General features: G+C 38.9%; 2 protein-coding genes, 2 long non-coding RNA genes and 2 other non-coding genes across 6 annotated transcripts; 5 read left to right on the plus strand and 1 right to left on the minus strand.

Moving 5' to 3' along the window:
• The first annotated feature begins 12,750 nt into the window (after positions 1–12,750).
• LOC131350173 (eukaryotic translation initiation factor 4 gamma 1-like) lies at positions 12,751–13,553 on the plus strand. Its single transcript, XM_058385399.1, has 2 exons — positions 12,751–13,077; positions 13,354–13,553. Exons 1-2 carry the CDS (start codon positions 12,751–12,753, stop codon positions 13,477–13,479), a joined length of 453 nt encoding a protein of 150 aa, XP_058241382.1. The 3' UTR covers positions 13,480–13,553.
• An 8,495-nt stretch (positions 13,554–22,048) lies between these two features.
• LOC131350176 (uncharacterized) lies at positions 22,049–22,577 on the plus strand. The gene is made up of 3 exons (XR_009204143.1): positions 22,049–22,138; positions 22,262–22,341; positions 22,478–22,577. It is a non-coding gene; the product is annotated as an uncharacterized LOC131350176 (long non-coding RNA).
• A 12,172-nt stretch (positions 22,578–34,749) lies between these two features.
• LOC131350177 (uncharacterized) lies at positions 34,750–37,007 on the plus strand. Its single transcript, XR_009204144.1, has 3 exons — positions 34,750–34,873; positions 36,740–36,789; positions 36,942–37,007. It is a non-coding gene; the product is annotated as an uncharacterized LOC131350177 (long non-coding RNA).
• Positions 37,008–39,523: 2,516 nt separating this feature from the next.
• Positions 39,524–40,148, minus strand: LOC131350174 (eukaryotic translation initiation factor 4 gamma 1-like). Its single transcript, XM_058385401.1, has one exon. The coding sequence runs from the start codon at positions 40,131–40,133 to the stop codon at positions 39,747–39,749; it is 387 nt and encodes a 128-aa protein (XP_058241384.1). The 5' UTR covers positions 40,134–40,148; the 3' UTR covers positions 39,524–39,746.
• Positions 40,149–47,541: 7,393 nt separating this feature from the next.
• Positions 47,542–47,613, plus strand: trnah-gug (transfer RNA histidin (anticodon GUG)). Its single transcript has one exon. It is a non-coding gene; the product is annotated as a tRNA-His (tRNA).
• Positions 47,614–47,722: 109 nt separating this feature from the next.
• trnar-acg (transfer RNA arginine (anticodon ACG)) lies at positions 47,723–47,795 on the plus strand. The gene has a single exon. It is a non-coding gene; the product is annotated as a tRNA-Arg (tRNA).
• The last annotated feature ends 24,294 nt before the right edge of the window (positions 47,796–72,089 follow it).

The raw sequence follows: 72,089 nt of genomic DNA on the forward strand, positions 1-72,089 counted from the left end.
GCTTGTAGATTGAACTAAATGTAAAAGACGACATGATAGAAGACTGGTGATAAACCAAGCTAAACATTAGTTGATGAATGGATGAATAGTTTGTAGCTGCCTTTAGCACTATAGGTGTTCAGAGAACTGTGACATTTGCATGAAAGTAATATGATTAAAAAAAAAAGTATAAAGTCATATCCATTTTTTCATCAAATAGTTGTTTTAGTGCAATGAACAAAGCAGACATGTACACTAATACATTTACAGATATACAAGTCACTGAATTATGTCTAAAGTCAGGATATTAGTCATATTCAAAAAATGATCAGTTAATTACTTTGAAGACAAATATGATCCTAATGATCCTAATTGCTAATTTCTCATTTTTACATCAGATGTCAGAACTTTTAGCTGAAAAGTATTAAAATATATCAATGGTTGTCAATATGTCAGTGTCAATTGGACTATCAGTGTCATGGTGCAAAATGCAAACAAATTCTTGTGTGATTCCTTTAATTAAAGAGTGTAGCCAGTATTTCATGAATGAATGAATGAACTCATTTCTTTAGCTTCCTGTTAAACTCATATCTGTATCATACATGGCAAATGGAATGAACAGTGACTTTTCTGCCTGGTGCATTGTTCAGACTCGGTGGAATTTGATGCCCATCACTGTGTTGTGGCCTCGAGTGTCAAGTTTTAAATGGTGACTGGATGTTGGAGGATTATTGAGCATTCTGCAGCTGTCAATGACTGGCTTACCATCATAATATAAAGGTACAGTGCATTCAGAAAGTAAACAGACCCCTTGATTTTTCACTCATTTTATAACATTACAGTCATACTCTAAAATGGATTGAACTCATAAACAGGTTTTCATGAGGTTTTGGAATAACACATTTCAGTAGATAATTTAATTAAAGAAAGTTAATTATCTGTGGTGCTAAAATTATAGCTTAGGTACCTGTGATTTCCACTGATCACACTTGAGATTTTTCTAAAACTTCATTAACAGTCATAACAAAAACACATCATAGTTTGTAGACCTAAGAGGCAAGATTCTGCTGAGGCACAGATCTGGGTATTTTCATCATCTTTGAAGGTCCCTGTGACTTAAATACACAAACCTAAACAAAGCACAGGAGACACCTATTGGACATAATGACAGAGACCGGACACCAACAAAAAGGCAGTGGGGGCCTCTAGTGACCAGAAAACAGTCCACAACCCTGACAGGAAACCAGTAGATATCAGTTTATATTCCTTTTTCATCATAAAATGGATATAATAAAGTGTCCAAAAGTCATAATGGACAAATCAATGTGTATAAATTACATATAATGTAATGTAATGTAAAGTAATGTAATGTTTAAATGCAGTGATGTAAAGAAATACTGAATCTATAGAACTACTGTAATGCTGAAGCTTTCTGTAAGGAGAATGTTTACCATATAGGGAGGGAGACTCCAATAACACTATGAAACTTTCATTTATTTCAGTCATTTTTATTCTTTCTTTCTTTTTTGCTTAATCTGTTTATTGAACCTTTATAATAATAAAAGGATAAAGATACAGGAGAATAGAAACAACATATTTTCCCCACACTCAGAGTTATACAAACCAAAAAAACCTCAATACATAATTATAAAGTGTATGTCAATTATGTACAGAAGAAAGTTTGAATCACAATCGTTTATATCAGCAAACAAAACATTAATATAAATTATGTATACACAGTGCACATACTTGTAGTCAATACACTTTTGATCAAGATAAAGCCATAATCATAAGGACATCCTAATGATTAGACTGACCAACTATAGAAGAAGAATTCACATAATCAGAAAAAATAATAATTAATGGATCCAGGGGGATATAGGACTACAATTAATAGGTGAAACCAGTGGCAAACTTTGGAGGCTAAAATGGTTTCGAAACTGGGAGCAAATTTGTAATAATTGGACAATCAGACAATGGAATTACTTTTAGGAAAACGTGAGGCGGCAGTAAGAGGACCACACAGTAGTGCAGAGTTAGAGAGTGGAAAGGAAACAGTACTGCAAGTGGAACTGTGCACAGATTTAAAGAGAGAAAAGGTGGAAATAGGAAACTGTAAGTGATGACATCATGAATTATGATCTGTCTACCAAGAAAGTTTTAATGATGATTTAATATTTTATATAATTATTATAAGTGCCCACTTCTTTCAGATTAGGTTGTAGGGAGTTGGAGGTTCATATTCATACGGTAACTACATGGAGCATCAAATGGGCTGAGAATAAACAAGTCTTCATTCCAAACAAGTACTACATTACCAGAGATTATTGTTTACTTTATCCTCTCTGGTGCGCTCATCAATAAATCCAGACTATGAATTTTTTTGGTTTGAAAGTAAATCTACTTCCTGTTGGCCATCCATACCATCCCTAAGCACAACACATAAAGAACATTATTGCCAGAAGTGAACTATGAATTTATCCTTTGAAGACTGCATGTCCTTTTTTTATCAGTTTAATTTTAAGCTATTTGTAGCGTATTAAAGATCCTTTAAAAAGTATATAAAAAACTAATATAAAGACAAATATGTTGACATAATCTTTGATGTGTATGTATTAAAAACTGTAGAGCTATGGTGGTATGTGACGTGAGGTGTGTGTGCTTGTGTACACGCTATGAGGTGCATCATGTTCATGGAGTCTGTTAATAATCTTCAGTTTGTTATAACGTGGTTTCTTCCTCAGTTCAGAAATTCCAGGTGTCCGCCCAGTGACAACAATTTGGCAACGAAGCACCAGGCTGAAAAGCGATCGTTAAAGAGAGAGAGAGATGATGGCGGTGTTCAGCACAGAATCGGGCCTGTGTTTTGTAGAGGCTATGAAGAGCACTTCGCACAATAAGCCAGCGGAATCGAAGAAAGCAAACAACACACAACACTTTTTCTGTCTATGGTAGGTGCAAAGACTATTTCATTCCTCACAGATTTATTGGCACCAAAAAGACCGTCTGAAACACTACTAGCTGACATTTTGAAAACGCTCAGAGTTTCATCTATGAACTGATCACTTGACCAACATGCTGCAATCACCTTTGTGAATTAACTTGAACATGTACAATTAAAATCACATCTTGAGCTTCACTTGTTATCAGTTTATTTGGCATTACAACAACACCAGATCATTAGTTCTACAGATTTAACAGGTTTAGACTGTTGGCTAGAAAGTATTTGCTTGTGAGAGGAAAACAGTGGAATTACTTCTGAACACCAAAGTTCCAGCAGATGGAGAATTTCTACAGTGCAATTATATGAGAAATAAATGAGAAATGCTTATGATGTGTTATAAAAAAAGACACTGGAGACACAGGAGTATTGAACAAAAAAAATAATTTATTAACTATTTATAACTATTTACAAGCAATGATGAACTTTAAATTTATTACAGATATTAACATATTTTATACCACAACAAAATGCTTGAATCTAATTGAAATGTGTGCATTATTTTAAAACATTTTAGTACGATCACTTTAGCATTATTTTAGTAGCATTTATTATACGTTAATATTAATAATAATTATTTCTAAAATAAATGTGTATGCCAGACATAATCTGAGACTATGAATGAATTTAAAAACTGATTGTTGTTTAATAAAGTGATTCTTAAAAAGGTTGATGTGACATTTTTATGAAATGCTTACTGTATGTAACATTAATGTTTAATAAATGAAACATTGCTATCATTGGGAAATCGCTGTGGTATAAATATCTTAATAAACTCTAAACTTGGGGGTGGGGGTGTTTAGGGGGTTTAGAAGGGAATGGGGGGGATTCGGGGGGTGGGGGTACACTACATTTTTATAACTTATTGAAAAAAATATTAATCTTAAAAATGTAATATTTACATATTTACAGAAATGCATAAATCAACAACAATGCAAATTATATTAATATAATTATATTATTAATGTAAATTAGACTAATACACAGGAAATAAAAAAACAACATTAATAATCTAAAGATTCTATACATTTAACAAAAACTAAATGTAAAAACCAGCAGACATTTTCTACAATTCTACAATCATTAAAATGGTTTACATTTATAGATTATGATAGAGATGAGACTAATGCTGAAATCTAGGGGTGAAATACTTACCACACATACTTACCACAGATACATACCTTACATCATGAATACGAGGTGATGAACATGAGGTGAAGACTGAGCTTTTTAAAGTTACATCTCGTTCACAAAAATACTAACTACCCAAGTGGGGACTAGGACAGGCGTCCTGATGAACTCCACCTCCCCATCAGGATCCACACGCTGCCGTCTACTCAGAGGGGCTTCTTGATTGCCATCCTCTTCGTCCCGCCTCCTCCTTATGCCCTGGCGTGGGACAGGAGTTATCATTGTGGCAGGAGCATAGTACATACCAGCCACAATGCTGTGGATGTCGATATTGAAATAAGGCTGGGGCAAAGGAGCTGTTGAAGGCTGTGGACTCCCTGAAGGTGGTGGCCTCCTCAAAGGGGGTAGGGTCCTGAGAGGGGATGGACTCCTCACAGGGGGTGGGGTCCTGAGGGAGGATGGACTCCTCACAGGGGGTGGGGTACTGAGAAGGGATGGACTCCTCACAGGGGGTGGGGTCCTGAGGGAGGATGGACTCCTCACAGGGGGTGGGGTACTGAGAAGGGATGGACTCCTCACAGGGAGTGGGACTAGATGATTCCCCTCACTCTCACTCATACTGACTTATATAATAGATATATAAATAAAAAAGGTCTGTCTCTAAATATCTGAGCTTTTTTTCTTATTAATTCTTATTTTTACACATACACACTGTTTGCACAGTAAAGTGTGTGTATATACACACACACATACACAACCGGTCAAACGTTTTAGAACACCCCAATTTTTCCAGTTATTTATTGCAATTCAAGTCGTTCAAGTCCAATGAATAGCTTGAAATGGTACAAAGGTAAGTGGTGAACTGCCAGAGGTTTAAAAAAAAAGGTAAGGTTACCCAAAACTGAAAAATAATGTACATTTCAGAATTACAGTTGAAACCAGATATTTACATACACTTCAGAAAAAAACACAAAAACTTTTTTTTTCTTTACTGTCAAACATTAAATCAGAGTAAACTTTTTCTGTTTTAGATCAATAAATATTAACATATTTTTTGCATTTGTTAAATGTCAAAATCGAGCGAGGGAGAATTTTTATGTATTTTTTATCACTTCATCGAAGTCAGAAGTATACATACACTAAGTTTATTGTGTCTTTAAACAAAAAGAAAACTCCAGATGATTCCATTCTAAGCTTAAGAAGCTTCTGATAGGTTAATTGATTCCATTTGAGTTAATTGGTGGCACACCTGTGGATGCATATAAAGGCACACCTCAAACACAGAGCCTCTTTCTTTGACATCATGGGAAAATCAAGAGAAATCAACCAAGACTTCAGGAAAAGAATTGTGGACCTCCACAAGTGTGGCTCATCCTTAGGTGCAATTTCCAGATTCCTGAAGGTCCCACGTTCATCTGTTCAGACAATAATACGCAAGTATAAAAAACATGGGAATGTACAACCATCATACCGCTCAGGGAGGAGACGGATTCTGAGTCCCAGAGAGGAACGTTTTTTGGTGCGAAATGTGCGAATCAACCCCAGGACAACAGCAAAAGACCTTATGAAGATGCTGGCTGAAACTGGTAAGACATTGTCATTATCCACAGTAAAACAAGTCCTGTACCACCATGAGCTGAAAGGTTTCTCTGGGAGGAGAAAGCCATTACTTCAAAACCACCATAAGAAAGCCAGACTACAGTTTTGTCCCCTGCACATGGGGACAAAAATCTTAATTTCTGGAGACATGTCCTGTGGTCTGACGAAACAAAAATTGAACTGTTCGGCCATAATGATAAACGGTATATTTGGAGGAAAAAGGGCGAAGCTTTGAAGCCTCAGAACACCATCCCAACTGTGAAGTATGGGGGTGGTAGTATAATGTTGTGGGGCTGCTTTGCTGCAGAAGGGACTGTTGCACTTCACAAAATAGATGGCATCATGAGAAAAGAAAATTATGTGGATATATTGAATCAACATCTGAAGACATCAGCCAGGAAGTTAAAGCTTGGGTGCAAATGGGTCTTCCAAATGGACAATGACCCCAAGCATACCTCCAAATTAGTTACAAAGTGGCTTAAGGACAACAAAGTCAAGGTATTGGAGTGGCCATCACAAAGCCTTGATCTCAATCCTATGGAAAATTTGTGGGCGGCACTGAAAAGGCGAGTGCGAGCAAGAAGGCCTACAAACCTGACCCAGTTACACCAGTTCTGTCAAGAGGAGTGGGCCAAAATTCCAGCAAACTATTGTAGAAAGCTTGTGGAAGGATACCCGAAACGTTTGGCCCAAGTGAAACAGTTTCAGAGCAATTCTACCAAATACTAAGGAAGTGTATGTAAATTTTTGACTTATATTTTTGACTTTTTTTGACATAAAATTCTTCCTCACTCAATTCTGACATTTAACAAATGCAAAAAAATGTTAATATTTACTGGTATAAAACAGAAAAAGTTTACTCTGATTTAATGTTTGACAGTAAAGAAAAAAAGGTGTTTTTTTCTGAAGTGTATGTAAATATCTGGTTTCAACTCTATACAAAAAGGCCTTTTTCAGGGAACACAAAATGGGTTAACAATTTAAAGCTGTTCTGCAGCAATGGAGGTTGATCAAGCCTTGAAAGCTGGTGCTACTAATTCCTCCAGGTCTTCCAGCTTTTCTGGATTACTTACAACCCCCTCTGTCTGCATAAAAGCAGTGTTGGAACACACTGTGGTACCATACCCTCGTGAGCATCAGTTGAACAGTATTGTACTGCAGAAAGTAGCGTGTTGCTACAAAAATGGCGAGAAAAAAGCAATTAACAACGGAAGAGAGACAGACCATCATAACACTTAAAAATGTAGGTCTTTCCTACAGAGAAATTGCAAAGAAAGTCAAGGGGTCAGTGAGTACAGTTTCCTTCACCATCAAAAGGCACTCAGAAACTGGGGCAAACTCTGACAGGAAGAGGTCTGGCAGACCCAAAGCCACAACTGAATCAGAGAATAAATTTCTGAGAGTGAACAGCTTGCGTGATAGGCAGCTCACAGGACAACAGCTTCAAGCACAGCTTGATAGTGGTCGTAGTAAGCAAGTCTCAGTTTCAACTGTGAAGAGAAGACTTTGAGCTGCAGGTTTGACAGGACGAGTTGCAGCAAGAAAGCCATTACTAAGACGTCAGAATAAGACAAAGAGGCTTGCCTGGGCCATGAAACACCGCCATTGGACTACTGAAGACTGGAAGAAGGTATTATGGACTGATGAATCAAAATTTGAAATCTTCAGTTCATCACGCAGGATCTTTGTACGCCGTCGAGTAGGCGAAAGGATGGTTCCACAGTGTGTGGCATCAACTGTCAAACATGGAGGAGGAAGTGTGATGGTCTGGGGCTGTTTTGCTGGATCCAGGGTCGGTGACTTGTACAGAGTGAGAGGCACCCTGAACCAAAACGGCTACCACAGCATTCTGCAGCGCCATGCAATACCCTCTGGTATGCACCTAGTTGGTCAGGGGTTCATCCTACAGCAAGATAATGACCCAAAACATAAGTCCAAGCTATGCCAGAACTACCTCAGGAAAAAAGAACAAGATGGTAAGCTTGAAAACATGGAGTGGCCAGCACAGTCTCCAGACTTAAACCCCATGGAGCTGGTTTGGGATGAACTGGACAGAAGAGTGAAAGCAAAGCTACAAGTGCCACACATTTATGGAAACTTCTGCAACAGATTTGGGAAGAACTTTCTGAAGAATATTTGATTTCTATTGTAGAAAGAATGCCACGAGTGTGTTCAGTTGTTATATCTGCCAAAGGTGGCTACTTCGATGAGTCAAAAGTTTAGAATACATTTTGGTCTAGAAATTGATTCCATGATTTATTTTTTAACTCCAGTTGCTTATTTGTACTATGCTTTCATTTCAGAGTGCAATGAGACATTAAACTGAATAATTTTCAATAAAAAACTGGAAAAATTGGGGTGTTCTAAAACTTTTGAACAGTGGTGTATACACATGCATAAACTTTTAAGCCATTACATTATGACCACCTGTCTAATATTGTTAGTCCTCCTTTTGCTGCCAAAAGAGCCCTGCAGCCCTGACCCATAGAGGTGTGGTCTTCACTAGATCTCTGAATGAATATATACATACACTATATTGCCAAAAGTATTCGCTCACCTGCCTTGACTCGCATAAGAAATTAAGTGACATCCCATTCCTAATCCATAGGGTTCAATATGACGTCGGTCCACCCTTTGCAGCTATAACAGCTTCAACTCTTCTGGGAAGGCTGTCCACAAGGTTTAGGAGTGTGTTTATGGGAATTTTTGACCATTCTCCCAGAAGCGCATTTGTGAGGTCACACACTGATGTTGGACGAGAAGGCCTGGCTCTCAGTCTCCGCTCTAATTCATCCCAAAGGTGTTCTATCGGGTTGAGGTCAGGACTCTGTGCAGGCCAGTCAAGTTCATCCACACCAGACTCTGTCATCCATGTCTTTATGGACCTTGCTTTGGTCACTGGTGCACAGTCATGTTGGAAGAGGAAGGGGCCAGCTCCAAACTGTTCCCATAAAGTTGGGAGCATGGAATTGTCCAAAATGTCTTGGTATGCTGAAGCATTCAGAGTTCCTTTCACTGGAACTAAGGGTCCAAGCCCAGCTCCTGAAAAACAACCCCACACCATAATCCCCCCTCCACCAAACTTTACACTTGGCACAATGCAGTCAGACAAGTACCGTTCTCCTGGCAACCGCCAAACCCAGACTCGTCCATCAGATTGCCAGATGGAGAAGCGCGATTCGTCACTCCAGAGAACGCGTCTCCACTGCTCTAGAGTCCAGTGGCAGCGTGCTTTACACCACTGCATCCGACACTTTGCATTGCACTTGGTGATGTATGGCTTGGATGCAGCTGCTCGGCCATGGAAACCCATTCCATGAAGCTCTCTGCGCACTGTTCTTGAGCTAATCTGAAGGCCACATGAAGTTTGGAGGTCTGTAGTGATTGACTCTGCAGAAAGTTGGCGACCTCTTCACACTATGCGCCTCAGCATCCGCTGACCCCGCTCCGTCAGTACTTTTGGCAATATAGTGTATATAAAAATAAATAAATAAATTTCATTCAGAGATCTAGTGAAGACCACACCTCTATGGGTCAGGGCTGCAGGGCTATTTTGGCAGCAAAAGGAGGAATAACAATATTAGGCAGGTGGTCATAATGTTATGGCTTAAAAGTTTATGCATATATATACACTACTGGTCAAAAGTTTTAGAACACTCCAATTTTTCCAGTTTTTTATTGAAAATTATTCAGTTTAATGTCTCATTGCTCTCTGAAATGAAAGCATAGTACAAATAAGCAATTGGAGTTAAAAAAGAAATCATGGAATCAATTTCTAGACCAAAATGTGTTCTAAACTTTTGACTCATCGAAGTAGCCACCTTTGGCAGATCTAACAGCTGAACACACTCGTGGCATTCTTTCTACAATAGAAATCAAATATTCTTCAGAAAGTTCTTCCCAAATCTGTTGCAGAAGTTTCCATAAATGTGTGGCACTTGTAGCTTTGCTTTCACTCTTCTGTCCAGTTCATCCCAAACCAGCTCCATGGGGTTTAAGTCTGGAGACTGTGCTGGCCACTCCATGTTTTCAAGCTTACCATCTTGTTCTTTTTTCCTGAGGTAGTTCTGGCATAGCTTGGACTTATGTTTTGGGTCATTATCTTACTGTAGGATGAACCCCTGACCAACTAGGTGCATACCAGAGGGTATTGCATGGCGCTGCAGAATGCTGTGGTAGCCGTTTTGGTTCAGGGTCCCTCTCACTCTGTACAAGTCACCAACCTGAGAGTGAGGGGAATCACCTAGTCCCACCCCCTGTGAGGAGTCCATCCCCTCTCAGGACCCCATCCCCTGTGAGGAGTCCATCCCCTCTCAGGACCCCATCACCTGTGAGGAGGCCACCACCTTCAGGGAGTCCACAGCCTTCAACAGTTCCTTTGCCCCAGCCTTATTTCAATATCGACATCCACAGCATTGTGGCTGGTATGTACTATGCTCCTGCCACAATGATAACTCCTGTCCCACGCCAGGGCATAAGGAGGAGGCAGGACGAAGAGGATGGCAATCAAGAAGCCCCTCTGAGTAGACGGCAGCGTGTGGATCCTGATGGGGAGGTGGAGTTCATCAGGACGCCTGTCCTAGTCCCCACTTGGGTAGTTAGTATTTTTGTGAACGAGATGTAACTTTAAAAAGCTCAGTCTTCACCTCATGTTCATCACCTCGTATTCATGATGTAAGGTATGTATCTGTGGTAAGTATGTGTGGTAAGTATTTCACCCCTAGATTTCAGCATTAGTCTCATCTCTATCATAATCTATAAATGTAAACATTTTAATGATTGTAGAATTGTAGAAAATGTCTGCTGGTTTTTACATTTAGTTTTTGTTAAATGTATATGATCTTTAGATTATTAATGTTGTTTTTTTATTTCCTGTGTATTAGTCTAATTTACATTAATAATATAATTATATTAATATAATTTGCATTGTTGTTGATTCATGCATTTCTGTAAATATTTATATATTACATTTTTAAGATTAAAATTTTTTTCAATAAGTTATAAAAATGTAGTGTACCCCCACCCCCCGAATTATGACTATATAGATATTATAGACTGTTTTTAGTAGACGATAATCAGAAAGAGGACATTCTTAAAAAAGAGAGATTTGATTTGAAACCTGAACTGCTATCAGGTCCATGCTGAACACCTTCTGACCAATCCAAATCAAGTATAAATTTTAATCTCAATACTGCACATAATTATCAAATAAAAGTCTATCAAGCTGTTATCCAAAAGTCTGAAATAATGTTTCTCTTAAGTGTTTTAATTCAAATCCATATTTTGGTGTGATTTATACACATTGATTTGTACATCATGACTTTTGGACGCTTTATTATGTCCATTTTATGATGAAACAGGAAAAGACTTTGAAAATCATCTGTCATTTTCTGATCATGATAAATATCAACACAACTAGACTGAAATATACAGGTAAGATATGCAACTAATTGTAACATGAACAGAGCAAGATATAAACTGATATCTACTGGTTTCCTGTCAGGGTTGTGGACTGTTTTCTGGCCACTAAAAGCCCCCACTGCCTTTTTGTTGGTGTCCAGTCTGTCATTATGTCTAATAGGTGTCTCCTGTGCTTTGTTTAGGTTTGTGTATTTAATTGAACTCTGCACTCTTTTTCGGCAGATGCAGCCGTGTCAAATGGCCAGTCCCGTGGAAGTTCAGGACAGAAATGCTGGTGTCATGAGTGGTAACGGATTTTTTATTATCATTATTAAAAATATTTCATTGGTAAAATATAAATTTATTATGTATAGGGCTGAACTTTTTCTGATTTGGGACAGGGCCTGAGGCGTTATTACTTACATGTTGGGACTGGGTTTTTTTTTTTCCAGCTGAGTATGAAGGTCATCTTCTGCAGAAAAGGGAGTGCAAACTGGTAATGAATCAAATAAAGTTTTGCTAGAATAGCAGACATCTGGCTGGTTTTATCATGGTCATGTTCTGTGCTCATGAATCAAGCATTTATCCTAATTCCTTACAGATTATAAACACGGACCCTAATGACTGCAATCGAGACATGATGGCCGAGCTCTATGGAGTTAAAATGTCATCTTTACTGACGACACCTCCTAAAAGGCCTGAATGCAGCATCACTGTGAGGGATCCTGTACCTCCAAAAAACACACCCACAAAGGAGGCGGAGCTGAACACTGCCCCTGCTTCAGAGCTGAATACTGAGCTGGACAATTTCAGTGTACTACAAAAATACTACTACACAGAAGAAAAGAAACAAATGCAGCTGCTTTAGTGGTGTTGTCTGTAATATTACTTTATTTCTGTTTTCATACATTATGATGAACATTACATTGATCCTGTGTGTGTTTTCCTTCAGACTCGATCCCAGAAAAAGCCCAGGGAACTGGTCAGATTCTTCATTCCCCTGACGGAAGAGGAGAAAGAGGAGGCAAAGAAAGCCAACATCGCTTTTGGTGATTTCTTGTCTGACCACCAGACGCTTACAGGGGGCGACATTGTGGAGACTCCTGCCCCTCTACAAACCACACCCCCAAAGGATCTCCACAAGAGACCAGGCCTGCTCCTCTTCTCCATCCCTCCAGAGGAGGAAGTGCAGCAGAAGACAGAGAAAGTCAACACACAGGAGAAAGAAACAAAACAAGGCTAAGGTGCAGAAGGTAGAAAAGAGTTTTAATCCTGTTGTTAGTTACTGAAATACAGTGAACTTTTCTTGTCTTGGACTTGCGTTGTTCAAAGCACATCATTAATGAAAGTGTACAGTGCTGGTTTGACTTTATTTGTAGTGACTTTTATCAAGAATATATACACATTACTTTAGGAACAAGTCTCATGTGTTAGACTGTCTCACCTGTTTAGCTTAATAACTGTTTAAATACTGAATGACTTAACACTGGGAGATATTAAAGCCTAGTTTAGTCCAGTAGTTTTAGTGCTGTAGCTTGTACTATTACTTTAGAACCATTACATTGATCCTGTGTGTGTTCTTCCATCAGACTCGATCCCAGAAAAAGCCCAGGGAACCGGTCAGATTCTTCATTCCCCTGATGGAAGAGGAGAAAGAGGAGGCAAAGAAAGCCAACATCAGTTTTGGTGATTTCTTGTCCGACCACCTGGCGCTTACAGGGGGTGACATTGTGGAGACTCCTGCCCCTCTACAAACCACACCCCCAATGGAGACTGAGCCAAACAACACTCCTGAGCCTGCTCCTGTTGAGGTCCAGCCTTCAGAGCCTCATCCCTCTGCCTCTCCTAGTAACCCAAAAGAGAGGAAGAAGTACAATCGGGAATTCCTGCTGCGTTTACGCTTCGTCAGTGCCAGCATGCACAGACCCGAGGGTTTTCCGGACATCCCCGGCGTCGTTCTGGACAAGGTAAACATGACAGTTAGTGACATGACGCTCTATAGGAGCACAGTGCTTTACTCAGTATGAAGCGTCAGGCTAATGTATCACTTTTTATTGCCCTGGAGCAGGTCGAGGACCTGTAAGTCTCACAAAGGGAACTTTAAAACACCAGATAGCTTTATTAATTGCAACATTAAAGTCTGGAGTATCTGAGAGTTGATCAGTCTTTTATTTGGTGCATTAATTCAAGTCACAGCCTTTCAGTTTTAAATAAACATTTCAATTGTTTTTGTCATCTCTAAGCAGTGTGAGCTTAAAAAGCCAAACAAGATCACCACCAGCGTGTCTCTGAATGATGACATGCAACTGGACAAGGCTGAGAAAGCCTGGAAGCCGGCGATGGAAAAAGTCCCGCAGCGACGAAGATGACCAGGAAATGGACACCAACAAAAAGGCAGTGGGGGCTTTTAGTGGCCAGAAAACAGTCCACAACCCTGACAGGAAACCAGTAGATATCAGTTTATATCTTGCTCTGTTCATGTTACAATTAGTTGCATATCTTACCTGTATATTTCAGTCTAGTTGTGTTGATATTTAACATGATCAGAAAATGACAGATGATTTTCAAAGTCTTTTCCTGTAACTTCATAAAATGGACATAATAAAGCGTCCAAGAGTCATGATGGACAAATCAATGTGTATAAATCACACCAAAATACACAACTACATCATTTTCAAGCCCAGTAACTGAAAGTATTTTGCACAAGGAAACAGTCTATCATCATTCTGAAGTCACCTGGTTGTTAACTGCTGCCAGACGCATCACAATCTTCTTCCCCATAACGAACAAGAAGTTCTGATTGTGGATGCAGGTAAGATGAATCTGAATATAAGACAGCACATAATATAAGTTAAAGCAGAGTGAACTTCCCCTGAGCAAAAACTGTAGCACTGTACAATACCCCAGACAGGAAGGTAAAGGTGCGTGCAGAGAGGAACTGGATATTTCGGCAGGCGCTGATCAGCTCACCAGCATCGAGCGTCTGTGAAATGAAGAGCATGATGAACATAACTGCTTCCTATCACAGCCATTTTATAATAACACAAGTAACATTCTCTCACTTTCTTTACAGTCAAAACAACCCTGTGAAATACAGTGATCAGCTTTAGTAAATAAAGGAAAGGTTTGGTTACCAGAAGGACGGGTGAAGATTCCTGGACATGTTCGTTTGGCAACAGCTGTAGGTTTGGCTCAACGACCTTAAAACACACAAACACAATTAGTAACTGCAATTAACACAATTTAGTGATGACACAATGAACAAGCCCTTACCTGAATGCCAGGGAAACTGTCCTCACAGTTGTTATGAAAAGGGAATCCCTGCAAACGACAATTAGATGAAACTCAAGATCTACAACCGCATTTCATTTAAGTTCTCTTTTAATAATCGTTAAAGTGGAATCTCTTCATGAGAGTAATAAATAGCGTGATTACCTCGAGAGTCCAGCAGTGTGCGGTTTCAAGCCAGCAGAGCTGACTCTCTGGACCCCTTAACAACCTGAGGATGTCTCTCCTAAGGTCCACTTGCTAGAAATAAAGAAACCAAACTAAACATTAGAACTTGTAAAGAAGGATGTGTGTGTGTTTGTATCTCAGCTGCAGCACTGTACAATACCCCAGACTGGGAGTTGGAGGAGTCTGCAGTGTTGTACTCAACATTACAGCAGGTGCTGTTCAGCTCACCAGCACTGAGGGGCTGTGAAAAGTAGAAGATGAGGATCATCAGTGTTTTTTATCATAGCAGTTTCACACTAACACTTTCAAACATTCTGTCACTTGGAAAATCCAGAGATCAGATTTAGTAAATAAATGACAGGTTTGGTTACCAGAACAACAGCTGAAGATGTGGAGTGAGTTTCTGTGGGTAGCTGCGGCAGGATTGGCTCAACAACCTTAAGACACACAGACACACACACACACACACACACACACTGACAAAAGCAGCCTACACGTTTCAAATGTAGTTAAAATATTTTACTGACACATACCTGGAGGACTGAGTGAGTATCTGACGATTCTCTCAGCAAATCCACAGCTTCTGCAATAAATTAGTTTCATGTAAGTTTAATTACAACTAATATTTTCTGTTAAATGTAAAACATTAAAATGGCCAAATTTATAAGGTAGTAGAGAGAGAGACGTTGTAAATTTTTCTCTCCTTTCTTTCTAATGCTTAAAAGTTAATAAACCTGTGAGTTAGTTAGCTAGTTAATTTGTGAAGAAACAGACTAATTGTAGCATTAGTAGCTTGTGTAAATTCACTGTACATGTGACTGATTAAACTCTCTAAATCCTCAAGTCCAGGCATCCTGATGAACTCCACCTCCCCATCAGGATCCACACGCTGCCGTCTACTCAGAGGGGCTTCTTGATTGCCATCCTCTTCGTCCCACCTCCTCCTTATGCCCTGGCGTGGGACAGGAGTTATCATTGTGGCAGGAGCATAGTACATACCAGCCACAATGTTGTGGATGTCGATATTGAAATAAGGCTGGGGCAAAGGAACTGTTGAAGGCTGTGGACTCCCTGAAGGTGGTGGCCTCCTCAAAGGGGATGGGGTTTTATTTTAATAGCACTGTGTATGTTTTATACAGCAGGAAAGCCTCACTATCAAAACAAGAAGTATTTACACAAGTTATATTACTGTAATCTTCCTATAACACTGCATTAAAAACTATTTTATTTACATTTACAGTATTTACATTTTAGCTGCATTTATAGGTGTTATACAGGGCTCTTCCAGTATCACGGCTTCACTGTTAGTCACACTGTGCACTTATTTCAATGCTTAAAAATATCTTCCCCCAAAAAATGCAGATTAAAATACATTTCTATTACAGTCTATTACTTTAGCACTTTCTTACTCCAGTGGTTCACATCCCCTTTGAGTCCAATTGTGTCTCCTCTCAAAAATTCGCCCTTTATCGTAAATTACACTACTCCTAACTATTTTATTCACGACAGCTAGAAACAAAACCTTGCTGAACAGAATTGAAACAAACAGCTTGATATTTTTGCCTAAGCTGCACTCTACATTGCCACACTAGCTCCATTTATTTGTACCGATTGGTTTTGTTCAGCTAGCTGCCTTTCCTCACAGCCCCTTTCTCTCTCCGCTTTAACAACTCCACAAACACGGACAATGAAAAATCCTTAAAATAATAAGTTACTTCATGTTATTGTAAGTATTTTAACTTATTCTATTCACTCCATCAAAAAAAAACTATAAACACTGAAAAACAATTACTTAGCTACATGCTAACTAGCCGTCTAGCTAATCTTTGCTAATACTCCTCGGCTTGACTTAGTAAACTTTAACAAACGTTAAGTAAACATTGGGACTTTTATGAAAAGCTGATGTTAACATATCTGAAAACATCAACACTGTTTTCTTCTTCCCTGCTCGTTTCACTGGAGTCTGCCATTTTGTCCGCTAGCTTTAGCATACTGATCGGGTACGTAAAGCGATTAGCCGAATAAAGATTAGCCGAACAGAATTTCTCAAAACCATCTAATCATATAAAACGATATTCCTGATTGTGGTTTTTTGTAATAACGCGGTGTTTAAAAGACTTTATACTTAAGTGAAAAAGAGGAAACTCAGTAACTCACCGTTCCAGGGGTCGTACAGTCCGCTCCATCCGGGCTCGGGATCCACATCCGGGTGCTGAGGCTCGGCTCCTCCCCCGAAGTTCATCATCGCTGCGCTGTAGAGTCGGTGTAGGAGTCAAATCCAGTAGTGGAGTACAGAGAAATCCGAAACAGGGGTGTAGCAAAAATGCCAAAAGATAATCCAAATCTTGCGACCTTCAGAACCAGTATAAACCAACACTAACTAGTATAAAACAGCACTAACTAGTATAAACCAATATAAACCAGCACTAACTAGTATAAACCAGTATAAACCAGCACTAACTAGTATAAACCAGTATAAACCAGCACTAACTAGTATAAACCAGCACTAACTAGTAACAAGAGTCAATAATGAATAAATAATAATAATAATCATAATAATAAGCTGAAATGTCCGGGAAGCCCAGGGAGTGAAGCATAGCTGAAGTTTAAGGCAGCATGTAGCTGTACAGTTAGAATTCAAGCTGTAGGACCAGTTTAAAGACGATACGACCTTAAAAAAAAAAAAAAATCCTGTTTACGGCATCTACCGAAAACCTCCGAAAAAAACCGAACTGTACGGAAACCAGGAAGTGAAGTCCGTAAAAAATGCATTTACAAATTATATATTTTACATTTTATAATTTGCTCCTCCTGAAAACACTCAGTGTCCTCAAGGTAGGATGATCTTTATCCTTTAATGCCACACTGTTTCTACAATAAATCATGTTAAAGTGACAGTGTTACAGTCTAATGTTATGTAGCACACAAGACACCTCATCTTGCCGTGAATTAGCCTAATGCTAGTTACCGTGCTAGCGAACCTGGCTACTGGTTTAAACTACATAATAAAATCATTAAGCTCGGTTTAAGAATTTATTTTATTTCCACAATGAAATATTTACCCTGTTAGTAGGTCACTTTTAACAACCATGACTACTGGTTTTACACTAAATCATGATTAGCCTTGTGATCCGCTAGCTAGCGCGCTAGCGGACTTTAGCCGATTTTTACCGATTTAAATTACACTGTAATAGTTGGACTAATTATATCTACATGTCTATTTGTTGTAATTTGTACATATTTTATCGGTAAATATAATATAAATATAATGTTTAGCCTAATGTTAGTTAAGCTGCTAGTGAACTTGGCTGTTGTTTTACATTACACACAAATCCTGAACGAGTTGATGAGCTTGACCAACGAGAATTTCATTTATTTCCACAATATAATACTCATCACCATTAAAAAGTCACTTTTAACAACCCTGACTACTGGTTTTATACTAAATCATACTTAGACTACTGATTAATCAGCTCTCGCGCTAAAGGGCATGGTTACAGATGTACACCGATCAGCCATAACATTATGACCACCGACAGGTGAAGTGAATAAGACTGATGATCTCCTCATCATGGCACCTGTTAGTGTGTGGGATATATTAGGCAGCAGGTGAACATTTTGTCCTCATAGTTGATGTGTTAAAAGCAGGAAAAATGGGAAAGTGTAAGGATTTGAGCGAGTTTGACAAATGGTGATGGCTGCACGACTGGATCAGAGCATCTCCAAAACTGCAGCTCTTGTGGGATGTTCCCGGTCTGCAGTGGTCAGTATCTATCAAACGTGGTCCAAAGCAGGAACGGTGGTGAACCGGTGACAGGGTCATGGGCGGCCAAGGCTCACTGATGGACGTGGAGAGTGAAGGCTGACCCATGTGGTCCGATCCACAAGACGAGCTACTGTTGCCCAAATTGCTGAAGAATTTAATGCTGGTTCTGATAGAAAGGGGTCCGAATACACAGTAAATCACGGTTTGTTACTTATGGGACTGCATAGTCAGGGCGCCCATGTTGACCCCTGTGCACCACTGAAAGCACCAACAATGGGCACGTGAGCATCAGAACTGGACCACGAAGCAAAGGAAGAAGGTGACCTGGTCTGATTAATCAAGTTTTCTTTAACATGGCGTGGATGGACGGGTGTGTGTGCACATGGCACCAGGATGCACTATGGGAAGAGGGCAAGCTGGCGGAGGCAGTGTCATGCTTTGGGCAATGTTTTGCTGGGAAACCTTTTGGTCCTGCCATCCATATGGATGTTGCTTTGACATGAACCACCTACCTAAGCATTGTTGCAGGCCATCTACACCCTTTGATGGTAACGGTATTTCCTGATGTCTGTGGCCTCTTTCAGCAGGATGATGCACCGTGCCCCAAAGCAAAAATGGATCAGGAATGGTTTGATGACCACAACAATGAGAATGAGGTGTTGACTTGGCTTCCAAATTCCCCAGATCTCAATCCAATCGAGCATCTGTGGGATGTGCTGGACAAACAAGTCCAATCCATGGAGGCCCCACCTCGCAACTTACAGGACTTAAAGGATCTGCTGCTAACATCTTGGTGCCAGATACCACAGCACACCTTCAGGGATCTAGTGGAGTCCATGCCTCGACAGGTCAGGGCTGTTTTGGCAGCAAAAAGGGGACCAACAGCATATTGGGCAGGTGGTCATAATGTTATGGCTGAGCGGTGTATGGTATCTACCTAGAGAACTTCACTAATGGTTTCATTTCCACAATATCATAGTGAGTATAAAGGTTTTAATAATTATACAGTATAATATTTTTTATAGATTTGGGTGGTGGACAGGGGCAGGAGGTTTTAGAGAGTTTAATCAGGTCACATGTACAGTGAATTTACACAATCTGACTGCTACAATTTTTCTGTTTCTTCACAAGTTAACTAATTATCAAACTCACTGCTTTATTAACTTTTATGCATTAATAGGAAAGTTTGATATTGTGTAATTGAAGAGTCATAATTCTGAGTCACAGAAAAATAATCTATTGCAGAACCTGTGGATGTGCTGGAGGAATCAGCAGATACTCCCTCTGTCCTCCAGGTATGTGTCAGTTAAATAGTAATATTTTAACTTCATTTAAAACCTACAGGCCACTTTTTTCTAAGTGTGTGTGTGTGTGTGTGTGTTTGTGTGTGTGTGTGTGTTTGTGTGTGTGTGTGTGTGTTTGTGTGTGTGTGTGTGTGTGTGTTTGTGTGTGTGTGTGTGTGTGTGTTAAGGTCATTGAGCCAATCCTGCAGCTGCTGCCCACCGATCCACACGAAGAACCTTGAGCTGTCATTCTGGTAAGAAAATCCTTCATTTATTTCCTAAAGCCAATCAATGGATTTTACAAGGTTGTTTTTACTGTAAAGAATGTTAGTATAAATCTGATATGATAAGAAGCACTTATGATCTTCATGCTCTACATTTCACAGCCGCTCGATGCTGATGAGCCGGACAGTGCCTGCCGTGATGTTCAGTGTGTGTCTGTAGTCTCCTCCCTCTCCCAGGTATTCTACACTGCTGTAACTGAGATACAAACACACAAACATCCTTCTTTACAAGATCTAATGTTAAGTTTTGTTTCTCTATTTCTGGCCAGTGGACATAAGCAGAGACATGATTGGAATGATGAGGGGTCCAGAGAGTCGGCTCTGCTGGTTTGAAAGCGCAGAGACACACTGCTTGACTCGTGAGGTAATCACAGTCTTTATTACTCTGATGAAGAGAATGGACATTTTTGAACTGACATGATTTTTAGAAGAGCACTTTTGTGAAATGTGGTTGTAGATCTTGAGTTTCATCTAATTGTCTTTTACAGGGATTCCCTTATTATACCAGTGATAAGGAGAGTTTCACTGGCATTCGGGTAAGGGATTATTCATTGTGGCATCACAAAATGTTATGAACTGCAGTGACTAATTGTGTTTGTGTGTTTTAAGTTTGTTGAGCCGAACATCCAGCTGCTGCCCACAGAACAACCTCAAGACCCTTCACCTGTTTTTCTGTTTTTTTCTAAGTGACAGAATATTAGTATGAAACTGCTGTGATCAGAAGCACTCATGATCTTCCTGCTCTACTTTTCACAGTCGCTCGATGCTGGTGAGCTGATCAGCGCTTGGTGTAATATTCAGTTCCTCTCTGCACAGGCCTCCATCTCCCAGTTCAAGGTATTCTACAGTGCAGCAGCTGAGATACAAACACACAAACACCCGTCTTTACAAGTTGTAATGTTTAGTTTTGTTTCTCTATTTTCAGTCAGTGGAAATGAAAACATACTTCCTGGGGATGATAAGGGGCCCACAGAGCCGTCTTTGTTGGTTTAAATCCACCAAGACGAGCAGCTTGAATCACATGGTAATCACAGACTTAATTACTCTGAGGAAGAGAATTGACCTTGATGATTATTAGACGCTCACGTTTGTGAAATACATCTTGAGTTTCAGCTTTTTGTCATTTGCAGGGATTCCCTTATGAGTCCTCCATAGAGGACTGTTTCACTGGCATACAGGTAAGGGATTATTCGTTGTGGCATCACAAAACTTTTGTTAATTGCAGTGACTAATTGTGTTCACTTTAATTTGTTCTCTTAAGGCTGAATCTGGGAGGGTTACAGAGTTCATCTCCTGTAACCGAATGGAGACATCATTCGTCGTGCCACATTATTTTGTGGTAAATTTATTGCACTGTCATGAAGTGTATCTTGTAGTTAGTAACTTTTAGAATTTTGTCAGTTGTGCTTTTATTTGTCTTCAGTGTGGATATTTTTTTTATTCAACAGCAAACCATTACAACGGTAACCTGCACTTTGCTGTATGTGGCTGAAGATGGACAGATGTTCACCTCCACTTGGGACTATGATCACAACGACTGTGAGGTAATTCAGACTTTCAGACCTGATGTGTATCTACATATGCTGCTATTCCCCTGATTCGGATACTGTAAAATTTACTGTGAGAGTTTTAATGATTTAATGATTTGGCTTGCAGGAGAGTGAGGAGCGCCTTAACCCAGAGGAGTTGGAGGTGCCCTTTATTTGGTACGATCCTCTTCACTCTTTAATGATGTAACAGTGTATTGTATGTTTAATATACACTAAACATTTACATCTCTTGTTTCTTAGCTGCCATCTTTCAGACAGAGGGGTGACTGAAATCGGCCTGAAGGTGCCCGCGCTTCGTGAGGCGTTTGCTGTGAGTAAAACCTTTATTCAGCTGCTGTTACTGCGCAGGTAAAGTCCACTCTGCTTTAACTTTTATATTGTGTGCTGTCTTATATTCAGACTCTGCTTGCCAGCATCCACAAGCAGAACTTCTTGTTCATGGCTGGAAAGAAGATCGTCATGCGACTGGCAGCAGCTAACAACCAGGTGACTTCAGAATGATGAAAGACTGTATCATTTTTGTGATGGAAATAATTTCAGTTTCTCAGCCATAGCCAAAGTGAGTTACAGAGATTTTTTCGTTGCTTTAACAGGATGCAGTTGGTGTGCAGTTGGCCTACGAGGCCCTGATTCGATTCCTGAGGACGCCTTCCAATCAGGAATCGATTAAAGCAGAGCTCGGCTCCTGTGTAAGCTAATAAATGCCTGTGTGAAATGACAGATGTTTAAAGATAAAAGATTTTGCTAATATAGAAAACAGGACTCCAATATGTAAAGCTAATTTATTTTTGTATCTTTTCTACTCTGTGCAGGACCACCACTACAACTTCCTGGATGTTTTTTTGAGCTGATTTTCTTCAGCTACTTTATAAATGGCTCAAAACCTCAGCCAGTAAGTGTCTTATCAGGAGATTTCTAAGTAATGTTTGAGTTTCAGAACATGGTCTATTTGATCTGGTTTTCTTTTTCCATATTTTTTAAACCTGATAAGACATGGCATTAATGAAGCTTGTCTTTCTTTCCAAAAGTTTAAGGGAGGTTTCTTGGAGCGCCTGCTTGCGCTCTTCAGCATGTGGGACGTGGACGTGTGGGAGCCTGCAGCAGAGCTGTACTTCACAGTGCTTATTGTAAGTGTTGAATATCTTCTGATGCCACGATCCACAAATTCTCAGGATTGTATCTTAAACTCAGTGACACTATGTTGGATGTGTGTGGAATTTGTCAATAGGATTACCTTACAGAGCTTGCTGAAGTACTCTTCACTCAGCCTCTGGAGCTCTACAGTGACCCAGCAGCCTTAGCCACCACAGTTCAGCGACTCCTCAAGCTGCACGTCCAGCTGATGATGGACATTTTGGAGGAGCTCTGAGCAATGTCTTTCCCCTTACCCACTTCATCTTTTCTTCCTCTGTTTCATTTCATCTTCTTTTCTCTCACTTCTTTTTCCTACATTGCTCAGGCTCCACACGTAAGTATGAAATCATTTTATTTCTATTTTTGATCAACTTAATATTTAAAAAATCTCTTTTCTTTCCTACAGGTTTGTACAGTGAACCCCAGGACCTGAAGAAGGTCTTAACCTTAGCATTTAAGATCCCTCATCCCTTAATAATCATCCCTTATTAATCTATCCCTCTGTTCCTATCACACTCCCCCTATTCCCATCAATAGCCTATAGATTGTAAATACATATATAGAATTGTTTAGAAATAAACTTATTTGTATACTTCTTATAGACTTTGCTTAAATAAATGTTTATATTTGTTCCTATTGCGGTCTCATTCTGATTATTTTTAGCCATCAGTATATGTATAAAAGTTTCCTTTAAATGCAACACAAACTGAATTTTTCACTCATATACAGATCATTTTTACAGAATTTCACAACCTTTAAATGGTTTACTAAAATGTGAAAAATAACAAATATATTATATATTTGTTATTATATTATATTCAGTGTTGGGGAAAGTTACTTTTAAAAGTAATGCGTTACAATATTGTGTTACTCCCTAAAAAAGTAAGAAATTGCATTACTTAGTTATTTTTTATAAAAAGTAATGCGTTACGTTACTTTTGCGATACTTTTTCTTAAATTTGACCAGTAGACTCGTTCTCTTTTCATTTTATACACATAGAAACCTATATGTGTTACATTACAAAGTAAACTCACAGTCCAAGTTAATAAAGACATTAAAGAGTGCAATATAGTCTTCCTAAAGTCATTCTAAAATTAGATCAATCTGCAAATGTTTTCTTCAGGTCTGCCTCCATTTCTATATATGCCTTGTCCAAAAAGCTTGTAAAGGTTTTGCGATCGGAGAGCACGGCCCCTGTCCATTTCCCTGATTTTGCTGATGATATTACAAAATGTCGGCGCCTTCACAGTGAAGAGTGGCTGCATCTCCTCAACAATAAATGCAGCAACCAATTTATTGAGTTCAGTCAAACTAATTGTTTTACCTGGTGGTGAACTGAAATCTAGCTTTTGTTGTTCAGCAGCAGGCGGGGTATATTAATACTGACATACATGGTTTGTTTATGTAAACTAATGTTAAATAATATCATTTAAGGGGACCATAATGTAAAGCATTATTGACTGAGACATTTCCCATATGAGTAACATAGTTATTCTACCATAATTTAAATCATATCTAAGGCTGGGTTTGATTAGGAGTGGGATTATTAGATAGATGAATTCAGACCCTCGGTGTGAAACATCACCCCCTGGACACAGATGGACACAGCGTCCCTCATTTATTCCAAGTGTAGGGTGGCTTGAGTTCAGACACCATTAGTCAGGTGTGACAGCATTAATCATACTGCAGAATTCCTCTTCACTAAACAGCTTACGAGACAGATACCCCCTGCTGAAGAAATCTGTTTGCTTCACTTTTGTTCAGTCACACAGGACAGCTGTTCTAACTGTTAGATAAGCTTTATTAACTCCACTGATCAAAATGTTTGCTTCCAGTTCCCTTTTAGTCCTACTGCCAACACCATTTTTCCATTTTCAGACAGATCACATTTATCTATGACAAGAAGCAAGATATGCCACAAATGATCTAAAACCACACCATCAGACTGAGCTTTGTCCAGCAACTTCCATGTACATTAGTGTCTTAAAAATCAATTTCAGCCACAGCAGTATGTCAGAGCTTGAGATGCATTTCCTCAAAACACCTGGAATCAGTTATAAATGTTGCCTGCACAGACAAAACAAGGACATTTTAAGACACATTGAGGCCATTTCTGTCATAAATGAACACACTTAAATTAATACACTAGCCTTCAAAATAAGGAATGTACAAAACAGAAAAGAAATATATAAAAGCTGGACACTTTATAGCCTTGCTAAGGCCATAATAAAATATATAGTGGGGTCCAAATGTCTGAGACCACTAGTAAAAATGCTTCTTTTTGGCATTTTTTTCTAATTTAATACATTAATTTGTTATACAGATTATATTATTTGACAACAACTTGAAGTAAAATCTTTGAAATTTATGCAAGATGCCTTTCTGAGCTTCTAGCATTTAGCATGTTGCCTTTTTTGCTTTAAATGAGTGTGTGCATTTGAGCTGCATGGACACCACAAGTTTATGTAAAACCTTACAAGCCATTTTAGATCAAATGCATCAGTGTGTCACTTGAACACATGCTTCAGTAAAAAAGATCAGACATGAGGAAAATCTGACCTTTAAATAGACACCTAGAAAGAGTACAGAATCTTAAATGAACTATTGTTTACTTTCTATATTTTAAATAGGAAAAAATGCAGTTGAAGAAAAATCCCGGATTATTAATGTGGTCACAGAATTTTGGACTTTTTTTTCAGTGGACCTAATCAATACATTTATCACATTACAATTATTTATGTGAGTAATAAACCATATAAACATACTGTGATAACACTTTACATTAAGGCTCTGTTAACTTACTTTATTTACTGCATTAGTTAACATTAAAGAAATGCTTATATGAAAGCTGATACCTTCTTTATAACAGATCACCTTAGACCCTGAATCTCTTCTTGGAGCTGGATTTGATTTGTATTGTGAAATGTGAACTGACAGAAACTTCTTAACAATTACTGGTATACTTATGAAGAACAATTTACTTTAAAATAAATAACAGAACTGTAGGATGGGAATAATGAGGATTTAAGTGTTTTAAACCTAAGTGCCAGAATCTCTTCACAGAGCTTTAACTATGCGGTATTTCAAGATAATCACAGCCACATACAGTGTGATGAGATGAAATAACAATTCTCTTGGACTCAAGGTCTAAGACACATGTATGACATTCACAGTGCTGACGAGACGAAGCATGCAGGGAGGGGCTATGGGTAACAGTGGGGGTAAGTACACACATGGGTAGAGTGTAAGTATAAGAGTATAGGGTATAAATACTGAAATCACAAAAAAGTACATTCAAAATGAAAATTATACATTATAGAAAACACAGGGTCCAAAACTTTAAAGTGCAGTAATGCTTCTAAAAGTAACCTGAGATGAATGAAATTTAAAGTGACACAGTGTGTAGTAAGGTGTTAAGTCAGTAGCCTGTGTTATTCCTGCTGCCACCTCTGTATGATGGCCTTCTGCCTCTTTAAACAGCTGAGCACACAGACCGTCAGCCAAATATGGCAATTCTGTAAACTTTTACATTCATCCTGAAGGAAATTTCAGAGTGCTTTAAGTGAAGGAAAGTGCAGGGACAGGCCTTGTTTTCTTTCCACATCCTCCAGCTGAAATTAATCACCAGACCTAACTTATAAACACTGATTCAGATGTCTGAAACTGAAGTGTTTAAAAAAGAAAAGAAAAGAAAAGCTATTTATTATATCAAGAAGTACAAGTATAAAAACAAATTTCATTCAAGTCATTTAATTCATTTATTATTTTTATTTCATTAAGTGGTTACAGGCTGGTCTTCTTGTGAAAGTATATAAAGAGACTTAATGCATTACTTCTATACTCTGTGGTACCTGATAGTAAGTCTCCTGTATTAGGTCAATTCTCAATCTCACCACAGGATGGCAGTATCGGATACAGCTTATATAAAACAAGGCGAAACCTAGAACTACCTCATCATCATTAGATTACATATCCAACAGTGAGATTGATTTGTTGTGAGAAAGCCTAGTGCGTAAATTGATTGAAATAATAAGTTGCTGAATTTTCTCAGGAACAGTCATCTAGTTCAATTCAGTGAATGTCAGATGATGTTTGTGTGTTGCCAGGTGTGTGGTTTTTAGACCAAACAATTATTTCAGGTCTTGTGTGTGGCACATGTTCCATAATACTTCGTGCCAAGTAAGAATGTCACTTTTGAGAAGTTTTTCTCTGCTGACCAAACACAAGGAGTGAGTTTTGACCAGTACCTTGTGGAACTGCACACACTAAGTAAGACTTGTGAATTTGGAGATTTTAGAGACTCAATGGTGAGGGACAAAATAGTCTGTGGGATTCCTGATAATGGTCTCAGGGAAAGACTGTTATGTGAAGCAGCTCTGACACTGGAGAAAGCAGTCAATATGTGTAGACCTAAAGTTAACTACAGCTAGTAGTTAGTGTCAGTGACCTTTCATCTGAGGGTTTCATCAGTTTTCAAGATTCTAACACAGAAGCAGTCACCCACACGTTACACAGCATACAGATCAGAAGAGTGAATGTCAGAATGAATTTACTGAATGTCATGACTTTCTGCTGGAAAGCTTTAAAAAGGTCTGTTTGCAGGTCCGAAACCGGAGACAGTGGCTGATTTCTGGAGAACGGTTTGGGAGCACAAATCTGCCACCATAGTCATGCTGACTAACATAAGAGAGAGAAAAGAGGTAAAACACATGAATATAGCCCCAGTCCTTGAAATATTTAACAAATTTCAATAAGCCTTTCAGGAGGTCTAACAGGTCATCTTGGTCTGCAAGACATCGCAGGAGAGACATTATTGTTGCAGATTTTGCCTCCACATCTTCAACATTTACTTTTTGGGATTTTCATTCTTTGCTGCTTTTGCTTTGCAAAATGTGTTTTGCTCCTCTTTTTTAATGGCCTGCACTGCAGCATCTTCTCTATGTAGTTCCTTGGCTTGTGCACAAGTTATTTCAGCAGGTCTACACATATTGACTGATTTCTCCAGTGTCAGAGCTGGTTCACATAACAGTCTTTCCCTGAGACCATTATCAGGAATCCCACAGATTATTTTGTCCCTCACCATTGAGTCTCTAAAATCTCCAAATTTCAATATTTCATTGTGGAAATAAATACTGTGACCTCTACTACTCTACTACTCTGATCTCATGGAAAACCAGAAAACAGCCAACAGTAGCATTATCTACTTGCGAAGCAGAATACATGTCCTTATCATCAGCCATTCAGGAATGTATCTACTTAGAGCAGCTACTCAAAGGTATGGATACATACCAATACGCACAAACAAAAGTGTATGAAGACAACCAAGGTACAATAGCAATAGCCAGAAACCCAGTTTACAGGCAAAGGTGCAAGCACATTGACATCAAGTAGCACTTTATAAAGGAAACTGTGAATGATGGCAAGGTAATCTTGGAATACCTACAGAGCAAATGGTTGCTGACATTATGACAAAGCCAGCCACTAAGCTAAAGTTAAAGAGGTTTGCTCGAGACGTGTTTGGTACTTAAAAGAGTAAAAGGTTTATGTTTACATCGTTTATGTGAAAGAGAAGCCTTATTTGTTATTTTGTTTTCAGGTAACTTAATAAGCTAAGAGCAAGTGTGGGTGTTAAGTATTGCACTCTTACTCGTTAGATTATGGCATCAGCCGAACTACTCTTGTTTTATTGAATGTATTACGGTTCATTTGGGTGTGATGTCATTACGTTATACAATGCACTCTATGTAAAACGTTTATAGTGTTAATGTCGGATGTACAGAGCCGATGCTTGTTCAAGTTTATTAATAAATGCTCCAAAGAAGTTGATAATGAGACGTGTAACGTTTTGTTTGTTTTCATACGCGTGTTCAAGCCCATTCAAATCCATTTTAAAACAAATGAGACAAGTCTTTAAAGAGCAAATGGTGGCATATAAAATAAGAGCTGTGTCTGTGCTTATGGTATCTGTCTGCATCTCAGTCTGTCCATAAGCTGAGGTGTTACAAACAGCAGAACTGATTACTGGAAGAGTTTAAGAGTGAACAGATATTTAGAGACTTTTCCAAGACAAAATATGAATCAATCCAACTTGAATAAATGCTATTATTTATTGAATAACATTTAATAAAACCAAGGCATTGAGTCTCAATAACTCTCCAGTAAACAGAAACAAATGACCACAACCAAAAATCCAGACATTATTCATGGCACTAAATATACATTTTACAAAAAGCTCTCTTTTCAATATTAATATCATTTATCTTAAATAAAATATCAATTATAATGCAATAAATCAATACAAACATGAAAGAAAGTTTGCAAATAGGACAATATAAAATTTTGCACCAATTATAAAAGAGTAAGCCTGAATTAAACAATGGTACATAAACAATCTGAGTCCAAGGAGTGAAAAAAGCAGTATTAGAGATTTTGAGACCAAAACAAATAAAAAGAACAAATAATCACTGAATACAAAACACAACTAGATGAAATATTGAGAAATATACAACGACGACTTTTTCTGGATTCACTGCTATGGCCATGAAACTACAGTCTGAACCTTTTGAGTCAGCAAGTATTCTGTATATTTCTAAGTAATCAGATTTGGGTAAAACAATGGAAAAAGACCAAAAATGACTTTGCTATGGCTTCACAGCTGCAGCTTGAACAGTTCAACAAACAAGTCCAACAAACTCAGCTCCAATAACAAAACTATGAAAGTGCATAGATAACTGTTAACTTTTTTATAAACAGCAGCCAAGATTAAACATCCAGCTTCAGAAGCTTATTCTTCAATGACTGCACTCTTGCAGTACACTGAGAGCCAAGGTGCAGAAATAATGTCTGGGTCACCTCGAAGGTATACTTCTTCAGGTGCTCAATGTTAAGTGCATAAATGATACCAAAAAGTAAAGCAAATGCATTTGGCAGGTCATCAACATCATCAAGCACAATTTTCTCTTCCAGCACCACAGCTATACTTCTTGTGTTTGGGTTGGTTATTGCCACATCTTCAACAAAACTGAGGATATCTACTTTGAGTCCCTTAGTGCAGGTTTCCTTCTGGACTGTGTCCTACAGAGACAACAAACTATGGGTCAAAATCAATACAGGACAAAAATAAGAAAAAGAAGAAGTGTCTTGCTCAAGGGTACAATCAAGGAAGTTATGTTTTGTGCTGGGGCTTGAACACACAACCTTCTTATCAGAGACTCAAAGCCATCACTACAGCTAGCTTGCACTGCTTCACTGGAATCTTTAAGTGCCATTAATTCAGTGGGAGAAATAGCTGAATCAATGCAAACTAGTTATGGTGTTGCTCTGGCATGGTTGTAATGGCTCAGTGACAGAAGGCTTGATCAGAAGGTTGTGTTCAAATTCCAGCACACTTCCAAGCAGCACTGGTTGAGTAAGACCCTTATCTTTCAGCTTAGTTGTATCCTACATCAGTCAAATGAGCAAGTGTGCTGGGTTATGTGTCATTTTATGCAACATGAAGATATTACAGCACTTTACTGATCACCCAAATTGCCAGTCAAAACTAAACATTAGAACTTGTAAAGACGGGTGTTTGTGTGTTTGTATCTCAGCTGCTGCACTGTAGAATACCTTGAACTGGGAGATGGAGGCCTGTGCAGAGAGGAACTGAATATTACACCAAGCGCTGATCAGCTCACCAGCATCGAGCGGCTGTGAAAAGTAGAGCAGGAAGATCATGAGTGCTTCTGATCACAGCAGTTTCATACTAATATTCTGTCACTTACAGTAAAAACAACCTTGTAAAATCCAGTGATCAGCTTTAGGAAATAAATGAAAGCTTTGGTTACCAGAAAAACAAGTGAAGGGTCTTGAGGTTGTTCTGTGGGCAGCAGCTGGATGTTCGGCTCAACAAACTTAAAACACACAAACACAATTAGTCACTGCAGTTCATAACATTTTGTGATGCCACAATGAATAATCCCTTACCTGAATGCCAGTGAAACTCTCCTTATCACTGGTATAATAAGGGAATCCCTGTAAAAGACAATTAGATGAAACTCAAGATATACAACCACATTTCACAAAAGTGCTCTTCTAAAAATCATGTCAGTTCAAAAATGTCCATTCTCTTCATCAGAGTAATAAAGACTGTGATTACCTCGCGAGTCAAGCAGTGTGTCTCTGCGCTTTCAAACCAGCAGAGCCGACTCTCTGGACCCCTCATCATTCCAATGATGTCTCTGCTTATGTCCACTGGCCAGAAATAGAGAAACAAAACTTAACATTAGATCTTGTAAAGAAGGATGTTTGTGTGTTTGTATCTCAGTTACAGCAGTGTAGAATACCTGGGAGAGGGAGGAGACTACAGACACACACTGAACATCACGGCAGGCACTGTCCGGCTCATCAGCATCGAGCGGCTGTGAAATGTAGAGCATGAAGATCATAAGTGCTTCTTATCATATCAGATTTATACTAACATTCTTTACAGTAAAAACAACCTTGTAAAATCCATTGATTGGCTTTAGGAAATAAATGAAGGATTTTCTTACCAGAATGACAGCTGAAGGTTCTTCGTGTGGTTCGGTGGGCAGCAGCTGCAGGATTGGCTCAATGACCTTAACACACACACACACACACACACACAAACACACACAAACACACACACACACACACAAACACACACACACACACAAACACACACACACACACACACAAACACACACATACACACACACACACACACACACAAAACACACACACACACTTAGAAAAAAGTGGCCTGTAGGTTTTAAATGAAGTTAAAATATTACTATTTAACTGACACATACCTGGAGGACAGAGGGAGTATCTGCTGATTCCTCCAGCACATCCACAGGCTCTGCAATAGATTATTTTTCTGTGACTCAGAATTATGACTCTTCAATTACACAATATCAAACTTTCCTATTAATGCATAAAAGTTAATAAAGCAGTGAGTTTGATAATTAGTTAACTTGTGAAGAAACAGAAAAATTGTAGCAGTCAGATTGTGTAAATTCACTGTACATGTGACCTGATTAAACTCTCTAAAACCTCCTGCCCCTGTCCACCACCCAAATCTATAAAAAATATTATACTGTATAATTATTAAAACCTTTATACTCACTATGATATTGTGTAAATGAAACCATTAGTGAACTTCTCTAGGTAGATACCATACACTGCTCAGCCATAACATTATGACCACCAGCCTAATATGCTGTTGGTCCCCTTTTTGCTGCCAAAACAGCCCTGACCTGTCGAGGCATGGACTCCACTAGATCCCTCAAGGTGTGCTGTGGTATCTGGCACCAAGATGTTAGCAGCAGATCCTTTAAGTCCTGGAAGTTGCGAGGTGGGGCCTCCATGGATTGGACTTGTTTGTCCAGCACATCCCACAGATGCTCGATTGGATTGAGATCTGGGGAATTTGGAAGCCAAGTCAACACCTCATTCTCATTGTTGTGGTCATCAAACCATTCCTGATCCATTTTTGTTTTGGGGCACGGTGCATCATCCTGCTGAAAGAGGCCACAGACATCAGGAAATACCGTTACCATGAAAGGGTGTAGATGGCCTGCAACAATGCTTAGGTAGGTCGTTCATGTCAAAGCAACATCCATATGGATGGCAGGACCAAAAGGTTTCCCAGCAGAACATTGCCCAAAGCATGACACTGCCTCCGCCAGCTTGCCCTCTTCCCATAGTGCATCCTGGTGCCATGTGCACACACACCCGTCCATCCACGCCATGTTAAAGAAAACTTGATTTATCAGACCAGGTCACCTTCTTCCTTTGCTTCGTGGTCCAGTTCTGATGCTCACGTGCCCATTGTTGGTGCTTTCAGTGGTGCACAGGGGTCAACATGGGCGCCCTGACTATGCAGTCCCATAAGTAACAAACCGTGATTTACTGTGTATTCGGACACCTTTCTATCAGAACCAGCATTAAATTCTTCAGCAATTTGGGCAACAGTAGCTCGTCTTGTGGATCGGACCACATGGGTCAGCCTTCACTCTCCACGTCCATCAGTGAGCCTTGGCCGCCCATGACCCTGTCACCGGTTCACCACCGTTCCTGCTTTGGACCACGTTTGATAGATACTGACCACTGCAGACCGGGAACATCCCACAAGAGCTGCAGTTTTGGAGATGCTCTGATCCAGTCGTGCAGCCATCACCATTTGTCAAACTCGCTCAAATCCTTACACTTTCCCATTTTTCCTGCTTTTAACACATCAACTATGAGGACAAAATGTTCACCTGCTGTCTAATATATCCCACACACTAACAGGTGCCATCATGAGGAGATCATCAGTCTTATTCACTTCACCTGTCGGTGGTCATAATGTTATGGCTGATCGGTGTACATCTGTAACCATGCCCTTTAGCGCGAGAGCTGATTAATCAGTAGTCTAAGTATGATTTAGTATAAAACCAGTAGTCAGGGTTGTTAAAAGTCACTTTTTAATGGGGATGAGTATTATATTGTGGAAATAAATGAAATTCTCGTTGGTCAAGCTCATCAACTCGTTCAGGATTTTAGTGTGTAATGTAAAACAACAGCCAAGTTCACTAGCAGCTTAACTAACATTAGGCTAAACATTATATTTATATTATATTTACCGATAAAATGTGTACAAATTACAACAAATAGACATGTAGATATAATTAGTCCAACTATTACAGTGTAATTTAAATCGGTAAAAATCGGCTAAAGTCCGCTAGCGCGCTAGCTAGCGGATCACAAGGCTAATCATGATTTAGTGTAAAACCAGTAGTCAGGGTTGTTAAAAGTGACCTACTAACAGGGTAAATATTTCATTGTGGAAATAAAATAAATTCTTGACCAAGCTTAAGGATTTTATTGTGTCATTTAAACCAGTAGCCGAGTTCGCTAGCACGATAACTAGCATGATGCTAACTGTGTAAATGAAATGATTAGCGAAGTTCTCTAGGTAGATAACATACATCTGTAACTAAGTCCTTTAGACCTGACTAAATCACTAGTCTAGTCATGATTTCGTGTAAAACCAGTACTCAGGGGTGTGAAAAGTCACCTTTTAAATGGGTAAATATTATATTATGGAAATAAACTAAATTCTCGTTACCCGAGCTCATCAACTCGGTTCAGGATTTTAGTGTGTAATTTAAAGCAGCAGCATGTTCACTAACAGGTGAACTATTATTAGGAGAAATATCATATTCACATTAATATAACCAATAAAGTGTTAAATAATTACAACAAATATACAAGTTCTCTCGGTAGATATGATTAGTCCAAATATTACACTGTCATTGAAATCGCTAAAAATCGGCTAAAGTCCGTTAGCGCGCTAGCTGCTGAATCACAAAGCTAAGAACGATTTATTTTATTAAAACCAGGAGAAGGGGTTGTTAAGAATGGACTTCTAATGGGGTAAATATTTCATTGTATAAAATAAATTCTTAAACCGAGCTTAATGATTTTATTGTGTAGTTTAAACCAGTAGCCAGGTTCGCTAGCACGGTAACTAGCATTAGGCTAATTCACGGCAAGGTGAGGTGTCTTGTGTGCTACATAACATTAGACTGTAACACTGTCACTTTAACATGATTTATTGTAGAAACAGTGTGGCATTAAAGGATAAAGATCATCCTACCTTGAGGACACTGAGTGTGTTCAGCAGGAGCAAATTATAAAATGTAAAATATATAATTTGTAAATGCATTTTTTACGGACTTCACTTCCTGGTTTCCGTACAGTTCGGTTTTTCTCGGAGGTTTTCGGTAGATGCCGTAAACAGGAGTTTTTTTTTTTTTTAAGGTCGTATCGTCTTTAAACTGGTCCTACAGCTTGAATTCTAACTGTACAGCTACATGCTGCCTTAAACTTCAGCTATGCTTCACTCCCTGGGCTTCCCGGACATTTCAGCTTATTATTATGATTATTATTATTATTTATTCATTATTGACTCTTGTTACTAGTTAGTGTTGGTTTATACTAGTTAGTGCTGGTTTATACTGGTTTATACTAGTTAGTGCTGGTTTATATTGGTTTATACTAGTTAGTGCTGTTTTATACTAGTTAGTGTTGGTTTATACTGGTTCTGAAGGTCGCAAGATTTGGATTATCTTTTGGCATTTTTGCTACACCCCTGTTTCGGATTTCTCTGTACTCCACTACTGGATTTGACTCCTACACCGACTCTACAGCGCAGCGATGATGAACTTCGGGGGAGGAGCCGAGCCTCAGCACCCGGATGTGGATCCCGAGCCCGGATGGAGCGGACTGTACGACCCCTGGAACGGTGAGTTACTGAGTTTCCTCTTTTTCACTTAAGTATAAAGTCTTTTAAACACCGCGTTATTACAAAAAACCACAATCAGGAATATCGTTTTATATGATTAGATGGTTTTGAGAAATTCTGTTCGGCTAATCTTTATTCGGCTAATCGCTTTACGTACACGATCAGTATGCTAAAGCTAGCGGACAAAATGGCAGACTCCAGTGAAACGAGCAGGGAAGAAGAAAACAGTGTTGATGTTTTCAGATATGTTAACATCAGCTTTTCATAAAAGTCCCAATGTTTACTTAACGTTTGTTAAAGTTTACTAAGTCAAGCCGAGGAGTATTAGCAAAGATTAGCTAGACGGCTAGTTAGCATGTAGCTAAGTAATTGTTTTTCAGTGTTCGTAGTTTTTTTTGATGGAGTGAATAGAACAAGTTAAAATACTTACAATAACATGAAGTAACTTATTATTTTAAGGATTTTTCATTGTCCGTGTTTGTCGAGTTGTTAAAGCGGAGAGAGAAAGGGGCTGTGAGGAAAGGCAGCTAGCTGAACAAAACCAATCGGTACAAATAAATGGAGCTAGTGTGGCAATGTAGAGTGCAGCTTAGGCAAAAATATCAAGCTGTTTGTTTCAATTCTGTTCAGCAAGGTTTTGTTTCTAGCTGTCGTGAATAAAATAGTTAGGAGTAGTGTAATTTACGATAAAGGGCGAATTTTTGAGAGGAGACACAATTGGACTCAAAGGGGATGTGAACCACTGGAGTAAGAAAGTGCTAAAGTAATAGACTGTAATAGAAATGTATTTTAATCCGCATTTTTTGGGGGAAGATATTTTTAAGCATTGAAATAAGTGCACAGTGTGACTAACAGTGAAGCCGTGATACTGGAAGAGCCCTGTATAACACCTATAAATGCAGCTAAAATGTAAATACTGAGTTTTTAATGCACTGTTATAGGAAGATTACAGTAATATAACTTGTGTAAATACTTCTTATTTTGATAGTGAGGTTTTCCTGCTTTACAAAACATACACAGTGCTATTAAAATAAGGTTTTCTGCTTCCTTTTATGAGATGTTATTAGATGTGTTTCATTGTCTGTTCATCTTCTTTGACACAGGGAGACGGAGGGAGACGTTTGTGTTTCCACAAGATGAGCTCAACTACAACAGAGAGCTCAGCGCTAACGAGGACGACAACAGCCGACCTGCTCAGCAAAATGAAGCTGGAGATGGTGGTGAACATGAGGTGTCAACGAGGAACCTGTCCCCTGATAGAAGCCCATCCCCACCTGTGAGAGGCCTCTTTCCTCTCAGGACCCCATCCCCTGTGAGCAGTCCATCCCCTCTCCGGACCCCATCCCCTTTGAGGAGGCCACCACCTTCAGGGAGTCCACAGCCTTCAACAGTTCCTTTGCCCCAGCCTTATTTCAATATCGACATCCACAACATTGTGGCTGGTATGTACTATGCTCCTGCCACAATGATAACTCCTGTCCCACGCCAGGGCATAAGGAGGAGGTGGGACGAAGAGGATGGCAATCAAGAAGCCCCTCTGAGTAGACGGCAGCGTGTGGATCCTGATGGGGAGGTGGAGTTCATCAGGACGCCTGGACTTGAGGATTTAGAGAGTTTAATCAGTCACATGTACAGTGAATTTACACAAGCTACTAATGCTACAATTAGTCTGTTTCTTCACAAATTAACTAGCTAACTAACTCACAGGTTTATTAACTTTTAAGCATTAGAAAGAAAGGAGAGAAAAATTTACAAGGTCTCTCTCTCTCTCTCTCTACTACCTTATAAATTTGACCATTTTAATGTTTTACATTTAACAGAAAATATTAGTTGTAATTAAACTTACATGAAACTAATTTATTGCAGAAGCTGTGGATTTGCTGAGAGAATCGTCAGATACTCCCTCAGTCCTCCAGGTATGTGTCAGTAAACTATTTTAACTACATTTGAAACGTGTAGGCTGCTTTTGTCTAAGTGTGTGTGTGTGTTTGTGTGTGTGTGTGTTTGTGTGTGTGTGTGTGTGTGTGTCTGTGTGTGTGTGTCTGTGTGTGTGTGTGTGTGTCTTAAGGTTGTTGAGCCAATCCTGCCGCAGCTACCCACAGAAACTCACTCCACATCTTCAGCTGTTGTTCTGGTAACCAAACCTGTCATTTATTTACTAAATCTGATCTCTGGATTTTCCAAGTGACAGAATGTTTGAAAGTGTTAGTGTGAAACTGCTATGATAAAAAACACTGATGATCCTCATCTTCTACTTTTCACAGCCCCTCAGTGCTGGTGAGCTGAACAGCACCTGCTGTAATGTTGAGTACAACACTGCAGACTCCTCCAACTCCCAGTCTGGGGTATTGTACAGTGCTGCAGCTGAGATACAAACACACACACATCCTTCTTTACAAGTTCTAATGTTTAGTTTCTCTATTTCTAGGCAGTGGACGTTAAGGGATACTTCCTCGGGATGATAAGGGGTCCTGAGAGTGGTTTTTGCTGGTTTAAAACCACCAAGACGCGCTACTTCGACCAGCTGGTAATCACCATCTTTGTTACTCTGATGAAGAGAATTGATATTAATGATTATTAGATGAACACTTTTGAGAAGTAGATCTTGAGTTTCAGCTAATTGTCATTTGCAGGGATTCCCTTATCAGACCACCATCGAGGACCATTTCACTGTCATACAGGTGAGGGATTATCTGTTGTGGCGTCACAAAACTTTTGTTAGTTGCAGTGACTAATTGTGTTCACTTCAAATTGTTCTCTTAAGGCTGAATATGGGAAGGTTACAGAGCTCCTTTCCTGTAACCGGGTGGAAACCATCATGGAGCCACTTGAGGATTATGTGGTAAATTTATTGCAATGTCATGAAGTCTTTATTCTAAATAGTAACTCTTGGAATTTTGTACACATATGGGTCTGCAGTGTTTTTATATATTTTTTAATTTAACAGCAAACCTTTAAAAAGGTGTCCTGCACGTTCCTGCATGTGGCTAAAGATGGTCAGGTGAACACCTCCACCTGGGAGCAGGAGCAGGTTGACTCTCCCCACAGTGATTCAGAGGAACAGTACGACTCTGAGGTAATTCTGTGTTTCAGACCTGATGTGTATCTACAGATGCTGCTATTCCCCTGAATGGGAGGCTGTAACATTTACTGTGTGAGTTTTAATGATTTATTGCTAATGTGTCTTGCAGGAGAGTGAGGAGAGCCTTAGCCAAGAGGAGATGGAGGTGCCCTTTACTTGGTCCGCTTCTCTTCACAGTTTAATGGTATAAAGGAGTAATGTATGTTTAATACACTGAGCATGTAAATCTTTTGTTTCTTAGGGACCATCTTACAGAGAGAGGGGTAACTGATATCGGCCTGAAGCTGCATGCTCTCCGTGAGGCGTTCGCTGTGAGTAAAACCTTTGTTTAGCTGCTGTTTTTGCTCAGGGGAAGTTCACTCTGCTTTAACTTATAGTATGTGCTGTCTTATATTCAGATTCATCTTACCTGCATCCACAATCAGAACTTCTTGTTCGTTATGGGGAAGAAGATTGTGATGCGTCTGGCAGCAGTTAACAACCAGGTGACTTCAGAATGATGATAGACTGTTTCCTTGTGCTAAATACTTTCAGTTACTGGGCTTGAAAATGATGTAGTTGTGTATTTTGGTGTGATTTATACACATTGATTTGTCCATTCTGACTTTTGGACGCTTTATTATGTCTATTTTATAATGAATCAGGAAAAGACTTTGAAAATCATCTGTCATTTTCTGATCATGTTAAATATCAACACAACTAGACTGAAATATACAGGTAAGATATGCAACTAATTGTAACATGAACAGAGCAAGATATAAACTGATATCTACTGGTTTCCTGTCAGGGTTGTGGACTGTTTTCTGGTCACTAGAGGCCCCCACTGCCTTTTTGTTGGTGTCCAGTCTCTGTCATTATGTCTAATAGGTGTCTCCTGTGCTTTGTTTAGGTTTGTGTATTTAAGTCACATGCTTGATTCACAAGTAACGGATGAATAATTATTTCAAATAATGTCTATATAATTAATCACTTGTTATAATAGTACTTCAAATCAGATCACATAAATAAATAATACAATGCAGATATTATATTTCTCTGATCCACCAGTGTGTCTCCACATCCTTATTTGACAAGAAAAAAGACCATGATATATTTACACCACACTGTCTGGGAGCCAAATGCTGTTGTGTATGTATAGATAGATGAACAGCTCTTGTGTATATATAGAATAAAGTGTAGGTTTTGACATGACCGATAAATGTGGACCGAGAGGCTGGGTGTGGCGACTCACCCCCACAAGGCAGTGGCACATGTTGGCATAAGTGATGGAAGTTGGGTTCAGAAATGGCTTTTTCGAAGATGAGGTCCACGACTCCTTTAAGTCTCTCCTCTGTGTTGATGGTCAGCACCATGACCCGTTTCATGAGCTGCTGGAACATCTGTAACATCAGTTTATTCAAGATACTGCGCACTTTCTGGACGAGCTCCTGGGTCTTGACCATTTCCTGGTCATCTTCGTCGCTGTGGGACTTTTTCCATCGCTGGCTTCCAGGCTTTCTCAGCCTTGTCCAGTTGCATGTCATTATTCAGAGACACGCTGGTGGTGATCTTGTTTGGCTTTTTAAGCTCACACTGCTTAGAGATGACAAAAACAATTGAAATGTTTATTTAAAACTGAAAGGCTGTGACTTTAATTAATGCACCAAATAAAAGACTGATCAACCCTCAGATACTCCAGACTTTAATGTTGCAATTAATAAAGCTATCTGGTGTTTTAAAGTTCCCTTTGTGAGACTTACAGGTCCTCGACCTGCTCCAGGGCAATAAAAAGTGATACATTAGCCTGACGCTTCATACTGAGTAAAGCACTGTGCTCCTATAGAGCGTCATGTCACTAACTGTCATGTTTACCTTGTCCAGAACGACGCCGGGGATGTCCGGAAAACCCTCGGGTCTGTGCATGCTGGCACTGACGAAGCGTAAACGCAGCAGGAATTCCCGATTGTACTTCTTCCTCTCTTTTGGGTTACTAGGAGAGGCAGAGGGATGAGGCTCTGAAGGCTGGACCTCAACAGGAGCAGGCTCAGGAGTGTTGTTTGGCTCAGTCTCCATTGGGGGTGTGGTTTGTAGAGGGGCAGGAGTCTCCACAATGTCACCCCCTGTAAGCGCCAGGTGGTCGAACAAGAAATCACCAAAACTGATGTTGGCTTTCTTTGCCTCCTCTTTCTCTTCTTCCATCAGGGGAATGAAGAATCTGACCGGTTCCCTGGGCTTTTTCTGGGATCGAGTCTGATGGAAGAACACACACAGGATCAATGTAATGTTCATCATAATGTATCAAAACAGAAATAAAGTAATATTACAGACAACACCACTAAAGCAGCTGCATTTGTTTCTTTTCTTCTGTGTAGTAGTATTTTTGTAGTACACTGAAATTGTCCAGCTCAGTATTCAGCTCTGAAGCAGGGGCAGTGTTCAGCTCCGCCTCCTTTGTGGGTGTGTTTTTTGGAGGTACAGGATCCCTCACAGTGATGCTGCATTCAGGCCTTTTAGGAGGTGTCGTCAGTAAAGATGACATTTTAACTCCATAGAGCTCGGCCATCATGTCTCGATTGCAGTCATTAGGGTCCGTGTTTATAATCTGTAAGGAATTAGGATAAATGCTTGATTCATGAGCACAGAACATGACCGTGATAAAACCAGCCAGATGTCTGCTATTCTAGCAAAACTTTATTTGATTCATTACCAGTTTGCACTCCCTTTTCTGCAGAAGATGACCTTCATACTCAGCTGGAAAAAAAAAACCCAGTCCCAACATGTAAGTAATAACACCTCAGGCCCTGTCCCGAATCAGAAAAAGTTCAGCCCTATACATAATAAATTTATATTTTACCAATGAAATATTTTTAATAATGATAATAAAAAATCCGTTACCACTCATGACACCAGCATTTCTGTCCTGAACTTCCACGGGACTGGCCATTTGACACGGCTGCATCTGCCGAAAAAAAGTGCACAGTTCAATTAAATACACAAACCTAAACAAAGCACAGGAGACACCTATTAGACATAATGACAGACTGGACACCAACAAAAAGGCAGTGGGGGCCTCTAGTGGCCAGAAAACAGTCCACAACCCTGACAGGAAACCAGTAGATATCAGTTTATATCTTGCTCTGTTCATGTTACAATTAGTTGCATATCTTACCTGTATATTTCAGTCTAGTTGTGTTGATATTTAACATGATCAGAAAATGACAGATGATTTTCAAAGTCTTTTCCTGTTTCATCATAAAATGGACATAATAAAGCGTCCAAAAGTCATGATGTACAAATCAATGTGTATAAATCACAACAAAATATGGATTTGAATTAAAACACTTAAGAGAAACATTATTTCAGACTTTTGGATAACAGCCTGATAGACTTTTATTTGATAATTATGTGCAGTATTGAGATTAAAATTTATACTTGATTTGGATTGGTCAGAAGGTGTTCAGCATGGACCTGATAGCAGTTCAGGTTTCAAATCAAATCTCTCTTTTTTAAAGAATGTCCTCTTTCTGATTATCGTCTACTAAAAACAGTCTATAATATCTATATAGTCATAATTCGGGGGGTGGGAGTACACTACATTTTTATAACTTATTGAAAAAAATCTTAATCTTAAAAATGTAATATATAAATATTTACAGAAATGCATAAATCAACAACAATGCAAATTATATTAATATAATTATATTATTAATGTAAATTAGACTAATACACAGGAAATAAAAAAACAACATTAATAATCTAAAGATCCTATACATTTAACAAAAACTAAATGTAAAAACCAGCAGATATTTTCTACAATTCTACAATCATTAAAATGTTTACATTTATAGATTATGATAGAGATGAGACTAATGCTGAAATCTAGGGGTGAAATACTTACCACACATACTTACCACAGATACATACCTTACATCATGAATACGAGGTGATGAACATGAGGTGAAGACTGAGCTTTTTAAAGTTACATCTCGTTCACAAAAATACTAACTACCCAAGTGGGGACTAGGACAGGCGTCCTGATGAACTCCACCTCCCCATCAGGCTCCACAGGATGCCGTCTACTCAGAGGGGCTTCTTGATTGCCATCCTCTTCGTCCTGCCTCCTCCTTATGCCCTGGCGTGGGACAGGAGTTATCATTGTGGCAGGAGCATAGTACATACCAGCCACAATGTTGTGGATGTCGATATTGAAATAAGGCTGAGGCAAAGGAACTGTTGAAGGCTGTGGACTCCCTGAAAGTGGTGGCCTCCTCACAGGGGATGGGGTCCTGATAGGGGATGGACTCCTCACAGGGGGTGGGACTAATTGATTCCCCTCACTCTCAGGTTGGTGACTTGTACAGAGTGAGAGGGACCCTGAACCAAAACGGCTACCACAGCATTCTGCAGCGCCATGCAATACCCTCTGGTATGCATCTAGTTGGTCAGGGGTTCATCCTACAGTAAGATAATGACCCAAAACATAAGTCCAAGCTATGCCAGAACTACCTCAGGAAAAAAGAACAAGATGGTAAGCTTGAAAACATGGAGTGGCCAGCACAGTCTCCAGACTTAAACCCCATGGAGCTGGTTTGGGATGAACTGGACAGAAGAGTGAAAGCAAAGCTACAAGTGCCACACATTTATGGAAACTTCTGCAACAGATTTGGGAAGAACTTTCTGAAGAATATTTGATTTCTATTGTAGAAAGAATGCCACGAGTGTGTTCAGCTGTTATATCTGCCAAAGGTGGCTACTTCGATGAGTCAAAAGTTTAGAATACATTTTGGTCTAGAAATTGATTCCATGATTTCTTTTTTAACTCCAATTGCTTATTTGTACTATGCTTTCATTTCAGAGTGCAATGAGACATTAAACTGAATAATTTTCAATAAAAAAATGGAAAAATTGGAGTGTTCTAAAACTTTTGACCAGTAGTGTATATATATGCATAAACTTTTAAGCCATAACATTATGACCAGCTGCCTAATATTGTTAGTCCTACTTTTGCTGCCAAAATAGCCCTGCAGCCCTGACCCATAGAGGTGTGGTCTTCACTAGATCTCTGAATGAAATTTATTTATTTATTTTTATATACACTATATTGCCAAAAGTATTCGCTCACCCATCCAAATAATCAGAATCAGGTGTTCCAATCACTTCCATGGCCACAGGTGTATAAAATCAAGCACCTAGGCATGCAGACTGTTTTTACAAACATTTGTGAAAGAATGGGTCGCTCTCAGGAGCTCAGTGAATTCCAGCGTGGAACTGTGATAGGATGCCACCTGTGCAACAAATCCAGTCTTGAAATTTCCTCGCTCCTAAATATTCCACAGTCAACTGTCAGCTGTATTATAAGAACATGGAAGTGTTTGGGAACGACAGCAACTCAGCCACGAAGTGGTAGGCCACGTAAACTGACGGAGCGGGGTCAGCGGATGCTGAGGCGCATAGTGTGAAGAGGTTGCCAACTTTTTGCAGTGTCAATCACTACAGACCTCCAAACTTCATGTGGCCTTCAGATTAGCTCAAGAACAGAGCGCAGAGAGCTTCATGGAATGGGTTTCCATGGCCGAGCAGCTGCATCCAAGCCATACATCACCAAGTACAATGCAAAGCGTCGGATGCAGTGGTGTAAAGCACGCTGCCACTGGACTCTAGAGCAGTGGAGACGCGTTCTCTGGAGTGACGAATCGCGCTTCTCCATCTGGCAATCTGATGGACGAGTCTGGGTTTGGCGGTTGCCAGGAGAACAGTACTTGTCTGACTGCATTGTGCCAAGTGTAAAGTTTGGTGGAGGGGGGATTATGGTGTGGGGTTGTTTTTCAGGAGCTGGGCTTGGCCCCTTAGTTCCAGTGAAAGGAACTCTGAATGCTTCAGCATACCAAGACATTTTGGACAATTCCATGCTCCCAACTTTATGGGAACAGTTTGGAGCTGGCCCCTTCCTCTTCCAACATGACTGTGCACCAGTGCACAAAGCAAGGTCCATAAAGACATGGATGACAGAGTCTGGTGTGGATGAACTTGACTGGCCTGCACAGAGTCCTGACCTCAACCCGATAGAACACCTTTGGGATGAATTAGAGTGGAGACTGAGAGCCAGGCCTTCTCGTCCAACATCAGTGTGTGACCTCACAAATGCGCTTCTGGAAGAATGGTCAAAAATTCCCATAAACACACTCCTAAACCTTGTGGACAGCCTTCCCAGAAGAGTTGAAGCTGTTATAGCTGCAAAGGGTGGACCGACGTCATATTGAACCCTATGGATTAGGAATGGGATGTCACTTAATTTCTTATGCGAGTCAAGGCAGGTGAGCGAATACTTTTGGCAATATAGTGTATGTATATATTCATTCAGAGATCTAGTGAAGACCACACCTCTATGGGTCAGGGCTGCAGGGCTCTTTTGGCAGCAAAAGGAGGACTAACAATATTAGACAGGTGGTCATAATGTAATGGCTTAAAAGTTTATGCATGTGTATACACCACTGTTCAAAAGTTTTAGAACACCCCAATTTTTCCAGTTTTTTATTGAAAATTATTCAGTTTAATGTCTCATTGCACTCTGAAATGAAAGCATAGTACAAATAAGCAACTGGAGTTAAAAAAGAAATCATGGAATCAATTTCTAGACCAAAATGTATTCTAAACTTTTGACTCATCGAAGTAGCCACCTTTGGCAGATATAACAGCTGAACACACTCGTGGCATTCTTTCTACAATAGAAATCAAATATTCTTCAGAAAGTTCTTCCCAAATCTGTTGCAGAAGTTTCCATAAATGTGTGGCACTTGGTTGCTTTGCTTTCACTCTTCTGTCCAGTTCATCCCAAACCAGCTCCATGGGGTTTAAGTCTGGAGACTGTGCTGGCCACTCCATGTTTTCAAGCTTACCATCTTGTTCTTTTTTCCTGAGGTAGTTCTGGCATAGCTTGGACTTATGTTTTGGGTCATTATCTTGCTGTAGGATGAACCCCTGACCAACTAGGTGCATACCAGAGGGTATTGCATGGCGCTGCAGAATGCTGTGGTAGCCGTTTTGGTTCAGGGTGCCTCTCACTCTGTACAAGTCACCGACCCTGGATCCAGCAAAACAGCCCCAGACCATCACACTTCCTCCTCCATGTTTGACAGTTGATGCCACACACTGTGGAACCATCCTTTCGCCTACTCGACGGCGTACAAAGATCCTGCGTGATGAACTGGAGATTTCAATTTTTGATTCATCAGTCCATAATACCTTCTTCCAGTCTTCAGTAGTCCAATGGCGGTGTTTCATGGCCCAGGCAAGCCTCTTTGTCTTATTCTGACGTCTTAGTAATGGCTTTCTTGCTGCAACTCGTCCTGTCAAACCTGCAGCTCAAAGTCTTCTCTTCACAGTTGAAACTGAGACTTGCTTACTACGACCACTATCAAGCTGTGCTTGAAGCTGTTGTCCTGTGAGCTGCCTATCACGCAAGCTGTTAACTCTCAGAAATTTGTCCTCTGATTCAGTTGTGGCTTTGGGTCTGCCAGACCTCTTCCTGTCAGAGTTTGCCCCAGTTTCTGAGTGCCTTTTGATGGTGAAGGAAACTGTACTCACTGACACCTTGACTTTCTTTGCAATTTCTCTGTAGGAAAGACCTACATTTTTAAGTGTTATGATGGTCTGTCTCTCTTCCGTTGTTAATTGCCTTTTTCTCGCCATTTTTGTAGCAACACACTACTTTCTGCAGTACAATACTGTTCAACTGATGCTCACGAGGGTATGGTACCACAGTGTGTTCCAACACTGCTTTTATGCAGACAGAGGGGGTTGTAAGTAATCCAGAAAAGCTGGAAGACCTGGAGGAATTAGTAGCACCAGCTTTCAAGGCTTGATCAACCTCCATTGCTGCAGAACAGCTTTAAATTGTTAACCCATTTTGTGTTCCCTGAAAAAGGCCTTTTTGTATAATTCTGAAATGTACATTATTTTTCAGTTTTGGGGAACCTTACCTTTTTTTAACCTCTGGCAGTTCACCACTTACCTTTGTACCATTTCAAGCTATTCATTGGACTTGAACGACTTGAATTGCAATAAATAACTGGAATAATTGGGGTGTTCTAAAACTTTTGACCGGTAGTGTATGTGTGTGTGTATATACACACTTTACTGTGCAAACAGTGTGTATGTGTAAAAATAAGAATTAATAAGAAAGAAAAGCTCAGATATTTAGAGACAGACCTTTTTTATTTATATATCTATTATATAAGTCAGTATGAGTGAGAGTGAGGGGAATCACCTAGTCCCACCCCCTGTGAGGAGTCCATCCCCTCTGTACACCATCATGGCACCTGTTAGGGGGTGGGATTAGACAGCAAGTAAACAATTTTGTCCTCAAAGCTGATGTGTTAGATGCAGAAAAAATGGGCGAGCGTATGGAGAAGGGCCAAATTGTGATGGCTATACGACTGGATCAGAGCATCTCCAAAACTGCAGCTCTTGTGGCGTGTTCCCAGTCTGCAGTAGTCAGTATCTATCAAAAGTGGTCCAATGAAGGAACATAGGGTTATGGCAGCGACTGAGGGCAGGACTAGTGAGAAAACTTGAACACAATCAAAGGGGGCTGAACAGAAATGCAGATAACCAGATCACAGTTCTGGAGAAATGTTTACTTATCTTTAATTAGATAATAATGCAGGTCAAAAAAGAGCACTTGTTAATCAATCAAAACAAAGAACTATACCAGATGCACAAAGTCTTTTAAGGACAAGGCCATAAAACAGAGCACATGGCTGACCTAGACTTAATCAAAGTACAGGAAACACTAAGCAAAGTATTTGTGGAGGAAAAGGGTGACTTAAATACACAAACCTAAACAAAGCACAGGAGACACCTATTAGACATAATGACAGAGACTGGACACCAACAAAAAGGCAGTGGGGGTCTCTAGTGACCAGAAAACAGTCCACAACCCTGACAGGAAACCAGTAGATATCAGTTTATATCTTGCTCTGTTCATGTTACAATTAGTTGCATATCTTACCTGTATATTTCAGTCTAGTTGTGTTGATATTTAACATGATCAGAAAATGACAGATGATTTTCAAAGTCTTTTCCTGTTTCATCATAAAATGGACATAATAAAACGTCCAAAAGTCAGAATGGACAAACCCATGTGTATAAATCACACCAAAATATGGATTTGAATTAAAACACTTAAGAGAAACATTATTTCAGACTTTTGCATAACAGCTGGATAGACTTTTATTTGATAATTATGTGCAGTATTGAGATTAAAATTTATACTTGATTTGGATTGGTCAGAAGGTGTTCAGCATGGACCTGATAGCAGTTCAGGTTTCAAATCAAATCTCTCTTTTTTAAAGAATGTCCTCTTTCTGATTATATACACAGTTATACAAACCAAAAAATAGTGTATGTCAAATATGTACAGAAGAAACTGAATTTGAGTTTAGAGACTAACTAACTAACTAACTAACTAACTAAATATAATCACAATCATTTACATCAGCAAACAAAACATTAATATAAATTATGTATACACAGGCCAGAGGGGCGCCAGAACGCATATCACAACATGTAGCAGCTCCTTTTACCAGCCGGCCCAGGTGCATGGGATGCCGTGATCGTATAGTGGTTAGTACTCTGCGTTGTGGCCGCAGCAACCCCGGTTCGAATCCGGGTCACGGCATTGGCTTTTCCACATCACCGTTGAACGCTAGGCATAGCTTTTGACCGCTGGCTGTTTGTCACTTGAAAAGCATAAACAGGTAGTACCCCGCTCCCCTTAAAATTCACATGGGCCAGTGGCGCAATGGATAACGCGTCTGACTACGGATCAGAAGATTCTAGGTTCGACTCCTGGCTGGCTTGGCTGCCTTTTAAGAGCCCAGAGGTGTGCCACAAACTCCAGCTGCCGAATTGCTGGCAGAGTAACACCTCCCACAATCCCTGAAATGCGGAGAGTCCTGTACTGGGAGGTACGCTGGTTTTCTGCACCAGGAACACCAGCCCACGCTCTGTCTAGCGGCTGATCTTCCGCTGGATTGCCAGCTCGAGTAGCTGGATATTCGGTCAGCGCTGGCCGATTTTGTGCTCTGCAATGCAAGGTTCCCATACAAAGCTCTGGATGATACCGCGCTGGAGCTCAAACTGCTTGGTGGTCGAGTAAAACGCCGATCTCAACTCTCCCGGGGAGCCCTCCCATATGGTCTAGCGGCCAGGATTCCTGGTTTTCACCCAGGTGGCCCGGGTTTGACTCCCAGTATGGGAACGTGACTTTATTGGATTGCCTGCAGAGCTGGCAAGGAGTTCACCAAATCGTTCAGTTAATAACGGCCGGGAACGCTTCCTCAACGGAAATCAAAAACGATCACTGATTGCAGCCAGCAGCATGTTGGTGTTGTGTTCATTTCGATTCACAGCGCAAAACGTTACATAACTGATTTGTCATCACTTATTTATTTGTAGGCTCCCCCTAAGGCTCCCATGGGCCAGTGGTGCTACCTGAAGAACGATAGTCTGGGTCAGCCGGCCAATCACAGCTCACCCGGGAAATCTTTCTTGCCCAATCACATCGGCCCGTTACATCTTTCTTCCCCAATCCCTGCGCTGAAAAGATGGATAGACAATGATGGCCGCGCTCATAGCGAGCCAATCGAATCTCTCGCAATTTTACCGTTCTCCGCTAATCGCAACAATGGCCCGCCCACGGCAATCGATGGATCTTGCGCGCTAATGATGTGTCATTCAAGTCAAATGTATTCGCATAATTACAGTGTCATCCATCAATCTAGGGTAAAGGTATAAACCATATCTAAGGTGTTGAATGTTCCAAGGAGCACAGTGGGTTCTATCATTGTGGAAAAATGTTTGGAATCAACAGGATATCCAGCCAAACTCAGTAACCAGGTTAGAATGGCTTTGATCAGAGAGAAAACAAAAGCCCACTGACAACTTTAACAGCTGTAGAAGTCCTCTGCAGAAAAGGGAGAACTTGCTGGAAGTACAGCCATCTCAGAAGTTCTCCATCAGTAAGAGCTTTATGTTGGAATAGCTAAATGAAAACTGCTGCTGAATATAAGCACTGCTCAATATTTGGGCAATACCACTGTTATTGTGAAGCATGGTGTTGGCAGGAGTACTTCTCAGTGGCAGGAGGGGAAAGACGGGTCAGAATTAAGGGAATGGTGAATGCAGCCGAAATACAGAGAGGTTCTTAAAGAAAACTTGCTCCACAGTGGACACAGCCTCAGATTTTAAGACAAGGTTTAACCTTTCAGCACGACAACATGAATATATCCAAGACAACCCTGGAGTGGCTTTGGAACAAATTTCTAAATGTCCTTAAATGGCCCAACCAAATCCCAGACCACATAGGACTTCAGTGAAGCAACATGAAGATGGCAGTTACACCTGTAGCCTGTAGAGTCTTGTCAAAGTAGACTTAGAGCTGTACTCAGTAAATTGTGCATAAATCATATGTGATTTTTTCATCTCTGTAAATTACCTGTATTGTTTTATTTACAGGTAGACATGGAGGTCTTTTTGACTCTGACTGATGGAGATCTGCAGGAGCTGGGGATTAAAACAGACGGGCCCAGACAACAGATTCTGGCAGCCATTTCTGAACTTAATGCTGGAAAGGTGTGTTTTTTAAAAACTGCTAGTCAGCGTTGTCTAATCTGGTCCCATGTTTATAGACGGTTTTGTTATAATATCATATGAATTTCAGGGAAGAGAAAGACAGATACTGCAGGAAACTATCCACAATTTCCAGTCATCTTTTGGGAGTAGCGCAGCATCCTGCAGGTTATTCACATTTTGAGTATTAAACACAAGATATAATAGATATAAGATATAAATTAAACATTATATAGATTGTAAATTTTCACATTTTTTGCAGAATCTTTGTGTACTTATTGCCATTTCACTGTATCTGGAAGCTCTAATATACTTTATATTTATTTTTTTATACTCCAGTTTGGGCAAGACATCAGCTGCATTCCCTTAACAAAAGGTAACACTTTTGGCCAGATGAGGGACTGGAGAATGGTGCCAACTCACTTCAAGACTGATCGTACCCAAAGCAAATGAGAAGTCACAAAGGACCTCACACGTTATTCTGCATAAGGGACCGCATCTTAGAATAACGCATACAAGCATTGACATAGGGTCGCATATTGGATGTGTCTATTTTGCCATCCAATTTGTGGTGTTTAATGTATTGCTAAGTTTGGGCATGATGACAAATAACTGTCTCAGATGATATGATGTACACCGATCAGCCATAATATTAAAACCACTTGCCTAATACTGTGTAAGGCCCTATCGATACAAAAACAGCTCAGACCTTTCAAAGCTTGGAGTCTACAAGAGCTTTGAAGTATGCTGTGGTATCTGGCACCAGCAGTATCTACAAGCACAGGTAATAAATAAAATAAGAAGGAATATAACAAAAAATACTAAAATACCCCAATTTAAGGGTACAAAAATATGACAAAAAATATACAAAAATATAACAAAAAATATTAGACATTTGTAGTCTAAAATTTAGCTTTGCTCCAGAGACTTTCAGTGGGGTGTACTCATTTTTGCATCACCCTAATTTGAGTAAAACTGAAAATTTTGTTCTCTAAGTTATATTATTAACTTTACTTTCATGTTATAAATGTTCAGATGTTATGATTAGTCCCGACTGACCTTTCTGACCTGCTTTCCTTTCTCGAATCTGCTAGAAACATGGACGTTAGACATGGTTCAAGATGTTTTTCAATTTAATATTTCAATAAAAAATCCACTTTTGAAACTCTCAAAGTTTAGTAGAGAAAACACAAAACAATGACTAAGGAAATGTTTAAATGAAGTAGACTTTACTAGCAAAAAGTATTTCTTGCATAGAGAAAATTAAGTAATAAATACAAAGACTAATCTTAATCTACATAATAATCTGATGCAAAAAGTTACCTTCATTGTTTAAATTAGATCAGGCTGGATATTTTTATCAGCGTACAAACAAACAGTACCATCTACATTTACAAGATTTATCAGACTCTCTTATCCAGAGCAACTCACATTTCCACAGCTGAGCAGTTAAGGGGTAAAGGGCTTTGCACAAGGGTCCAGCAGCAGCAGTTTGGATTAAATTGTTTAAATTGCAGTTTTATTTAAATAGCGCACAAAGGTAATATTTCTAATCATGTCATTTCATATTTATGGCAAAAAAATAAAAACAGCAAGCCCACTCAAATCCAGTTTAAAACAAATGAGACAAGTCTTTTAAGAGCAAATGATGATATATAAAATAAGCTGTGTGAGCTGTGTCTGTGCTTATGGTATCTGTCTGTCCATCTCAGTCTGTCCATAATCTGAGGTGTTACAAACAGCAGAACTGATTACTGGAAGAGTTTAAGAGTCAACAGATATGTAGAGATTGATATGATTTTTTTCCAGAGGATGAAAGCTGATTTATAAGGTCATTCAGGTTCATGTACCATTGCATCTTGTTTTAATGCTGTTTAACTCTTTATATCTGGCACTAATTACACCAACAAAACCATCCTGTGCCATTTCTGTGCATGTGAATTTTTTTTTTTTTTAAAGTGGTCAGTCTGGTATATCTCATGCCATAATCCAGAATGTTCCCCTTTACAACCCACGGTGACAAAGGTGTCACAAGCCCTTTAAATGTCCCGGAAAGTTCCTTTTATAGCTTTATCCTTGATTTTAACTCATGAAGTCCTAAAGTGACACCTACTGAACATCCTGGTGGGTCATGTGATAGGTCATGTGATTTTGTGTTCCCACAACAACATTTCCCAGATGTCTGCATCCCAGGCAAATGTGATGGTACTAGCTCATTTTAAAAAGGTTCTTTCTTCTAGCTAAAAGGTAAGATTTGACCATTTAAGAATTCTAATGCTTACATAACATGTCCTTTATTACACTTAACCTGATGTGAACACATTTCTTGAACAATTTCATATAAAACAAATCAGTATATTATACAAATTCATATATGTCACAACGGCCCTTTAACATTAAAATTGTCACAGAAAAACTGATGTGACATATGACACATTAGTTGGCTTTTTTTTTTTAACTTTTAAGATTGCTCTTTTAATTTAGCTGATTCAGTGATATTTAGTTAATATTTTTACATTATTGTTACATTTATTATCAATTTATTATTATTTGTCATTATTATTTATTATAATAATTTATTAACACATTCATAATAATAATTTGTTAACAGGCATTGTGAAGGAGTACAACACATTCATGGGGGGGGGGGGGGGGGGTTGACCTCCAAGATGCATGTGTCACAAGGTATAAGTACCACATGAGGTCACGGAGGTGGTTCCTCTACCTGTTCTGGCAAACCATAATGCTTGCCTATATCAATGCATGGCTGATCTCCTGCCGTGACTGTAAACTACTTGGTGTCCACAAGCCACTGAAACAAAGGAGCTTCCAGGCTGAGGTTGCAACTAGCCTTATTCTCCTGCATTCACAAAGGGGCCGCCTATCACTCAACACCAACTCCACCACCACCTCCCAAGAAAGTTCATGTTGGAGTTCCAGATGATGTTCATGTGGACCAGGTTGCACACTGGCCTGTGAAGTGTGGTCGTTGCAAATTCTGCAAAATCAATGCAACCACCACCCTCTGTGAGAAATGTGATGTGCGTCTTAGTTTGTCTTATAACTGTGTTATTTGGCATCTATTTAGTCTGTGTTATGTCCCCCATCATTTTCCTTGAAGGAGAAAGGGGTCTGGGTTCTTATGGGTTAAGGCACAGTGAACTCTATAATGTGTGCTTTAATTGCCTCTGTATTCCACAGTTTTACATTTCTACACAAACAAAAAGTTTAAGTCCACATTCTCAGATGCAAAATGTAAAATACTGCAAAATGTAAAATAATAGTTACCCACAAAAACAGGATCAAAATGTGGAGGTGAAAAGAAACTGCGCAAGATCTAAGCATGCTATCATATCTGTAAAACATGAGCCTGATGATGGACCTGCTGATTGCAGAAGCAAAATGAATTCTGAGGAGTATAGAAACATCAACTAAAGTTCAGGAAAAATGCCTCCAAACTAAAAACTTCAAAACTAAAAACTGGGAAATTCTTGTGAGAAAAAGTCAGTCACTTGATCTGAAACCTTAAGAAAAAAAGGGGGACTAGCAATAAATGCATGATATGGAGAAAATTGTGGACATGGCTGTAAATCATGAGCATCCCCTTCTAAATAATAAAACTGCTTGAAGCCCAAACTGGAGAAAGAAACAGAGTTCAATTTTAGTTTTTTATTTAATTTACTGTACTTTAATGTACTTTTGTTAAGAAACTAGAAAGTACTAAAAACACACAAATTAAATCACTCTAGTGTTTCACTAACAGTGTTTTGGAATGACTGAAAGACAATAAGCATTCCTTTCCATTTTAAACATCTAACCAACCTTCATTTTCATGAACAGGATTTTTATTTATTAATTTATTAATTTATTTATTTTGGAAAACACCTTAAAGACTACTGATATTATAAACTATTTCTTCTTAAAGAGTAACCTTGAGAGTTCAGAGTAACTGCATTATAAATGATGTGCTACAGTGGTGTGATTTGGTGTAAACTGTAAATCCACATTTTTAGTCCTCTACATTTTAGATTTTCAGATTTTTATCTCAAGATTTCAGACTTTTTATACACAACTGTGCTCTGGATGCTTAAATGTAAATGTGCAATTCCCCAAATGTTACAGATTTTTCTACATTTTGGAAACAAACCTTCCAAGACTATAAATATCTGAATTTTGTTGGATGTTATTTGTCATTTTTCACATTTTAGTAAACCAAAGTTTCTGAAGTTCTTTAAAAAGGATTTGTATATGAGTGAAAAGTTCATTTAGTGTTGTGTTGCTTTTTAAAGGAAAATTATATAGACATACTGATGACTAAAAATAATCAGAATGAGACGGTAATAGGAGCAAATGAAAACATTTATTAAAGTAAACTATATAAACACTATACAACTATAAGTTTATTTACAACAATATTATTTGCAGCTACTATTTATACTAATTACTATTAGCAGTTATCTATATAGACAAGGATAGAGGGATAGATTGATAAGGGACGCTCTATGAGGGATGAGGGATATTAAAACTACTCCTTGGGTGCTGGGTTCACTCTACAGACCTGTAGGGAAGAAAAGAGTATACTTTAATATTAAGTTCATCAAAAATAAGAATAAAATTAATTTCTACTTACGTGTGGAGAGCTTGAGCAATGTATAGAAAAGAAGTGAGGGAAAAGAAATGGAACAGAAGGAAGAAAATAGGAATTTGGTAGAAGGAAGGACATTGCTCAGAGCTTCCACAAAATGTCCATCATCTTCTGGACACTCTGTCTGAGGAAAGGTCTCAGTTTGCTGGCTAAGGCTGCTGGGTCTTGGTAGAACTCCGGGGGCTGAGTAAACAGCACTTCAGCGAGATCTGTAAGCTGATCCTATAGACAAATTACATCATCACTGTCACAATCCAACATAGTGTCACTGAGTTTAGGATACAATACTGAGAATTTGTGGATCACAGCATCAGAAGATATTAGACACTTACAATAAGCACTTTAAAGTAGGTCCTTGCTGCAGGCTTCCACACGTCTACCTCCCACATGCTGATGAGCGCAAACAGGCGCTCCAAGAATCCTCCCTTAAGCTTTAGGAAAGAAAGACGACAAGCTCCATTAATATCATGTCATATCAGGGTTAACAACATGGAAAAATAAAATGAGATAAAATAAACCATGTTCTGAAACTACATTCAAGCATGGCTTTTAAATCTCCTGATAAGACTCTTACTGTCTCAGGTATTGAGCTGTTTGTAAAATAGCCGAATAGAAGCAGCTCGAAAAAGATGTCCACGAAGTTGTAGTGGTAGACCTGCACAGAAGAGAAAAGTTACAAGAAGAAATTAGCTTTACATAATGGAGTCCTGTTTTCTATCACATCAAAATCTTTTAGATTTAAACATTTGTCATGTTACACAAGCATTTATAAGCTTACATAGGACCCGGAGAGCTCTGCTGCAATCGAGTCCTGATAAGAAGGAGTCTTCAGGAAACGAATCAGAGCCTCGTAGTCCAGCTGTACACGACCTGCATCCTGTTAAAACAAACAAACAAAATAATCACTTTGGCTTCAGTTTTTTTAACGTGGAAACTCATTTTAAACCCTAAAATGAAGCAGTATGTAAGCCTCAGCATGTCCAGTACTTTACTAAAGATACACAGATGATGTATGACATGGGCCAAATGTCCAACTACTGCATATCCCAGAGCCCTCTTCATTATGTACATTTTATTTTAATATTTATCCTAAGAATGTCCTTTTTTTAGCAGGCTGTGATTGTTATAAAATTAGCTTTTGATGCTTGTTATTTTAATTATTATTCCTTAATTACTCATATTACTCATGAATCTGAATATAAGACAGCACATAATATAAGCTAAAGCAGAGTGAACTTCCCCTGAGCAAAAACAGCAGCTAAACAAAGGTTTTACTCACAGCGAACGCCTCACTGAGAGCATGCAGCTTCAGGCCGATATCAGTTACCCCTCTCTCTGTAAGATGGTCCCTAAGAAACAAAAGATTTACATGCTTAGTGTATTAAACATACATTACTCCTTTATACCATTAAACTGTGAAGAGAAGCGTACCAAGTAAAGGGCACCTCCATCTCCTCTTGGCTAAGGCTTTCCTCACTCTCCTGCAAGACACATTAGCAATAAATCATTAAAACTCACACAGTAAATGTTACAGCCTCCCATTCAGGGGAATAGCAGCATCTGTAGATACACATCAGGTCTGAAACACAGAATTACCTCAGAGTCGTACTGTTCCTCTGAATCACTGTGGGGAGAGTCAACCTGCTCCTGCTCCCAGGTGGAGGTGTTCACCTGACCATCTTTAGCCACATGCAGGAACGTGCAGGACACCTTTTTAAAGGTTTGCTGTTAAATTAAAAAAATATATAAAAATGAACACTGCAGACCCATATGTGTACAAAATTCCAAGAGTTACTATCTACAATAAAGACTTCATGATACTGCAATAAATTTACCACATAATCCTCAAGTGGCTCCATGATGGTTTCCACCCGGTTACAGGAAAGGAGCTCTGTAACCTTCCCATATTCAGCCTTAAGAGAACAATTTGAAGTGAACACAATTAGTCACTGCAACTAACAAGTTTTGTGACGCCACAACAGATAATCCCTCACCTGTATGACAGTGAAATGGTCCTCGATGGTGGTCTGATAAGGGAATCCCTGCAAATGACAATTAGCTGAAACTCAAGATCTACTTCTCAAAAGTGTTCATCTAATAATCATTAATATCAATTCTCTTCATCAGAGTAACAAAGATGGTGATGACCAGCTGGTCAAAGTAGCGCGTCTTGGTGGTTTTAAACCAGCAAAAACCACTCTCAGGACCCCTTATCATCCCGAGGAAGTATCCCTTAACGTCCACTGCCTAGAAATAGAGAAACTAAACATTAGAACTTGTAAAGAAGGATGTGTGTGTGTTTGTATCTCAGCTGCAGCACTGTACAATACCCCAGACTGGGAGTTGGAGGAGTCTGCAGTGTTGTACTCAACATTACAGCAGGTGCTGTTCAGCTCACCAGCACTGAGGGGCTGTGAAAAGTAGAAGATGACGATCATCAGTGTTTTTTATCATAGCAGTTTCACACTAACACTTTCAAACATTCTGTCACTTGGAAAATCCAGAGATCAGATTTAGTAAATAAATGACAGGTTTGGTTACCAGAACAGCTGAAGATGTGGAGTGAGTTTCTGTGGGTAGCTGCGGCAGGATTGGCTCAACAACCTTAAGACACAGACACACACACACACACACACACACTTAGACAAAAGCAGCCTACACGTTTCAAATGTAGTTAAAATATTTTACTGACACATACCTGGAGGACTGAGGGAGTATCTGACGATTCTCCCAGCAAATCCACAGCTTCTGCAATAAATTAGTTTCATGTAAGTTTAATTACAACTAATATTTTCTGTTAAATGTAAAAAATTAAAATGGCCAAATTTATAAGGTAGTAGAGAGAGAGAGAGAGAGAGAGAGAGAGAGAGACCATGTAAATTTTTCTCTCCTTTCTTTCTAATGCTTAAAAGTTAATAAACCTGTGAGTTAGTTAGCTAGTTAATTTGTGAAGAAACAGACTAATTGTAGCATTAGTAGCTTGTGTAAATTCACTGTACATGTGACTGATTAAACTCTCTAAATCCTCAAGTCCAGGCATCCTGATGAACTCCACCTCCCCATCAGGATCCACACGCTGCCGTCTACTCAGAGGGGCTTCTTGATTGCCATCCTCTTCGTCCCGCCTCCTCCTTATGCCCTGGCGTGGGACAGGAGTTATCATTGTGGCAGGAGCATAGTACATACCAGCCACAATGTTGTGGATGTCGATATTGAAATAAGGCTGGGGCAAAGGAACTGTTGAAGGCTGTGGACTCCCTGAAGGTGGTGGCCTCCTCAAAGGGGATGGGGTTTTATTTTAATAGCACTGTGTATGTTTTATACAGCAGGAAAGCCTCACTATCAAAACAAGAAGTATTTACACAAGTTATATTACTGTAATCTTCCTATAACACTGCATTAAAAACTATTTTATTTACATTTACAGTATTTACATTTTAGCTGCATTTATAGGTGTTATACAGGGCTCTTCCAGTATCACGGCTTCACTGTTAGTCACACTGTGCACTTATTTCAATGCTTAAAAATATCTTCCCCCAAAAAATGCAGATTAAAATACATTTCTATTACAGTCTATTACTTTAGCACTTTCTTACTCCAGTGGTTCACATCCCCTTTGAGTCCAATTGTGTCTCCTCTCAAAAATTCGCCCTTTATCGTAAATTACACTACTCCTAACTATTTTATTCACGACAGCTAGAAACAAAACCTTGCTGAACAGAATTGAAACAAACAGCTTGATATTTTTGCCTAAGCTGCACTCTACATTGCCACACTAGCTCCATTTATTTGTACCGATTGGTTTTGTTCAGCTAGCTGCCTTTCCTCACAGCCCCTTTCTCTCTCCGCTTTAACAACTCGACAAACACGGACAATGAAAAATCCTTAAAATAATAAGTTACTTCATGTTATTGTAAGTATTTTAACTTATTCTATTCACTCCATCAAAAAAAAAAAACTATAAACACTGAAAAACAATTACTTAGCTACATGCTAACTAGCCGTCTAGCTAATCTTTGCTAATACTCCTCGGCTTGACTTAGTAAACTTTAACAAACGTTAAGTAAACATTGGGACTTTTATGAAAAGCTGATGTTAACATATCTGAAAACATCAACACTGTTTTCTTCTTCCCTGCTCGTTTCACTGGAGTCTGCCATTTTGTCCGCTAGCTTTAGCATACTGATCGTGTACGTAAAGCGATTAGCCGAATAAAGATTAGCCGAACAGAATTTCTCAAAACCATCTAATCATATAAAACGATATTCCTGATTGCGGTTTTTTGTAATAACGCGGTGTTTAAAAGACTTTATACTTAAGTGAAAAAGAGGAAACTCAGTAACTCACCGTTCCAGGGGTCGTACAGTCCGCTCCATCCGGGCTCGGGATCCACATCCGGGTGCTGAGGCTCGGCTCCTCCCCCGAAGTTCATCATCGCTGCGCTGTAGAGTCGGTGTAGGAGTCAAATCCAGTAGTGGAGTACAGAGAAATCCGAAACAGGGGTGTAGCAAAAATGCCAAAAGATAATCCAAATCTTGCGACCTTCAGAACCAGTATAAACCAACACTAACTAGTATAAAACAGCACTAACTAGTATAAACCAACACTAACTAGTATAAAACAGCACTAACTAGTATAAACCAATATAAACCAGCACTAACTAGTATAAAACAACACTAACTAGTATAAACCAGCACTAACCAGTATAAACCAACACTAACTAGTATAAAACAGCACTAACTAGTATAAACCAATATAAACCATCACTAACTAGTATAAAACAACACTAACTAGTATAAACCAATATAAACCAGCACTAACTAGTATAAACCAGCACTAACTAGTATAAACCAATATAAACCAGCACTAACTAGTATAAACCAATATAAACCAGCACTAACTAGTATAAAACAACACTAACTAGTATAAACCAATATAAACCAGCACTAACTAGTATAAACCAATATAAACCAGCACTAACTAGTATAAAATGACACTAACTAGTATAAACCAATATAAACCAGCACTAACTAGTATAAAACAGCACTAACCAGTATAAACCAACACTAACTAGTATAAAACAGCACTAACTAGTATAAACCAATATAAACCAGCACTAACTAGTATAAAACAACACTAACTAGTATAAACCAATATAAACCAGCACTAACTAGTATAAAACAGCACTAACTAGTATAAACCAATATAAACCAGCACTAACTAGTATAAACCAGCACTAACTAGTATAAACCAGCACTAACTAGTAACAAGAGTCAATAATGAATAAATAATAATAATAATCATAATAAGCTGAAATGTCCGGGAAGCCCAGGGAGTGAAGCATAGCTGAAGTTTAAGGCAGCATGTAGCTGTACAGTTAGAATTCAAGCTGTAGGACCAGTTTAAAGACGATACGACCTTAAAAAAAACAAAACTCCTGTTTACCGCATCTACCGAAAACCTCCGAGAAAAACCGAACTGTACGGAAACCAGGAAGTGAAGTCCGTAAAAAATGCATTTACAAATTATATATTTTACATTTTATAATTTGCTCCTGCTGAACACACTCAGTGTCCTCAAGGTAGGATGATCTTTATCCTTTAATGCCACACTGTTTCTACAATAAATCATGTTAAAGTGACAGTGTTACAGTCTAATGTTATGTAGCACACAAGACACCTCATCTTGCCGTGAATTAGCCTAATGCTAGTTACCGTGCTAGCGAACCTGGCTACTGGTTTAAACGACACAATAAAATCATTAAGCTCGGTTTAAGAATTTATTTTATTTCCACAATGAAATATTTACCCCATTAGAAGTCCATTCTTAACAATCCCTTCTCCTGGTTTTAATAAAATAAATCGTGCTTAGCTTTGTGATTCAGCAGCTAGCGCGCTAACGGACTTTAGCCGATTTTTAGCGATTTCAATGACAGTGTAATATTTGGACTAATCATATCTACCGAGAGAACTTGTATATTTGTTGTAATTATTTAACACTTTATTGGTTATATTAATGTGAATATGATATTTCTCCTAATAATAGTTCACCTGCTAGTGAACATGCTGCTGCTTTAAATTACACACTAAAATCCTGAACCGAGTTGATGAGCTCGGGTAACGAGAATTTAGTTTATTTCCATAATATAATATTTACCCATTTAAAAGGTGACTTTTCACACCCCTGAGTACTGGTTTTACACTAAATCATGACTAGACTAGTGATTTAGTCAGGTCTAAAGGACTTAGTTACAGATGTATGTTATCTACCTAGAGAACTTCGCTAATCATTTCATTTACACACTTAGCATCATGCTAGTTATCGTGCTAGCGAACTCGGCTACTGGTTTAAATGACACAATAAAATCCTTAAGCTTGGTGAAGAATTTATTTTATTTCCACAATGAAATATTTACCCTGTTAGTAGGTCACTTTTAACAACCCTGACTACTGGTTTTACACTAAATCATGATTAGCCTTGTGATCCGCTAGCTAGCGCGCTAGCGGACTTTAGCCGATTTTTACCGATTTAAATTACACTGTAATAGTTGGACTAATTATATCTACATGTCTATTTGTTGTAATTTGTACACATTTTATCGGTAAATATAATATAAATATAATGTTTAGCCTAATGTTAGTTAAGCTGCTAGTGAACTTGGCTGTTGTTTTACATTACACACTAAAATCCTGAACGAGTTGATGAGCTTGACCAACGAGAATTTCATTTATTTCCACAATATAATACTCATCCCCATTAAAAAGTGACTTTTAACAACCCTGACTACTGGTTTTATACTAAATCATACATAGACTACTGATTAATCAGCTCTCGCGCTAAAGGGCATGGTTACAGATGTACACCGATCAGCCATAACATTATGACCACCGACAGGTGAAGTGAATAAGACTGATGATCTCCTCATCATGGCACCTGTTAGTGTGTGGGATATATTAGACAGCAGGTGAACATTTTGTCCTCATAGTCGATGTGTTAAAAGCAGGAAAAATGGGAAAGTGTAAGGATTTGAGCGAGTTTGACAAATGGTGATGGCTGCACGACTGGATCAGAGCATCTCCAAAACTGCAGCTCTTGTGGGATGTTCCCGGTCTGCAGTGGTCAGTATCTATCAAACGTGGTCCAAAGCAGGAACGGTGGTGAACCAGTGACAGGGTCATGGGCGGCCAAGGCTCACTGATGGACGTAGAGAGTGAAGGCTGGCCCATGTGGTCCGATCCACAAGACGAGCTACTGTTGCCCAAATTGCTGAAGAAGTTAATGCTGGTTCTGATAGAAAGGTGTCCGAATACACAGTAAATCACGGTTTGTTACTTATGGGACTGCATAGTCAGGGCGCCCATGTTGACCCCTGTGCACCACTGAAAGCACCAACAATGGGCACGTGAGCATCAGAACTGGACCGCGAAGCAATGGAAGAAGGTGACCTGGTCTGATAAATCAAGTTTTCTTTAACATGGCGTGGATGGACGGGTGTGTGTGCACATGGCACCAGGATGCACTATGGGAAGAGGGCAAGCTGGCGGAGGCAGTGTCATGCTTTGGGCAATGTTTTGCTGGGAAACCTTTTGGTCCTGCCATCCATATGGAAGATGCTTTGACATGAACCACCTACCTAAGCATTGTTGCAGGCCATCTACACCCTTTCATGGTAACGGTATTTCCTGATGTCTGTGGCCTCTTTCAGCAGGATAATGCACCGTGCCCCAAAGCAAAAATGGATCAGGAATGGTTTGATGACCACAACAATGAGAATGAGGTGTTGACTTGGCTTCCAAATTCCCCAGATCTCAATCCAATCGAGCATCTGTGGGATGTGCTGGACAAACAAGTCCAATCCATGGAGGCCCCACCTCGCAACTTACAGGACTTAAAGGATCTGCTGCTAACATCTTGGTGCCAGATACCACAGCACACCTTCAGGGATCTAGTGGAGTCCATGCCTCGACAGGTCAGGGCTGTTTTGGCAGCAAAAAGGGGACCAACAGCATATTAGGCAGGTGGTCATAATGTTATGGCTGAGCGGTGTATGGTATCTACCTAGAGAACTTCACTAATGGTTTCATTTCCACAATATCATAGTGAGTATAAAGGTTTTAATAATTATACAGTATAATATTTTTTATAGATTTGGGTGGTGGACAGGGGCAGGAGGTTTTAGAGAGTTTAATCAGGTCACATGTACAGTGAATTTACACAATCTGACTGCTACAATTTTTCTGTTTCTTCACAAGTTAACTAATTATCAAACTCACTGCTTTATTAACTTTTATGCATTAATAGAAAAGTTTGATATTGTGTAATTGAAGAGTCATAATTCTGAGTCACAGAAAAATAATCTATTGCAGAGCCTGTGGATGTGCTGGAGGAATCAGCAGATACTCCCTCTGTCCTCCAGGTATGTGTCAGTTAAATAGTAATATTTTAACTTCATTTAAAACCTACAGGCCACTTTTTTCTAAGTGTGTTTGTGTGTGTTTGTGTGTGTGTGTGTGTGTGTGTCTGTTTGTGTGTGTTTGTGTGTGTTTGTGTGTGTTTGTGTGTGTGTGTGTTTGTGTGTGTGTGTGTTTGTGTGTGTTTGTGTGTGTTAAGGTCATTGAGCCAATCCTGCAGCTGCTGCCCACCGAACCACACGAAGAACCTTCAACTGTCATTCTGGTAAGAAAATCCTTCATTTATTTCCTAAAGCCAATCAATGGATTTTACAAGGTTGTTTTTACTGTAAAGAATGTTAGTATAAATCTGATATGATAAGAAGCACTTATGATCTTCATGCTCTACATTTCACAGCCGCTCGATGAGCCGGACAGTGCCTGCCGTGATGTTCAGTGTGTGTCTGTAGTCTCCTCCCTCTCCCAGGTATTCTACACTGCTGTAACTGAGATACAAACACACAAACATCCTTCTTTACAAGATCTAATGTTAAGTTTTGTTTCTCTATTTCTGGCCAGTGGACATAAGCAGAGACATGATTGGAATGATGAGGGGTCCAGAGAGTCGGCTCTGCTGGTTTGAAAGCGCAGAGACACACTGCTTGACTCGCGAGGTAATCACAGTCTTTATTACTCTGATGAAGAGAATGGACATTTTTCAACTGACATGATTTTTAGAAGAGCACTTTTGTGAAATGTGGTTGTAGATCTTGAGTTTCATCTAATTGTCTTTTACAGGGATTCCCTTATTATACCAGTGATAAGGAGAGTTTCACTGGCATTCAGGTAAGGGATTATTCATTGTGGCATCACAAAATGTTATGAACTGCAGTGACTAATTGTGTTTGTGTGTTTTAAGTTTGTTGAGCCGAACATCCAGCTGCTGCCCACAGAACAACCTCAAGACCCTTCACCTGTTTTTCTGTTTTTTTCTAAGTGACAGAATATTAGTATGACACTGCTGTGATCAGAAGCACTCATGATCTTCCTGCTCTACTTTTCACAGCCGCTCGATGCTGGTGAGCTGATCAGCGCTTGGTGTAATATTCAGTTCCTCTCTGCACAGGCCTCCATCTCCCAGTTCAAGGTATTCTACAGTGCAGCAGCTGAGATACAAACACACAAACACCTGTCTTTACAAGTTCTAATGTTTAGTTTTGTTTCTCTATTTTCAGTCAGTGGAAATGAAAACATACTTCCTGGGGATGATAAGGGGCCCACAGAGCCGTCTTTGTTGGTTTAAATCCACCAAGACGAGCAGCTTGAATCACATGGTAATCACAGACTTAATTACTCTGAGGAAGAGAATTGACCTTGATGATTATTAGACGCTCACGTTTGTGAAATAGATCTTGAGTTTCAGCTTTTTGTCATTTGCAGGGATTCCCTTATGAGTCCTCCATAGAGGACTGTTTCACTGGCATACAGGTAAGGGATTATTCGTTGTGGCATCACAAAACTTTTGTTAATTGCAGTGACTAATTGTGTTCACTTTAATTTGTTCTCTTAAGGCTGAATCTGGGAGGGTTACAGAGTTCATCTCCTGTAACCGAATGGAGACATCATTCGTCGTGCCACATTATTTTGTGGTAAATTTATTGCACTGTCATGAAGTGTATCTTGTAGTTAGTAACTTTTAGAATTTTGTCAGTTGTACTTTTATTTGTCTTCAGTGTGGATATTTTTTTTCTTCAACAGCAAACCATTACAACGGTAACCTGCACTTTGCTGTATGTGGCTGAAGATGGACAGATGTTCACCTCCACTTGGGACTATGATCACAACGACTGTGAGGTAATTCAGACTTTCAGACCTGATGTGTATCTACATATGCTGCTATTCCCCTGATTCGGATACTGTAAAATTTCCTGTGTGAGTTTTAATGATTTAATGATTTGGCTTGCAGGAGAGTGAGGAGCGCCTTAACCCAGAGGAGTTGGAGGTGCCCTTTATTTGGTACGATCCTCTTCACTCTTTAATGATGTAACAGTGTATTGTATGTTTAATATACACTAAACATTTACATCTCTTGTTTCTTAGCTGCCATCTTTCAGACAGAGGGGTGACTGAAATCGGCCTGAAGGTGCCCGCGCTTCGTGAGGCGTTTGCTGTGAGTAAAACCTTTATTCAGCTGCTGTTACTGCGCAGGTAAAGTCCACTCTGCTTTAACTTTTATATTGTGTGCTGTCTTATATTCAGACTCTGCTTGCCAGCATCCACAACCAGAACTTCTTGTTCATGGCTGGAAAGAAGATGGTCATGCGACTGGCAGCAGCTAACAACCAGGTGACTTCAGAATGATGAAAGACTGTATCATTTTTGTGATGGAAATAATTTCAGTTTCTCAGCCATAGCCAAAGTGAGTTACAGAGATTTTTTCGTTTGCTTTAACAGGATGCAGTTGGTGTGCAGTTGGCCTACGAGGCCCTGATTCGATTCCTGAGGACGCCTTCCAATCAGGAATCGATTAAAGCAGAGCTCAGCTCCTGTGTAAGCTAATAAACGCCTGTGTGAAATGACAGATGTTTAAAGATAACAGATTTTGCTAATATAGAAAACAGGACTCCAATATGTAAAGCTAATTTATTTTTGTATCTTTTCTACTCTGTGCAGGACCACCACTACAACTTCCTGGATGTTTTTTTGAGCTGATTTTCTTCAGCTACTTTATAAATGGCTCAAAACCTCAGCCAGTAAGTGTCTTATCAGGAGATTTCTAAGTAATGTTTGAGTTTCAGAACATGGTCTATTTGATCTGGTTTTCTTTTTCCATATTTTTTAAACCTGATAAGACATGGCATTAATGAAGCTTGTCTTTCTTTCCAAAAGTTTAAGGGAGGTTTCTTGGAGCGCCTGCTTGCGCTCTTCAGCATGTGGGACGTGGACGTGTGGGAGCCTGCAGCAGAGCTGTACTTCACAGTGCTTATTGTAAGTGTTGAATATCTTCTGATGCCACGATCCACAAATTCTCAGGATTGTATCTTAAACTCAGTGACACTATGTTGGATGTGTGTGGAATTTGTCAATAGGATTACCTTACAGAGCTTGCTGAAGTACTCTTCACTCAGCCTCTGGAGCTCTACAGTGACCCAGCAGCCTTAGCCACCACAGTTCAGCGACTCCTCAAGCTGCACGTCCAGCTGATGATGGACATTTTGGAGGAGCTCTGAGCAATGTCTTTCCCCTTACCCACTTCATCTTTTCTTCCTCTGTTTCATTTCATCTTCTTTTCTCTCACTTCTTTTTCCTACATTGCTCAGGCTCCACACGTAAGTATGAAATCATTTTATTTCTATTTTTGATCAACTTAATATTTAAAAAATCTCTTTTCTTTCCTACAGGTTTGTACAGTGAACCCCAGGACCTGAAGAAGGGCTTAACCTTAGCATTTAAGATCCCTCATCCCTTAATAATCATCCCTTATTAATCTATCCCTCTGTTCCTATCCCACTCCCCCTATTCCCATCAATAGCCTATAGATTGTAAATACATATATAGAATTGTTTAGAAATAAACTTATTTGTATACTTCTTATAGACTTTGCTTAAATAAATGTTTATATTTGTTCCTATTGCGGTCTCATTCTGATTATTTTTAGCCATCAGTATATGTATAAAAGTTTCCTTTAAACGCAACACAAACTGAATTTTTCACTCATATACAGATCATTTTTACAGAATTTCACAACCTTTAAATGGTTTACTAAAATGTGCAAAATAACAAATATATTATATATTTGTTATTTTATTATATATTTTATTATATATTATATTCAGTGTTGGGGAAAGTTACTTTTAAAAGTAATGCGTTACAATATTGTGTTACTCCCTAAAAAAGTAACTACTTGCATTACTTAGTTATTTTTTTTATAAAAAGTAATGTTATGTTTCTTTTGCGATACTTTTTCTTAAATTTGACCAGTAGACTGTAGTCTAGGTCTGACAGCATTAATCATACTGCAGAATTACTCTTACTAATATAACTTGTGTAAATACGTCTTGTTTTGATAGGGAGGTTTTCCTGCTTTACAAAACATACACAGTGCTATTAAAAAGGGTTTCTGCTTCTTTTTATGAGACGTTTTTAAATGTGCCATATTGTCTGTTTATCTTCTTTGACACAGGGACACAGAGGGAGACGTTTGTGTTTCCGGAGGATGAGCTCAGCTACAACAGAGAGCTCAGTGACTCTGAGGACAATGACATCTGGCCTATGAGAGGTCTCTCTCCTGTATGGATCCCACCACCTGTGAGGATCCCATCCCCACCTATGAGAGGTCTCTCTCCTGTATGGATCCCACCACCTGTGAGGATCCCATCCCCACCTATGAGAGGTCTCTCTCCTGTATGAATCCCACCACCTGTGAGGAGCCCATCCCCACCTATGAGAGGTCTCTCTCCTGTATGGATCCCACCACCTGTATGGATCATCCGTTTCCCCGTTAACTTGGTTTCTATTTCCATGGGAGAGGTGTTCAAAAGTTCAGAAGCTCAGTCATCACCTCATGTTCATCACCTCATATCCATGATGTATGGTAAGTATCTGTGGTAAGTATGTGTGATAATTATTTCACCCCTAGATTTCAGCATTAGTCTTTTTTAATAATTATGTAAGTATTTCAGCCTTTTAAACACGTGGGGTGGTGAGAATCCGCTTGATACCTTCTCGTCTGTTGTGTTGGAAAAATTTTTTTAAAAAAACATTTTGGAGCTAACTATGTAACCTGTTCCCAAAATTTTCAGTAGACCCAAGAGCCCAGTGTTCATGCTCAGGCCTCTTCTGTAGTTTTTTTAAGAACACCTCTTATGAGTTCATAGCCCATAGTTCATAGCTACATCATTCGGTCACTTTATGAATCTCGGTGTGATTGCGCAGGCATCCAGAGGATTCTTACCACCATCTCTAGCATAATCTCTAAATGTAAATCATTTTAATGATATAATTGTGGTATGATTAAAGTAGTTATGGCATCTAGATAAAAATGTGAGTCTTGTTTTTTTTTGCATTTGCATTTAATTTGTATTAAATGTATAGGATTTTTATAATTATAAAATTATAATATATTAATGTTGTTTATTTATGTTATGTGTATTATCGTCATTTATATTAATAAATAAATATAATTGTATTGTTGTTGAATTATGCATTGTTGTAAATATGTAAATATTACATTTTTAAGACTTTTACTATTAAATTATACAAATGTGTTGTGGTATAAAATGTTAAAATATTATATAAAATATTAATATCTGTAATAAGTGTACAGTTTGTCATTGCTTGTAAATAGTTAATACATTATTTTTTGGTTCATTACACACGTGTCTCAAGTGTCTTTTTTTATAACACATCATAAACATTTCTCATTTGTTTCTCCTATAATTACACAGTAAAAAGAGTAGAGTATTGCTGTATTACATATCAGTATTTTTCTAAAACAACAGTCATGTTACTGTGTGAAATGCTGTGTGAGAGAGAGAGAGAGAGAGAGAGAGAGTGTGTGTGTGTGTGTGTGTGTGTGTGTGTGTACTGAGATGAAACAATTAAACAGTTAAACAACAGCATCTCACCATATGCTACTGAATACTAGAACACTGAGTTATATTTTTGTGTGTGTGACTTGTCTTGGCATTAACTGTGAAAAGCAAAGAAAGAATTTCATTGTACAGGGAAACTTGTTTTCCTCACTGTGCACAAGACAATAAACACTTTGAACTGAATTGAATTGAGTTGTTTATACTGTATCATATATGTAGATATAATCATATATACAGATATGAGCTATATTCTAATCCATTTTAATCTTAATGAAAACGTATGAAAATTGCACTTCCACAACGTATTTCATTTCCGTTTACCAAAAAAATTTGATGCTTTTAAAAAATTCTCAAAGATACAGAAATAATTTTCTGCACGATTCCCTCTAGATGGCGCCATTGAGATGTTTCATGTTCTTGTTAGGGAATATTTGACGGTCTCAGCGCGCCCTCTGCTGGTGAAATAGAAATCACAGCGTGTTCATGACACCTTTATTAACCATTATGAATGAGTTTTATCTCCTAAAGTTACTGTAAATAATGATAAAACATTTAAACCAGAATGAATCTGAACTAACAAAATAAATCAGCATAAGTTTTCTGCGTTTCTTATTGTCCTTTATTTTATTACTACTTTATTATTTTAGTAGTATTTTATTATTTCCTCACTAAACTTTAAGACACATTGAGGCCATTTCATTTTCATTTAATTAAAAGTTATTTTATAGTGGGTTGATTAGCCTCTCACTAATTTTGGTCACTGTTCAAAATCATGTTTTTTTCTTGTGCTTATGACCCAGGGACAGGTTTGCAGAAAATTACATACTTGTTTAGCACGTCTAGAAAGCAGACATAATTTTTTTCTAATACCTAAACCAGTATAAACCAGCACTAACCAGTATAAACCAGAATAAACCAGCACTAAACCAGTATAAACCAGCACTAACTGGTATAAACCAGCACTAAACCAGTATAGACCAGTATAAACCAGCACTAACTATAACTAACTTAAAACCTATCTATACCCTTTTGCCAGATGAAAAGGGCAGAAATATGAGGTGTGTCTGGGTTTATTTGATGTCCAGAGAATGCTCTCATGGAAGATCATGTCTGATTATTTTTTAAGGCTTCATCCAGAATCTATTCAGCTTCTGTTTCTGTTGACATGTGAGTCAGAATATAAAACACTCTTACGGCTGACAAGTGCATGAATTCTACACACTGTCTCAACACAGTAGTTTATAAAGATTTAGGTCACAACAGAAGATGATTTTTACCTATTCATATTGTAAAGACTGAGCTTTATGGAACTACAGTGATTGGTACAAGCCTCTGAAATGGCATGTTCCATTAAATATCTACACCAATACGAAGGTCATTGGAAATACCAAGATTGTGTGCACGTGTGCATGTGTACGCATGTTTGTCTAGACATGCTGGATGGGAGAGTATGTGATGATAGGATGATATATTTTAGTTTGTAGTCTTTCAGTTAGAACTCCATCACCATTTCCCACAAAAATAATAATAAACATCATTTATTTAATGTAAGCGCTCTGTGTGCTGCCATTGTCCAGTATAAAGTCCATTATGATTAACTCATGTTAATAAGAAGAATATGAACAATAAAATAATTACAACACAGGACAGCTGTTCTAACTGTTAGATAAGCTTTATTAACTCCACTGATCAAAATGTTTGCTTCCAGTTCCCTTTTAGTCCTACTGCCAACACCATTTTTCCATTTTCAGACAGATCACATTTATCTATGACAAGAAGCAAGATATGCCACAAATGATCTAAAACCACACCATCAGACTGAGCTTTGTCCAGCAACTTCCATGTACATTAGTGTCTTAAAAATCAATTTCAGCCACAGCAGTATGTCAGAGCTTGAGATGCATTTCCTCAAAACACCTGGAATCAGTTATAAATGTTGCCTGCACAGACAAAACAAGGACATTTTAAGACACATTGAGGCCATTTCTGTCATAAATGAACACAATTAAATTAATACACTAGCCTTCAAAATAAGGAATGTACAAAACAGAAAAGAAATATATAAAAGCTGGACACTTTATAGCCTTGCTAAGGCCATAATAAAATATATAGTGGGGTCCAAATGTCTGAGACCACTAGTAAAAATGCTTCTTTTTGGCATTTTTTTCTAATTTAATACATCAGTTTGTTTTACAGATTATATTATTTGACAACAACTTTCTTTCTTTCTGCAAATCTTTGAAATTTATGCAAGATGCCTTTCTGAGCTTCTAGCATTTAGCATGTTGCCTTTTTTGCTTTAAATGAGTGTGTGCATTTGAGCTGCATGGACACCACAAGTTTATGTAAAACCTTACAAGCCATTTTAGATCAAATGCATCAGTGTGTCACTTGAACACATGCTTCAGTAAAAAAGATCAGACATGAGGAAAATCTGACCTTTAAATAGACACCTAGAAAGAGTACAGAATCTTAAATGAACTATTGTTTACTTTCTATATTTTAAATAGGAAAAAATGCAGTTGAAGAAAAATCCCGGATTATTAATGTGGTCACAGAATTTTGGACTCCATGCGTAGATTTGTTGTTTTACCCGAGTTGGTTTCTTCAAGTCTTTTGTTTTGCGGTGATTGAATGAATCTGACATTTGACAAATTCAGTCTTTCAGCCTGTGAAATGTTAAAAAAAATTTTTAAAAAAACCTGTGAGGGTGGACTAATGCAAACTTTGTTTGCCCAAAATTAAGAGATGACTAGAGCACAAGCCTCCATTTAAGAATATTGAGCATTAATAAGAGCTTAATCCTAGAAGGAAAACAATGTTTTCTACAAATAAACTTTAAAAGCTTAGGTTTATTCTGATTCAGCTGATTTTTTTTCAGTGGACATAATCAATACATTTATCACATTACAATTATTTATGTGAGTAATAAACCATATAAACATACTGTGATAACACTTTACATTAAGGCTCTGTTAACTTACTTTATTTACTGCATTAGTTAACATTAAAGAAATGCTTATATGAAAGCTGATACCTTCTTTATAACAGATCACCTTAGACCCTGAATCTCTTCTTGGAGCTGGATTTGATTTGTATTGTGAAATGTGAACTGACAAAAACTTCTTAACAATTACTGGTATACTTATGAAGAACAATTTACTTTAAAATAAATAACAGAACTGTAGGATGGGAATAATGAGGATTTAAGTGTTTTAAACCTAAGTGCCAGAATCTCTTCACAGAGCTTTAACTATGCAGTATTTCAAGATAATCACAGCCACATACAGTGTGATGAGATGAAATAATAATTCTCTTGGACTCAAGGTCTAAGACACATGTATGACATTCACAGTGCTGATGAGACTAAGCATGCAGGGAGGGGCTATGGGTAACAGTGGGGGTAAGTACACACATGGGTAGAGTGTAAGTATAAGAGTATAGGGTATAAATACTGAAATCACAAAAAAGTACATTCAAAATGAAAATTATACATTATAGAAAACACAGGGTCCAAAACTTTAAAGTGCAGTAATGCTTCTAAAAGTAACCTGAGATGAATGAAATTTAAAGTGACACAGTGTGTAGTAAGGTGTTAAGTCAGTAGCCTGTGTTATTCCTGCTGCCACCTCTGTATGATGGCCTTCTGCCTCTTTAAACAGCTGAGCACACAGACCGTCAGCCAAATATGGCAATTCTGTAAACTTTTACATTCATCCTGAAGGAAATTTCAGAGTGCTTTAAGTGAAGGAAAGTGCAGGGACAGGCCTTGTTTTCTTTCCACATCCTCCAGCTGAAATTAATCACCAGACCTAACTTATAAACACTGATTCAGATGTCTGAAACTGAAGTGTTTAAAAAAGAAAAGAAAAGAAAAGCTATTTATTATATCAAG

This window comes from Hemibagrus wyckioides, unplaced genomic scaffold (genome assembly GCF_019097595.1).
Source record: "Hemibagrus wyckioides isolate EC202008001 unplaced genomic scaffold, SWU_Hwy_1.0 Contig25, whole genome shotgun sequence".
Lineage (NCBI taxonomy): Eukaryota > Metazoa > Chordata > Actinopteri > Siluriformes > Bagridae > Hemibagrus > Hemibagrus wyckioides.

Coding starts and splice junctions, on each gene's coding strand:
- LOC131350173 (XM_058385399.1), top strand. CDS start 12,751: ATGGAAGAGGAGAAAGAGGAGGCAAAGAAAGCCAACATCAGTTTTGGT. Junction 13,078..13,353: donor CCGGCGTCGTTCTGGACAAG/GTAAACATGACA, acceptor GTCATCTCTAAG/CAGTGTGAGCTTAAAAAGCC.
- LOC131350174 (XM_058385401.1), bottom strand. CDS start 40,133: ATGGAAGAAGAGAAAGAGGAGGCAAAGAAAGCCAACATCAGTTTTGGT.